Source organism: Tinamus guttatus, unplaced genomic scaffold (assembly GCF_059628265.1).
Source record: "Tinamus guttatus ecotype Peru unplaced genomic scaffold, ASM5962826v1 Tinamus_guttatus_pri_ptg000182l, whole genome shotgun sequence".
NCBI classification, from domain to species: Eukaryota; Metazoa; Chordata; class Aves; order Tinamiformes; family Tinamidae; genus Tinamus; species Tinamus guttatus.
The window spans coordinates 604940-676733 of NW_028288716.1; the positions used below are offsets into that span (position 1 = coordinate 604940).

The 71794-nt window shown below is 38.8% G+C and overlaps 3 protein-coding genes across 4 annotated transcripts in view; 2 read left to right on the plus strand and 1 right to left on the minus strand.

Annotated features, from left to right (window-relative positions):
* The window catches only part of AKAP3 (A-kinase anchoring protein 3), a 5068-nt gene extending 4122 nt beyond the window's left edge, over positions 1 to 946 (minus strand). Inside the window, exon 1 of the mRNA XM_088523352.1 lies at positions 841 to 946. Within this exon, the coding sequence (XP_088379478.1) occupies positions 841 to 933 (93 nt within the window). The 5' untranslated portion in view covers positions 934 to 946. The remainder of the gene's footprint in view (positions 1 to 840) is intronic.
* A 7781-nt stretch (positions 947 to 8727) lies between these two features.
* NDUFA9 (NADH:ubiquinone oxidoreductase subunit A9) lies at positions 8728 to 27669 on the plus strand. Of its 2 annotated transcripts, none has more exons than XM_088523351.1 (10): positions 8728 to 8867; positions 9614 to 9727; positions 9915 to 10006; positions 12756 to 12897; positions 14005 to 14107; positions 14855 to 14922; positions 15066 to 15142; positions 20373 to 20468; positions 22462 to 22528; positions 27398 to 27669. In XM_088523351.1, exons 2-10 carry the CDS (start codon positions 9683 to 9685, stop codon positions 27566 to 27568), a joined length of 861 nt encoding a protein of 286 aa, XP_088379477.1. In that variant the 5' UTR covers positions 8728 to 8867; positions 9614 to 9682; the 3' UTR covers positions 27569 to 27669. The 2 variants fall into 2 exon arrangements, with proteins under 2 accessions (XP_088379477.1, XP_010223608.2); XM_010225306.2 differs by having other exon boundaries at positions 8733 to 8867; positions 9630 to 9727.
* A 9037-nt stretch (positions 27670 to 36706) lies between these two features.
* On the plus strand, positions 36707 to 56631 carry GALNT8 (polypeptide N-acetylgalactosaminyltransferase 8). The gene is made up of 11 exons (XM_010225305.2): positions 36707 to 37073; positions 41254 to 41542; positions 42695 to 42861; positions 43778 to 43961; positions 45145 to 45342; positions 47213 to 47327; positions 50662 to 50847; positions 52569 to 52706; positions 53215 to 53310; positions 53850 to 54017; positions 56332 to 56631. Exons 1-11 carry the CDS (start codon positions 36878 to 36880, stop codon positions 56509 to 56511), a joined length of 1917 nt encoding a protein of 638 aa, XP_010223607.2. The 5' UTR covers positions 36707 to 36877; the 3' UTR covers positions 56512 to 56631.
* Positions 56632 to 71794: the final 15163 nt, after the last annotated feature.

Here is a 71794-nt window from a genome sequence, read left to right on the forward strand (position 1 = left end):
GAACAACTATGTCATCAGCTAGGTACCTTCCATCCGGCAGCTGTACCACAAACGATTACTTTCCTCCTTATATTTCTATGTTATAAGGTATGGATTTATATGTCATTTGAATATTGTACAGATTTTTTATTTACTTACCCTGGCATACATTGGTGAACACAGGGTAAAGAACCGCAATCCTATATAATCCTATATAATGAGTTATACAACTCATCATTGCTCTTTTAGTGACTCCTCTGAATACAGCTCTCTCCTACCTGCTACTTCCTCAGACTGGTTCCTTTCACTGTGCCATCTTTTCCATCATTTATAAAAGCTACAAATACTGAAAGCTGAAGACTGAGCCTGACATAAAGATTCAGTGGAAACAAAATTATATTGCTGGTAGACTCTTCTTTTTTTTTCCTACCTTCTTCTCACCTAGTCTTTCTTCTTTCATTTCTACTTGGAAATAGATGTTTTTTTTCTCTGCATGTGCTTACTCAATTTACAGTACAAGAAAATGAAAAAAATTCCTTTTCTTTATTTAGGCAATAAATTCCTTATTGCATGGCAGCAGTATAATCATATGTAAATGACAGAGAACTTCCTACATTCATGGATGATAGGTCTTGAACAAAACAATGAGAAAGGTCCAGAGTTGTTACATGCAAATATTTGATATTGCATTTCAGTGCAAAGTGGGGTTTTCTGGTAAATTTACTAAAAGATGCAACTTTCTTAAAAATATTGAAACAGACTCTCCTTTTTTTTTTTTTTTACCTTCTTAGGTAATATTTCTATGTGCATATGCAAATTAATTAGGAAAAAATCAAAGAAACAAAAAAAGACATTTCTTACTGTCCAATTGTGTTCTTTCTCGCCTCCAGGAGTATAACGATCCATTTTACAGAGCCCTCTCTGGCTCTGCAACCAGTCAATATTTTCAGACATCTGTGAGTTAAAAAAAAAATCTTAGAATGGCACAGTGTTTTCAGTATGTGGTGAATTATAGAAATACCAGTTTTTCAAATTTTCAGGAGAGAAGTCAGGATTTAATCTGATAGTGTTACACTTTGTTTATATTCTTGGAACTAAGGGGTTGGATAGATGGGACAGATTCACAGTGAAACTGCGATCTTTCAGAGAAAATGAGAGTCTTCTAATAATTTCTTTACAAAATGAGTATCAAGTATCAAAAATAAATAATGCTTTTGTAGGGGCAGCAGGAAAATTTTGAAAAATTATGTATCTAAGTATATTACACACAGATTATGAAAGGTATGGAAAGTTCAGATTTAATTTAATTTTAGAAAATGTCCTCTGACTCTTTTGGAAGTGAGCTGTAATTAAATTAAGTTTTTGAAATAACTTACTTTCCCTAGAATGCTTGTGAAAGTCTGAAGGGTTGTGATTTTCCTCACAATTTCCAAAAACAACTCCTGCAGGCAGCCATATAAAATCAGAGTCTAAAATGGAGAAAAATTGTTTCCAGGATATCTTTGAGAAATGGTAATGCTGGCCTCTAATTTCACTAATCTTTAATTTAGTAAAAGTGTTGCCATGTATTTGAGAACAACATAAATCAAATGCAGCAATATTATCAAAATTTCAAAACCTCGTTAGATGCTAAAAGTATGACTAATTGCCAAAAAAAAAAAGGGAGCAAAACAAAATGTTAAAATTCTCATCAAACACCAACTGCCTTTCATTCTATGTTAAACATCTAAGGTATTGTTGGTAAGATCCCTAACGAGAAATACATTTGTATTATTATTCAGATACATACCCCACTTACTTTAGTTCTTCTTGTACTAAGAGTTAAACACATTATTATAACACTCTGCTAAGCTAAAATCTTGCATAACATCAAATAACCTCAAATAAGGAAATTTGCTACTGAACATGTTTAACATGTTCCAAATCTGGAATATCTAAAAGGACACTGGACTCTGAGAGTGGGTCAGATGTGCTGAGTGAAGACCAGGGCAGCACAAGTTTCAACTACCAGGACAGATAGTTCTGGCAGGAGGTACGCGATCGGTGTGCACTACTTTCCTTGGATTTACAGCTGGAGCAAAGCAGCCACATTAGATCCTAAGGGTGTTGTGGGTATCTCATGTTCATTCTGTACTTCGCACTGAGGTCCAGGAAATGTGCTTGCAGTACATCCTTCAGCTTCTTTTCCATGTGACACTTTCAGTCTCAGTGATCTAGTCTAACATCATTTTCAGCTGAGGTTGAATTTAGTCTGCTGTAGATTTTAGTTTATCTAAATGCAGACTTTTATGTCAATGCTAAAGTATTATGTTTATGTGGGTCATATGTTAAGTGGTCACACTGTTTTTTCTCAATGTTAGTTACCGTTATGAGAAAGCCAATTTATAGGGATGCTAGAATAAATTAGGTTACTATTCTTACAAGAATAAAAGAAACAATAACACAATTGCACAAATACAGAAAAAAAAGAAAAAAAATATTATAAAAGTTAGAATTCTATATAAAAAGGAAAGTTTAGGATTGGGTTTTTAACTTCAGAAATATACTACCTACAGCAAATAAAGTTAACCAATGACAATAATATCAGTATGCTGTTCAAATACAGTGCTTTTCATTATTATATTTCTAAATGTTTCACAAAGGAGGTATTATTATTCCTCTTTATAGGTAGGGAAGCTAAAAAACAAGAAAGTGATGCCACTTCCAGAAGTCACATAGCTGACCAGCAGTAGAACTGAGAAGGCATTTCAGGGTTCCTGAATTCCAGCATTGTCCTTGATCCACTGACAATGATGCTGTGACTCCCTTCTGCCATCTCCAGTAAATAGTTAAGCTTCATCTGAATCAAGTTTATAAGTAGCATCACAGGAAATACCTTGTCACACATAGATCTCAATACCATTGAGATCTACCTAAAATACCATTTATTTTCTTGCACTCAAAAAGGCCTTCATTTCGATACTTGGGATGACTTAATTACTGCAGAAGAAGTCACTTCTTTGGGAAAGTTACATTACATCTTACAAAACATTTTTAATTCATAGGCATTAGCAAATGAAATAGATGAATCACAGCATGTACCTAGCAAAGGTACTTCCTTTCTTTCCTTCATACTGACTGCCTTCCATCTGAATGCCAGACTAAGCCACCTAAACACTTCAGCAGAGAAGAGGAAGAGGAAGGTAGAATTTCAAAGGAAAGGGAATCTTCTGCCTGCAGTTCTTCACAGGAAGGTATCTGCCTGCTGTTCTTCACAGACTCTTTCACAGAAGTCAGATTAAGAACAAGGGAGACTATGGGGAGGAGAATGATTCAGAAGCAAATAATCTAAAACTATTTCATAGTGGTTTCTTAAGCTGCATTCAGACAAATTCAAAGGACGGGGAAACCAGAGCAGAAATGGAGCCTCCAATCAGTAATTCATGGTCTCATTTTCTCCTCACATGAATTTAGCAATCTTTGATTTATTTGGTTCTGAGTAGGCCCATAAGAAAGCTTTGTCTGTGTTCCATTTAAAGCCTTGCATGATCAGCATTTGTAAAACAAAGAATTGATTAGACTTTCCTACCTCAGCAGCATGGATGTGTTGGTCCCAGAGAGCTTCAAAGGATGGTTTTATAACCAAGTGGCTAAGTTTTTCTCACCAGAGAGACGCTGTGGTCTCCCTCTTATTCTGCTCCGACTGGAAAGCAGTGACATCACAATGCTTCTGGGGACACCGGTGTTTGCACAGCAACAGTAAGGAGGGTTCCAGGAGACCGACAGTGCAGGGCTTCCTAGAAACCAAGGCATGCCTCGGCTATATGCATGTGTAAATAGTCTGCCCTTTGTCCGGAATGGGAATGCTGAGAGATGCCAGAAACACTCATGTAGCTTTTAGCAAATCCTTGCATGTCTTAGGTGTTCTGTATCCCTGAGGCTGCATTTAGATGTTTGGCTCTAACTTCTCTGGGTTTTAAAGAAGCCACTAATCAGCACTTTAGCATCTTGAATTGTTTATAAAATCAAATCCAGTTCTCTGTATTTGCTCATTTAACTGTAGTTGGATCTGTAACAATTTGGATGTATCCATTACCTTAGTGCCTTTTTATTACTGTGTCACTCTAACACATGAACATCTATGGTCAGCTTGTACGTATTATGCTTACAAACACGCTGTAGAAATAGCAAAATGTTCTTTTAGAAATAAAGAATAGAAAGCATAAACTCTGAAAATCATCTCTTCTAAAATTACAGCAAAAGATGGTGGCAAGCCTGGAGTAGAAGACATATCTCATTTACAGCCTCTTGCCTTAGTCTCAATATATGCTCTAGCCCCATCTTAGATTTTTTTTTATATATTCTTTCCCTTGGATGGCACTTTAAAAAATAAATGTGGGCTAAATTTCCATAGTGAGATCCTCATTCATGTTAAATCAAGAACAAAAGAAGCCATGGGAGACGGCAGTCACAGCAGCACCTGATGAGGGGGCCAAAAAATCTCATCGAATTGTTGAAGACCTAGGATGACAGAGGGAATGAAGAATTTTAGATTGGCTAGGTATCTGTAGAATATAGGCAATATACATATATAAAATATTTGCTTAGTCTCCATTTATGGTTAATTTAATGAGACTAGATAATTCAAGATATAAATAATAAGTTACTTATAATATTTTAAATCAGTCCAGCTCAGCATCGGCGAAAGGGTAGTGTCAATTAGTTGCTGGACTTGACTCATTTCCAACTGGACTGACATCTCTAAGATGGCACAAACACCCGTTAAACAATTCATCTAGAGAGCAGAGTAAGAAATTGCACCAGGAGAGGCTGGGGGCGGGGGGAGGGGGAGGTCCTATCCACAATAAAATTAATCTCTCTTGAGTGCTTCTAAAAATCCACCTCTCCAGAGTCTAAACCCCACTACGCAGGGTACCCTGGCAGAGACACCTAAAGCAGGCAACAGAGGGAGACAGTAGAGGGCGCGGACCGGTTGCTGCTAACGACCGCAACTCAGAGCGGAAGAGCGGGCTCTGCCCAACCGCCGCGGCAGACAGTGCGGACGGCAGCAGCTTTGCTACGCGCAGTGAAGCTGCGCACTGCGGCTGCGCGGCTCTCCTAACGGTCTCTTCTCCCCGCCAACCTCTCCTGCCATACCCACGGTTCCTGCGCATGTGCTCGTGAGCAGGTTTGGCCCTGTATGCTATCCGTCCAGGGCGAAGGTTTGTGGGTAAGGCAAGATGGCGGCCCTTGCGTGTTGTCCGGGGTTTCTTCGCGGTCCATGGTTGTCAAGGGCAGGTGAGTGTCACTGCTGTGGAAGGTGGCTCGAGAGTTGTCGCTTCCTATCTTTAGTCGCGATGGAGGAGTATTGCTGCTTGGAGGAATACTGGCATCCAGGGTGCTCTTGCGCTCTCTGCCTCGGCGGCCTGAGATAGGACGGGACAGGCTGTTAAGGGCTGCTTCTAACCCTGGGTCCTGTCCCCTCCTGTCACCCTCACTCATACAGGTGAGAGTATATGGTAGTTCTGTGCCGGTTACTGCTGTGCGTTATACCTTGCTTTGAGAGGGAGTAGGGTGTGCTAGGTTGTGTGGTGCTGTGCCAGCCTATACCTGTGAGCTGCCTTCATCTCGCTGCACTATCCTTGGGGTAGAGCTGAGCTCCTATGGCTGCATCTAGGCAGCAGCTGGTGGAAGTGATGCACTGTTTTTTGTTTAATTCCTCTTTGGGCAACTGCAGTTTATAGCCCACAGTGAGCTGTGGAATTTGCTTGAGCTACAAGCTTATGTGCATAATAATAACAATATTTCACTGAGACTGTTAAAGTCTCTGTGTGTGAGATGTTGTCCTGCAGACTAAAGGTTTGGATTATTTTTATGATTTTGTAGGTAACCTTGACTGTTTGTTTTAGGTCTATAGGCGTGCTCAGACTCCTAACCAATATCCAATAAGGGTTGTACATTAAATATCCAGTAATAATGATAATAGTAATAATAGACTCCATTCAATGAGGAAGAATCCTGTTGTTCTGGGGCAGAAGTCCGTTTACACGTAGTTATAGGGCAAAAAGCTTTAAGCAGCATGTTCTGCCTGGAAACACTAACTAAGCCCCTCTAATCTATGTTATTTCTGTTTGCTAAGCCTTATATTTTGGCAGGGTTCTGTAAAGATGGGCGCTTCCTGGATGTGAATATGGAGACAGAATTTCTGTAGCTTGGTTTTGTTGGAGATTCCATACCCTTAAAACTTTAAAGCAAAAATCAGCTGAGCTTTTCAGTTATCCATTGCTTCATGTTTTTGTTATTTGTATTGCAGTGGTAGTTGAGCATTTAGTCAGATTTAAATTGTGGAGCTTCTATACAGTTATGAAGCAAAAAAAAAGGGACACCACTAAAGAACTTGCAGTGTAAGGCAAATAACAGTGGGTGTATGGACACATAGGTAAACAAAAAAAAGACATTGAATATTATTCAGTGTGACAGAAATAGGAACGGAGTCTGCCATCAACGTTTTTTTTATAGAAATAGTATAAAATCTTAAAACAATTAGGTATAGATTTATTTTTTCCGTTAACTTTCTTTTTCTTGCAAGGTGTGTTCATTTATTTAATACTGAATTTCATAATATACTCACAGTCATATTCTTTAAATATCCATTTTCTTCAAGTCTTGGGAAAGAGAAATGTATGTGAACAAATTACTGAAAAGTACTGTGGATCACCCAGATTTGTCTTTATCTCTACCATCTCAAACACGGTACAAAGCAGAAATTTTGTGCATGTGAAGGAATCCTGCTAATTATAAAGAACCAAACAATTTTGAGTGATTGTGTCTGTCTGAAAACAAAAATAAATAGTAAAAACATGGTTATTTAAGCACCATAAGAATGACCCAACTGTCTGCCATAATGTTAACTTTACAGAATTATGGAGTAGTTGAGATTGGAAGGGACCTCTGAAGATCATTTCGTCCAACCCCACTGCTACTCAGTATCTCCAAGAATGGATACCAACACAGCCTCAGTCACCCTCACAGTATTTTCTGTGTTCAAGAAAAGTATTTTCTGTGTTCAAGTGAAATTTCCTGCATTTCTGCTTGTGCCTATTGCTTCTCATTGTGTTGTTGGTCATCACTGAACAAAAAGAGTCTGGACCTCTTTACACCATTAAGATATTTGTATACATTGATAAACCAGATCTTTACCCTAACCGCCCCTCCTCCAAAGTCTTCTCCAGATTAAGCAGATCTACCTCTCTCAGCCTTTCCTCATATGAGGGCTGCTCCAGTCCTGTAATCATCTTTGTGGATTGTCGGTTTGAAATAGACACCATACCTAATCTCATTTTAAGCTTGGTTCCTTTTCATAGGAGAGTTGCATTTTAGTAACTCATATGCCTACCTGATGTTTGTGTAGGTAATATCTCATGCCAGGTGGCCAACAGAAACAGAACAAAATGTAATTTTCAAGCCTATTAGATTAATTTGATAAAAGTCTAAATGTGTATCTGTCATGCCTGCCTTTTCTTAGTTGGGTGTCCTTGGGGGAAGGAGAGAGGAGGCTAGACAAACTTTTGGCCACAGATATTCCTTCTTACAGCACCAAAATCATATTAACTTGCTCATTGCTCAAGTAGAATTTTTTTTTGTAATCCCATTAAACATCCATCATTCTGATATCAAATACTACTCATGTTTTCACTATGATTCTTGTCAGTTACGTTGATGAGGGGAAGTGAAACTCGTTTATCTTTATCCATAAAAAACTTACAGTCATAATTTGTTAATAGTTAAAATACCAGACACTGTTTCTTCTGTTACATCCTCAAGCTTATTTTATACAGGTAGCTCTTATTGTCTGGTCTTGTCGACTGCAGTATGCCTGTAGCATGCTTGTGCACTCTACACCTCATCCATTAATTGCTTTTTCACCTGCCCTTGGAAAGTAAGAGTGTGGAGTAATTTAATTTCACAATTCTCTCAAAAAGAGTTTATCTTTTCCTTTTTTCTAACGTAGTTGCAAAGGGAGCAAGTTTCTTCTCTTCAGACTCGCTATTCAGGCTATCTTGTCAATTTATATCACAATACTATCAATTCCTTTTTCTGGGGTTTTCAACTGTTCATAGCTTGGTCTTTCTTGAGAAAATAGGCAATATTCTATACCACGTGGGTCTGGCTCTTTGCTTCTCTTCACTGTTATCACTGTTGGACTGTCAGCCTGAAGAATTGTTGTCTCCACCAACTGTGGAGAATGTCGTCTTTAGACTAAGAATTATGCTTGCTGCACCTAGAGCCATTCTGATGTATTTGTGTCACAAGTGCCAGATCTGGGAATATGGTATGGGAGACCATACTTGTACTGTACTCAGGCGGGCCCTTCCTGGAGGCAGCATGGTTTTGGTGGTCCTTATTCACTTAGGCTTTGTGCCATAACTCATACATCATGTGCTAATGCTAGCCAGTTAGGCTTTATTTGCTGTTTAGGAACCAGTGGTCTTATTCTACTTCTTCTGTGACTTAGTTTTGTCTTTGAATTTTATCCACAGTGCTTTCAAGCCCTCTGACATATCCAGGTTTCTTTGAGGTAATCTGGCAGGAGTCTTGGCATGGACAATTTTACTGAGGCAGGTTGGAAAAAAAATTGGTCTATAATGGGAAAGTAACCTTCGCTTTACTTTGATGTTATAGTAATATTGACAATAATGATACTTAAAACACATCCTGTCTCCCATTTTGTGTTTCAGGCTCTGGCCTTTCTGCATTATCTGCATTGCCACCTGGATTGCAGAAACATCGCCAAGTTCATCACGCGCTCATCCCTCATGGAAGAAGTGGAAGGTCCTCTGTTAGTGGCATTGTCGCCACTGTCTTTGGAGCTACAGGCTTCCTAGGGCGATATGTTGTCAATCGTTTAGGTAATATCCACAGAGTACCGATTAAGAGTTAATGTCTCTAGTATTTCTTCAGGTTACAGAATAGCCCTAGGTTTTTTTTTTTTAATCTTAAAAATTGAGCAGTTCTGTGTAATACCTGTGTGAAAAGTAGTGAAAACTGCCTAGTTTTATTTTAGGAAAATGCAGAAACTTTTGGATGTTGTTCAAGTCATTATGATAAATCCTTCCCTTTCATTTAGTTTTTTTTTTTTTTTTTTTTTTGAGTTCATGAGATGTAATTCTAAGAAGAGGTCAATCTCCTAGTTGATTCTTCTGTTGTCAGTTATATTCGGATATTCAGCAAAAATGTGTGCAGCAATATGGAATTTGATCAGAATTCGTTAGGATTGAAGTTACAGAGTTTTTTAATAATTCTTTCTCCTTTTTCCTTCCTTCCTTTCCCTTTTTTGGAAGGCAGAAATTTTTAGGTATTTTACTATGTTTGTAATATGTATTGATTGAAAAAATCTTTTGCTTTGTAAGTTTATTTGACTATCACTTTACCCAACTATTCAGGAACATCCTTGCTTAAGAATGTGTATGATACTATGTGTTGAGAAACTTCTGTGCTACTTTTAGCATAGAGCATTGCATTTTAGCATTGCAGGTGAATATTCAAATTACCTATATTCATTTATTGTGTTTTAATGTCAGTGAAGAAAGGAAATAACATACATTGAGAAGATTATCTCCTTAAAACTATGTAGTAATTTGATATAAATGAAAAGTTTTCTGAACACTTAGGTCGCATTGGCTCTCAAGTAATCATCCCCTATCGCTGTGATCAGTATGACCTCATGTATCTGCGGCCGATGGGTGACCTGGGGCAACTTCTCTTCTTAGTAAGTGTTTCACTTTGGCGTTTGATCAAACACAATACCATTGCTATACAAAGAAATCTGTTAATCATTCTCAAAGTCAGAACTCTAGCTATTTTTTAGCCTCTAAATGGTAGTAATTTGAAAGAACTCTGATAATACCTGTTTGCATGTGATCTCACCTCTTTCCCATTCAATTCTTTTTTTACAGGAGTGGGACTGTAAAGATAAAGACTCTATCCGAAGAGCCGTGGAACACAGCAATGTGGTCATTAATCTTGTTGGAAAGGAGTGGGAAACAAAGTAATTTTTTTTTTTTTTATGGCTAGATTTGCAACATGTGTTGGGCATTATAGCAATCTTTTGCAGCATGTTTACATTGCACAGTGAAGCTGATTTCTCATTGACCTCCCGTGCAGAGACAATACTAAAATCTTTTGCATAAAAGCGCTTCCATTTCTTTGAATGATTAACTGGAATTTTTCTTATGATATGCTCTTAGAAAGAACATGCTTTCCATAATTGTCTAATATCTTGCCCTGTCAGAGAGTTAGATTACTTTAAACTGCTTTTGTATGCTTTGCTGATGTTTGGTGCATGGTTTCCTATTTGTGATAGAGGTTTACAGATCTCTGAGCTTATGTTTGTGTTGTTACAAAAGTGGGCTTTCATCCTCTCACTTTGGCATACTGATGAATTACAAGCTAGTATAATAAACTGCAGTCAAGTTTCTATTATTCTCTGGCAAATGTTAATAAATGGGAATAGCCAGTGGAGCGTTTCTAAGGGTATGATGTCATTCCTTTTTGCGTAGATACTATTAGCATCTTACACAGTTTTGTTGTACTTATAATTTGCTGATCTTCTAAATAGTTCCTTTTTTAAATCCATGAAATATAATATTTATTTTAGGTTAAAAATACCTGTAATAATCTGCATTTTTTTTTGCATGCAAGTAAGTTTGCTTTATTTAAGTCTTTCTTAATGGAAAACTGTCAGAGTATGTACTCATTGACTGTGATTTGCCTTTATTTAGTACATATATGTGTGTGTATATAAATTAAAACTATATTCGTATATGTGTGTGTGTGTATATGCATGTATAATTTGTCTGTTATAACAGACAGAAAACAATATAGAGTTTAATCTACGTTTATAAGCCTAGTGCCTCTGTTGCCCACTTTGTGGACAGGCACTTGGTGTTGTCATCTGAAATTCTAATTTTTTTTTTTTCCTAAACTAGTATGTCTGTTGGCGAGCATCCATTTCAACTTAGTCTTGTCTAGTCAAGTGTCGTTTAACTTTTGGGAGACACTTTGATTTGGCATTCAAACTGTAGAGGCACTTTTATTCTGTTAAACTATTTAATCCTTTATTCCACTGTTGGAGTTTATAGCATAGCTTAATTCCTGAAGGGGAAAAAAAAAAAGTACAATCTATCTTGACTTTGATTTTGTACATCTGGCAAGGTTTGGGGTTTTTGTCTTTTTTCAGACTTTGGGATATGGGTAATGAGCTACAAACCAACCATGCTCTTTAGTAGAATACAAATAGAAAGTTTTAAACTCCTATTGCTATCAGGGTAGAAGTGAATGATATCAGTCATTAATTACATAGTTTCCATGTGTCATTCAGATATGTTTTTCATGTACACTTTCTTCCTTCAAATTTCGGGGCTTATGTGAAATATCTGGTTTATGTAAGGGAGGGCTCCTTGGTTAGTGAAACTCAGCTTTTCGAAGTTCAACAACAACAATAAAACAAACATTCATTGAAGGTTTTTTTTTAAAAAAAAACAAACAAAAAAATGATGCCCTTAACATGGAGGTGTTTGAACCCTGCCATAAAATTCTATGGGCAAAATATACGAACAGTGTAAGCAGAGGAAAAATAAAAAAAATAAAAATAAAAAAAAAAGGTGAGAAATGCAAATCAGTCAAAAGTGAAAGCCTGCCATCTAGTACTAATATACGGTCTCATCTTTGTATACAGTGTTGAGAAGTCCATAGCTACAGGAGAGATGTTGGTTCTTGTGTGTTTCTAAAATCTATTTTTGTGAGTGGAGGAGAAGTAATGGTTCCCAGGATCAGATTAGCTATTGATGGGTCTAAAATTAGCTTTTCTTTTAAGGCTTTTTTTAGACTAGAGGGATCTGAAGAGTTGTGAGAGTAGGTAAGGACAGAGACAGGCATTTGAACAAAATGACTGTTACTCAAAAGCAGATGTAGAAGATGTAACAAGGTGCTTACAAGGACAATGTTGAAACATGAGAAGTCAATTGTGCTTCTGTTTTCAAGCCTACTTCCCCTGCCTCTGTTTCCCACCCCCCTGCCCCATTCAGTCTTGAATTTGGGAGTTGTTGCCAGACTGTAGTGCCAGGTTTCTTGGAGACTGAGCTACTGTATTATTTTTGATGAGATGCCAAGCAAGATTACAGTTGAATCCCCTAATTTAGTCAACTTGAATGCCATAAACTGAAATCTTCCGCATAGTTTCCTTGAAGTCCCTTACAGCTGCTATGATACTGTTGTAATTGCTCCATCTATGTAAAGTCTTCCATTTGTTTTAGTACTTGCGAGTTCTTTAGTCTTTTTGTCCAGTGTCCAAATGTAGCCTCTGTCTGGGACTGCTCAGGATTCTTGAGTTCCTCTGTAATTGAAGATATCGACTCACATTTTAGTGTTGTGAAAATTGACAGCTTTACACAGAATTTAAAAAAGCAGAACTTCTTCAAAAATCTGTTTTCAGTTTGCAGGAATATTTGTTTGTCACAGATAAATGGGCAAGAGAGTTTTTCAGATTGATTTAATCTTAATAGAGGAAAAAAAAAGAGTTAATGTTATTGCCCTAACTGCAACTTTCTGTTGTATTTGATTTGCTGTCTGTTTTATTTTAGTAAGACTCAGTAAAGGAAGGTCACTAATGAAGGATGTCAAAATAGGTTTGTGAAATATGTTCCAGTGATAACTGAACAATGAGCGTATTGCTATTTGTTAGTTGTTTGGCAGCCAGTGTTGCTTTTAAATTAAAATTTTTATTTGTCTTATTTTAGAAACTTCAGTTTTGAAGATGAATTTGTAAATATTCCTAGAAGTATTGCCCAGGTAACTAGAGAAGCTGGTTTGGAAACACTTGTGCATATATCTCATCTGAATGCGAGCATGAAGAGTCCTTCCAAATACCTCAGAAGTAAAGTAAGTACGGAATTATTTTAAAAATCTCGATATGAATTTTCTCTACTAAAGAATCGTCCTCAACTAAAAATAGTTTGTGTGTGTTGTGGGTTTAAACTGTATGCTTCCTAAGCTACAAATCCTGGTTAATACTTCATCTTTGAAAAGAAGTTGATTGTCTATCCCTTAACACCCTTCCTTACTTGTATCCTTGAGTATGTTCAGCATTTACAATTACTGTCACTATGAGACTAGTTTGGTGATGGAATGGATTCTGAAATCAGTCCTAACATCAGTGATTGGACTAACCTAGCAAATGTAAGTAATTAGTTAAGACTAAAATGACTGCTGCAGTGACAAATTAGTTACACAGTTACGGGTCTTTTTGGTGGCTTTGTTATATGTTCCAGCACAAAAAAAGAAAAGATATGTCTTTTTTTAAATTTTAATTAGGAGGTATTAGTTTCTGGTATAGCTTTTTTCATACTTTTTTCCTCACTAGATGAATGCTGCCCCAGTTTCAGATTTTTTTAAGCCCATTGGTTTCTGTTGTTTTAGTTTGTAGCATGAACACAATTTTCAAAGCAGGGTTAAAATACGGTGTCCATTGCTGTGCAATGACTCTATATGCCATGACTCTAGTTAGACAGCAGATAGCTGCCTCTGATTTTTAAGTTGTACGTAAGCTGTTTTGGGAGTGTTCCAATAATATAATAGGGTTATAGTACAGCAGGGTTTCTGATTTCTTCCAAACCCTGGTTTCAGTTATGCCAGAGAGGTACTTGGAGCAACTGATAGGCTGGAGAAATATCTAGTACTTTCTTCACTTTTTGAGCTTAGTCATTTTAAACATGTAATTCTTCACTGCTGAAACTGTACTAAATCTCGTTTAGAAATTATCTACATGCTTATGGGACTTTGTGGGCTTTCTGTGAGACCTACTTCTTATCAAAACATTGCAAAGCTTGAATTGGTCAAATAGAAATAGTTTTGTGCTGCTGCCAGTATTGTTTCACTGAGTACTGTAGTCAAGATGTGCTAAGTTCCAAATGGGCATCCTTGTTTTGCCCTACTCAGATTGGTTTTAATTAACAACTGTTGCTTATGTTCATCTGAATTTAATGACAGGCAGTTGGAGAGAAAGCAGTGAAGGAAGAATTTCCAGATGTTATAATTTTGAAGCCGTCTGAGATGTTTGGGAGAGAGGACCGCTTTCTCAATCATTATGCAAGTACGTATTCTTGAAATATTCCTATTTACCTATATCTAGAGGAGAAAGGGCAAGATACGATTACTGTCTTTTCCAAAAGTAGGAAGGTGTATTTTTATTGGGAATACTGTTAGCTGTATTGCACACTGGGTAATGAAAATATAATAAATTTTTACTTTATGATGAAATGGTGGCTTCTGAATTCTAAGTTTCTTAATCTGCTTAGGCTAAATTTGATGATTTTCATGTATTATTACTGTTTATTTAGATTGTTCTATGCTGAGTTAAGATTTGAAATCTTCTCTCTCAACTGGGATTTTCACATTGGTAGTGCTGGAATGTAAAAATTGAGTTGTTCTTGGCTCATACAAAGCAACAATAATGGCTGTCAGGAGCCAAATTGCTAGATAACATAGAGGATGATTTGTTTCTGTCTCACAAAGTTGAGAGATCTCTGAACCATTCTGAAGCAGTAAACACAATTGTCAGATGTTTTTTGAATTAAAAAAATGAATGTTAGTTGAAAACAGAGGTACTGAAGTGGAGTAGTAGTGGTTTTGGGGTTTTTTTTCGGTTGTTTTGGGTTTGTTGTTGCTTTTTTCTCTCTCTCTCTCATTTATTTATTTATTTATTTTTAATTAAAATCATTGTTCAGGAAATATCCCTGCTGTAGGTGAAGTCTGAATTTGTTTTGCTACAGTGCAGCATGTCAGTTATTTTCAGAGGATTCAGCAGTTTTATTCTAAAGTTATATGTGTCTCTATTCAGACATGCGCTGGTTCGGTGGTGTACCTCTTATTTCTCTGGGAAAAAAAACAGTGAAGCAACCGATATATGTAAGTTTGACTAAAAAACAAAACGATCCTAAACCCACTCTCTCACATGTGAGAGAAAAAATACCTCTCCCCCCAAATCACTTCTAGAAGAAGGGTGTGTGTATACGTTCCTGTTTTCTAATGGTTATTTTCCCAATTTGCAGGTAGTTGATGTTGCAAAGGCAATTATTAATGCAATTAAGGATCCTGATGCTAAAGGAAAAACGTATGCCTTGGCTGGGTAGGTTACTTTTCTGATTCTAATCTGATTCTGATTTTTGGCATCATTTTTTTGGCATGCACATTTAATTTTTCCTTCTATGCATGCAGCCTGAGCTGCAATAAATCCACCTCCTTTTGGGGGGGAAAAATGAATCAAGCTGTTACTGCGAATACAATAATAGGCAGTGTTGGGGCCCTGTTGATCTTAATGTGCATACAAACAAATGCATATAAAGAAATGGGTCATCTTGAAAAATTTATTAGACAAACTAGATATGTGAAAGAAAGAGATTCAGTATGTGGGCAAATAGTTTGAGTTCAGCATGCCACAAGCTCCTTGGATGAGCAAGGAGCTTGTGGCAATGTTCAAGCAGAAGAAGGCTGTATACAGAATGTGGAAAAAAGGACAGGCCCCCTGGGAGAAATACAGGAATGTAGCCAGGGAATGCAGAGATGCGACAAGGAAGGCTAAGGCGCATTTGGAATTAAATCTGGCAAGGGCTGTTAAAAATAACAAGAAAAACTTCTTCAAATATATTAACAGCAAAAGGAAGATTGGGGAAAACATGGGTCTGCTGGTGAATGGGGTGGGCACCCTGGTTACGAATAACACAGAAAAAGCAGAGTTGCTGAATCCCTTCTTTGCTTCAGTGTTTACCAAGGGCAGTGCTTTAGAGTCCCAGGCCCTAGGGACAAGAGGAAAAGCCTGGAGAGAGGAAGACTTGCCCTGGGTAGAGGAAGATTGGGTCAGAGAGCACCTAGGGAAACTTGATACCCACACATCCATGGGCCCTGATGGGATGCACCCCAGAGTTCTGCGTGAGCTGGCAGATGTCATAGCTAAGCTGTCCTCCATCATCTTTGAAAGATCCTGGAGAACAGGGGAGGTGCCGGAGGACTGGAAGAAAACCAATGTCACGCCAGTCTTCAAAAAAGGCAAGAAGGAGGACCCAGGCAACTACAGGCCAGTGAGCCTCATCTCCGTCCCCGGAAAAGCAATGGAATGGCTCATACTGACCGTTGTCTCCAGGCACGTGGAGGACAATAAGGTGCTCAAGAGTAGTCAGCATGGATTCACCAAGGGGAAATCATGCTTGACTAACCTGAGAGCCTTTTATGATGGAATGACCAGCTGGATAGATGAGGGGAGGGCGTTGGGTGTCGTCTATCTCGACTTCACGAAGGCTTTTGACACCGTCCCTCACAACATCCTCCTGGGCAAGCTCTGGAAGTGTGGGATAGATGAGTTGGCAGTGAGGTGGATTAGGAACTGGCTGGCTGACAGAGCTCAGAGGGTGGTGATCAGCGCTGTAGAGTCTAGCTGGGGGCCTGTAGGTAGCGGTGTCCCCCAGGGGTGAGTCCTCGGTCCAGTCCTGTTCAATTTATTCATCAATGACCTGGATGAGGGCACAGAGTGTTCCCTCTGCAGTTTGGCGATGATACGAAACTGGGAGGAGTATGTGATACCCCAGAGGGCTGCACTGCCATCCAGAGGGACCTGGACAGACTGGACAACTGGGCGGTGAAAAAATCATGAAATTCAACAGGGCCAAGTGCAAGGTCCTGCACCTGGGGAGGAATAACCCCAGACACCAATACGGGTTGGGGACTGACCTTCTGGAGAGCAGCTCTGCAGAGAAGGACCTGGACATCATGGTGGACGACAAGTTGACCATGAGGCAGCAGTGACCCTCATGGCCAAGAAGGCCAATGGGATCCTGGGGTGCGTTAAGAAGAGTGTCTCCAGCAGGTCGAGGGAGGTGATCCTGCCCTTCTACTCAGCCCTGGTGAGGCCACATCTGGAGTATTATGTCTAGTTCTGGGCTCCACAGTATAAGAGGGATGTGGAGCTGCTGGAGAGATTCCAGCGCAGGGCCACAAGGATGATCAGGAGCCTGGAACATCTGCCCTATGAGGAGAGACTGAGGGAGCTGGACCTGTTCAGCCTGGAGAAGAGAAGGCTGACAGGGGATCTAATCAGTGTCTATGAGTACCTCAAGGGAGGCAGTGAGGAGGATGTGCTGGCTTCTTTTCACTAGTGGCCACCAACAGAACTAGAGGTAATGGCTACAAATTGAAACACCACAGGAACTCAAGGAAAAATTTCTTGAGAGTGCGGGTGGCAGAGCACTGGAACAGGCTGCCCAGAGAGGTTGTGGAGTCTCCTTCTCTGGAGATCTTCAAAACCCGCTTGGACGCAGTCCTATGCCACGTGCTCTTGGTGACCCTGCGTGTGCACGAGGGTTGGACTAGATGACCTCTAGAGGTCCCTCCGAATCTTAAGCATTCTATGATTCTATGATTCTGTGTCTGATGTTGAAGGATAAGTACCTGTTGGACATGGTTTAAAACTTACTTCCTGAACTTCTTAAAAGCTGATATTCATATTACAGAACTGAAGGATAAAATTCAGCCTATAGTAAGTATCATGTAGAAGAACTGAAAGAATAAACAAAACTTTAACAAACGTTTCCAGAATTTAAAAGCTGGGCCTCTCCTAATGGAGAAAGCTATAGCTTTGGAGAATATTCTGCCTAAAATGTGTGGAAAATGACCTGGAGTAAGAACAAATAGAGGCAGTAGGCCCTTTTGAATAGTCTGTGTATAAAAATTTCAAATAGAGTTGACTTTAAGAAAAAAATGGCATAGTAGAAGTCATGTTTTATGTTTATTGTTATTGCCATTGGAGTTTTTTTGGTTCAGTATATGTGGCAAAAGAAGCTTTATATGCATGGAAGAAAACAGCTGCTTGTTAGCCATGTTACAAATGATGCTAAACACTGCTCCTTTCTATTATATGCTTATCTTTGTGTCTTCCCCTCCTTTTACACTGGAAATATGTTTAGTGTCTGGAGTTTGCAAGAGGACTGTCAGCAACTTCATTGTTTTTTCCCAACTCATATTCTGTCACTCTTACAATAGCAGCACTTTGCTCCTGTGTTTGAGATGATTGCTGGTTAGTCTTTCACTTGATTTAGTACTTTAATTAAACTCTTGAGGATGAGGCTATGTGTGCTGGTGTAGTGGCTGCAAGTTTTCAACTTCTTGGGGGTCCTGCTGAATTCCTTTTTACTGAAAAACTGGTGAAGTAAGATGAAGAAGCCCACAAAAGTCTGAAAAAACTAAGAGCCATGATGAGGTTATTAAGTTACCTGAAGTTGCTTTCCCATCACTGGGATGGTGTAAAGTGTTGCCTTAAACAATAAGTGGAAACCAATGCTAGGCAGGCATTTAAGAAGACTTTTTATTGAAGGAAAAGATGCATATGGATCAGATGGGCACAACCAGTGTGGAAATGCACCTGACTTGGAAGACTTTCCAGCCAGCACAGATATGTTGGAATTAATTTTTTTGCATGACTGCTTTATTTTGTGTCGGCAAAATTGAGTGTGAATGAACATGTGCTCAAAGTATTTTTACCTGAGGAGGAGAGATACTTTTGGCTTTCTCACTTTGTCTAAGCAGAAGCAATTGTGCCAACTGCAGGAGAAATTGAGGGTTTGTTGCTAAGTAGAACCCTTCTTGCAGCCAATTGCAAGGGCAGCTGGCTAAACTTTGAATGTATTCTTACAGTTTTGAAATCTCTTTTTTTTTTGGGGGGGGAGGGAGCAGTACAGTTTGCAGAAGTCCAGGAGTTCAATACTTGCTCTCAGAAGTTTTATTAGAAAGGAATATTAATACCTTCTTTCTGATGATACTCTTTTAATGTAACTTCATAAATTCAAGTCTCACATGTTTTATAAACACTAAGAGCAACTTGGTAAGCAGTGCAAGTTCAGAAATCTTGAGTTGTCCTGTATATGTTCATCTAGCTTTGAGCATGTATTGTGCTAATTTAGCTTTTAAAAACAAAAGAAGCAAGTATGATTTGGGGTTTTGTCCCTTTTCTAACATCAACCAAATATTTTAGTTTGTGGTTGTGCTTTTTTTTTTTTTTTTTTTCTCTGAAGTACAACTTTACTGAAACCTCAGTTTGGGTGCCTGGAAGCTCAAACTTTGAAGTCACATCTTTTGTTTACCAAAATGAAATTCATGTTACTTGTATTACAGCCGTGAGATTCTGGAGTGGCTTCAAAAGTTTTGCATCTTTAAGCTATCTATGCCAGTGTGGTTACGTTCTTCTGGGGTTTGAGATCTTACAGTAATTCAGTGTCTCCAATTTAAAAATAAAATAAAATAAAAAAAAAAAACAGCAAAAAAGATGTGGTCTTATGCTCCAGTGTGACAACATAACTGTCATTTCATCGACACCTTCCACTTAGCTGAAAAGTCATAGCAGATTATTGGGAGAAAAACACTTCTGGTGTGCTTATTGCTGTTTTGATTATGAATAGCCAGATGGGATTTTGAAGGCCGAACTGCCAAGTGACATGTCAGAGCTCAGCAACATGTTCTGGGGTGTCATCATAAAGATTTTTCAGAATGTTCTGAAATACCAGCAAGTTGCCTTAAAAGCCAAGGGAGATTTTTCTGTCAGTTTAAGCCACATATAAAGTCAGTGCCAAGGCAAGGCCTTAACAGCAAAAGAATGGGAACTCCCATCCCAGTGATATATGTTTATCTACTGCAAGTAGGCAGAAAGCTTCATTGCTTCCCTTCCTCTTTTTTTTCTTTCTTCTTTTTTTTTTTTTTGAGGATGAATACATTCTTTCGGGGGAATTTATCTTTGTTTCTTCCTTTTGCCCTCAGAGGTAACACCATGTTCATAGTTAAGTGAATTGATTTCTTCGCTGCCATTTGTTACCAAATAAGGGATGTTCTGTTAACAAACCTTAAGTTCAGTCTTTGTTTTCTGACTTCCTTCTGTTGCAAGCTGCTGAATGAATTTCTACAAATTCAGTCCCGTTCCAGTGCTGAAAATCTAGTATTCAGAACTTGAGTCAGTCCGTGCATGGAGGAAGCACTTCAAAACTACTCTTTAAAAATATTCAGAATAAATTTAATTGTTAAAGCAATTTTGCAACTGATGAAGTATATTGTTGTGACCATTGTTACTGATGGTGAATGATATGTTTCTTTAACTTAATTTCTCTTTGTTTCAAACAGTATAGAATCTTTAGAACCAGAATTTGTTTCCCTTTTGTGAAGAAAATGACAAATCATTTAGAATAAAACAGGCCATTGATAGATGTATTTAAATATTTGCAGTAAGAGACAAAAAAAAAAAAACAGTGCTAGCCTGAAAAAGAAGAAAATAAAGAACAGCCTATACTGTTTATTGCTTTTTGGTTTGTTTGTTTGTTTTTCAGACCTAATCGATACCTCCTTTATGACTTGGTGGAGTACATCTATGCTGTTTCTTTTCGAACCTTTTTTCCATATCCACTTCCACGACCTCTTTATCAGTAAGTGGAGTTCTTTAAGAATTCATGAAGTAGCATTGAAATGTAAATAACTATTGCATTGTTCATTTAGTATTATCAATGTTATTATCAATATTGTAGTGTGGTGAAGCTGGCTTTTCCCTAAGTACTCATGATTTAAATTTGAGTCTTCTGCCCAACAAGAAGTCTGACTATTAGGAACCAGCGTGTTAAATGTGTGCTTGTAAAAGACTACTTAACAAAACTGTTTATTACAGAATTATTAGGTGGCATTGCTTTTGCTGAGTCAAGAAGTAAAAGGCCCCGAGTATAGACTATTACTAGAAAACTCAGTGAATTTTTGATAGTATCATAGAGAAAAATCTATGTGTATGCCATTAACTGTAGGCTCTGACAAATTTTATACAGCTGCTTAGTGTATTGCTACTGTCAGCTGTTCTTCCTTTTTGTTGAACACTACAGTCCTGGAAGCAGAAATAGTATAAGGATGTGTATGTATCTTGGCTGTTTTAGTAAAGTCCTTTGATTTAAACCAGTGGTGGTGGTAATTTTGTACTGAGATAGAGGACCTGAGGAGTTCAGCAACACAGCTGTGAATCCACATTTCTTTGTCCCCCATGGTATGAGGATACTAACATCTTTAGGAGATAGTAATGAGTGTAAGTTAGAGAAAGGTGTAGTACCATTTGAGATGACCACCGTAGATGTGTTGTGAAGGCTCAGCTTCCACACACTGAGTGTGATCTGCAGTTGTAAATCTTGCGCACCGAAGGCGCTGGAATGGTAAGTGACTGATTGCTAAACCATTACTAGTGAGTAATAGTGCATTAAAATATGCAGTATAAATCTGAGCCTGGGCATATTTGTTCTGGTGTAATCAGACATCCTTTTGAAGAGCTACCTTCAGCACTAAACACCATTTCAAAACTTACCCTTTGCACTGTTGAGATGTGGTAGTGTTTGGGTGGTGATCCTGCTTCGTTTCAGTACAACGTAAGCTAAAAAGATCAAATGTGTAAGAACACTCTTGCAGATATTCTAGTGGGTCTTCACATTGCATTTATGTAACTGGTGATGAATAATACTAGAACAACATCTTAAAACTGTTGCAACTGTTCCTGAAGAAATTAGCCATAGACACATTGTTAACTTAGCTCATGGCTAAGCTTGTTTAAAAGTAATAATGTTTACTATTCTTATTAGTTTACCTTCCCCTTAGTTTAACCCACTAAGAAAAATTCTGTCCTAAGTAATATTTTCTTATTTTTGAGGAAAAATGCATCTAAGACTTGCAAATCTAGCTCTGTTTATGTGCAGTAACTTTATTATCTGAGCTCCTAGCCTGCCACATGAGCCCTTCTGTAAGATACACTACCTTATATAATGTTCATCAAGAGACACTGAGGAAAAAAAATATATTTTTTTTCAGCCAGATTTACTTACTTAGAAAAGAAGTTTCATTTCTGGAAACTACACATACTCTGATCTTCATCCTTTTTATAGATGAAGGTTGCTCTATATTCCATCATCTTATCTGTTGGCTGTTACATTATTTAGTTGTCGGCAAGTATTTTTTTCCATGGAGGCAATAAATCAAAGTTTGTGACTAAGTGGGTTACTGCCTATGCTACTAGGAAGCAGAATTTAGAGCAGAGGTGCGGGCAAGACTGAACCTTATAGTGTGGGGGAAATTGAAAATGGAGGTTTACTTTCCACATCCACTAAGACACAGTTATTTCCAAGTATCTGCTCATCCATTCCCTTCAGAAGGGGAAGAATGGGGATTGGAGGAATTTGGTGGGAAAGTTATAGTTTCCAGAAACACAGTTAAGAATTTGCCTATTTGCTTGTTAGTAGCTTTAATTATTTTTTAGTTTAGAAGAGGAGCTCTGAAACCACCCCTTGCTCACTCTGAGCAAGTTGAGTCTGCTCACTCTGAGCAAGTTGAGTCTGAAATGCTCTTCTGTGCGCCTGCATAATGACTATAGCTCTATAATACTCTTTTTGATTGCAGCTTAATTGCAAGATGCTTTGAGATTAATCCATTTGAACCATGGTTAACACGAGATAAAGTGGATCGGGTAAGTGTAGAACAGTCATAAAGTTATTCTTGGGAATATTTTGCTGTGTGCTTGTAACCTCTACTTAAGTTTGCAGTTCAGGGAGTGCTGAAATACATACACATGTTGCAGAATTCCAGTCAATTCATTGGATAGAATTTTATTATGAAGAATTGCTTTCAGACTATGTGAGCATTGTACAACAACTTACATTTTTCAATATATTTGTATGTCACTTTCCTCAAAAATGGTTGTTTTTTGCCTTACTGTTACTTCAGCTACTCTCCTGCAATGTCACGACTATCTGTCCAAACCTACTGCGCTGCACTGTCAAAGCAGTCTGGAGAGTCTTCTGTGGTAGTCCTGCAAAGAGCAGAAAACACAGACTAACTTTTTATTATAATTATTTATTATTTATTTTAATTTAGGGTGTCATTAGGATGCAGTCATTTGTTAACTTTCTTTAAATATATCTAATAGGTTTGAAACAACTGGTGGGAAGGTTATAGAGCAAAAAGTAACATAGTATGGGAGGGATTATCCTTCCAGATATTAAAACTGCTCAAGACTGATTGCTTTTTCAAAAACAAAAACAGCCCCAAACAAGTGGGGAAAAAAAAACAAAAACAAAACAAACAAACAAACCCCGCCCAGAAAAGTCGAAGTAGAGATCCAATGTGCAGCTAATTTTTTCTTTCATTTTTGTTCCTTCCCTGGGGATGAATGCTTCCCCCTTGAAAGAACTGTTGAGTTTAGGTACCTCTGGCTGCATTCAGATGAATAGCATTGTGCTTGTATTATCGAGATAATGGAATTATAACAACTCTTACTGCACTGGTTACAGCCAAAATTCATACTTACCATTAGACTCCATAACTAACGAAGCAGTTACAGCTTCATGTTTATTGCTTACTTCTTAAAATGTGTTATTAGTAGAGTATGTGGACAAATAAGCTGCAGGAAACATACTGCAAGTAAAGAAGTAGTAGCTTTAACAAGTATTAAGGTCAAAACCTGGCTTATATGCAGTTTAGCAAAAGTTGAGTTGTGCACTTTGAAACTTGTATGCTACACGTGCTGTTCTCTGAAACTTGAAGGTACTTTCTCACAGAGTTGTAGTTTTAATGTCTTCTGTTATGGTGCAGTATCATTAGCCTGTTGTGTTCTGATCGTCCCAAATTTTATTAGAGACATGGTAATACTGTGAGTCTGTTGGAACTTGATCCTGTTCATAGGGCTATTTATTGAATAAGCAAGTAACTTCTATGTTTAAATTTCACCTAGGAAAATTTCACCTACAACAGACTAGGAAACGTCAGTTGTAGTCTGTTGTAAAACATTTTGAAAAACATGTGCAGTAAGTATAGTAAAAAATAAGTTTTATTAATGATCTAGCACAAAGCTTTTTTTAAAAATCACTGACCTTTTCCATGCAAGAGAGAATTGCTGCCATCACTCTGACTGTAGACAGACCCAATTTGTAGAAGTAACATCTTCTGAAAACTTTTGACTGCCTTGTATTTTATAGAGTAATAAATACTTAATAGAAGAAATCTGCACCAGTCTCTTAAAACTATTGTAATTCAAGTACAGCATAAGTTACTTTTGTGTCAGATTCTTAGTGCCTTTCGTCTTCAAATAATCTGCACAAAATCAGATGTGATTGATTTAAGACCTTTCAGGGAATAATACTGTAAGAGGGACCCCAGTTCCCTAAGATACAGATCATGTATGTTGAAAATATGGTAATAAAAATAAATATATATATTTTACTGTAACAGTAGCCTGTTCTAAACTTTAAACTGAGTAAAGCAACATGTCAAAAACCTATCCTGAAGGCTCCTGCAGATTATTGATGATAACTTTTTGGTGCAGGTTGTGGAGGAGCCAATGAGGAAAGGTGGGCTACTGGACCTGGTACTAACAAATAGAGAGGGACTTGTTGGAGATGTGAAGGTGGGGGGTAGCATTGGCGTTGGATCATGAGTTAGTGGAGTTCAGGATCCAGCGAAGAGGAAGCAGGGCTGTAAGTAGCCTTGCAACCATGGACTTCAGGAGGGCCAACTCTTGACCTCCTCAGAGACCTACTTGGAAGAATCCCATGGGCTAGGGCCCTAGAAAGGAGGGGGTCCCATGAGAGCTGGTTAGTGTTCATTCAAGCATCACTTCCTCCAAGTTCAAGATTGGTGCATCCCTATGAGTTAGAAATCAGGCAGGGTGGGCAAGAGGCCTGAATGGATGAGCAAGGAGCACCTGGCAAAACACAAACAGAAGAAGACAGTATACAGAATGTGGAAAAAAGGACAGGCACCTTGGGAGGAATATAGGAATGTTGTCAGGGGATGCAGGAATGGGACAAGGAAGGCTAAGGCGCATTTGGAATTAAATCTGGCAAGGGCTGTTAAAAATAACAAGAAAAACTTCTTCAAATATATTAACAGCAAAAGGAAGATTGGGGAAAACATGGGTCTGCTGGTGAATGGGGTGGGCACCCTGGTTACGAATAACACAGAAAAAGCAGAGTTGCTGAATCCCTTCTTTGCTTCAGTGTTTACCAAGGGCAGTGCTTTAGAGTCCCAGGCCCTAGGGACAAGAGGAAAAGCCTGGAGAGAGGAAGACTTGCCCTGGGTAGAGGAAGATTGGGTCAGAGAGCACCTAGGGAAACTTGATACCCACACATCCATGGGCCCTGATGGGATGCACCCCAGAGTTCTGCGTGAGCTGGCAGATGTCATAGCTAAGCTGTCCTCCATCATCTTTGAAAGATCCTGGAGAACAGGGGAGGTGCCGGAGGACTGGAAGAAAACCAATGTCACGCCAGTCTTCAAAAAAGGCAAGAAGGAGGACCCAGGCAACTACAGGCCAGTGAGCCTCACCTTCGTCCCCGGAAAAGCGATGGAATGGCTCATACTGACCGTTGTCTCCAGGCACGTGGAGGACAATAAGGTGCTCAAGAGTAGTCAGCATGGATTCACCAAGGGGAAGTCATGCTTGACTAACCTGAGAGCCTTTTATGATGGAATGACCAGCTGGATAGATGAGGGGAGGGCGTTGGGTGTCGTCTATCTTGACTTCACCAAGGCTTTTGACACTGTCCCTCACAACATCCTCCTGGGCAAGCTCTGGAAGTGTGGGATAGATGAGTGGACAGTGAGGTGGATTAGGAACTGGCTGGCTGACAGAGCTCAGAGGGTGGTGATCAGCGCTGTAGAGTCTAGCTGGGGGCCTGTAGGTAGCGGTGTCCCCCAGGGGTGAGTCCTCGGTCCAGTCCTGTTCAATTTATTCATCAATGACCTGGATGAGGGCACAGAGTGTTCCCTCTGCAGTTTGGCGATGATACGAAACTGGGAGGAGTATGTGATACCCCAGAGGGCTGCACTGCCATCCAGAGGGACCTGGACAGACTGGACAACTGGGCGGTGAAAAAATCATGAAATTCAACAGGGCCAAGTGCAAGGTCCTGCACCTGGGGAGGAATAACCCCAGACACCAATACGGGTTGGGGACTGACCTTCTGGAGAGCAGCTCTGCAGAGAAGGACCTGGGCATCATGGTGGACGACAAGTTGACCATGAGGCAGCAGTGGCCCGCATGGCCAAGAAGGCCAATGGGATCCTGGGGTGCGTTAAGAAGAGTGTCTCCAGCAGGTCGAGGGAGGTGATCCTGCCCCTCTCCTCAGCCCTGGTGAGGCCACATCTGGAGTATTGTGTCTAGTTCTGGGCTCCACAGTATAAGAGGGATGTGGAGCTGCTGGAGAGAGTCCAGCGCAGGGCTACAAAGATGATCAGGGACCTGGAACATCTGTCCTATGAGGAGAGACTGAGGGAGCTGGACCTGTTCAGCCTGGAGAAGAGAAGGCTGAGAGGAGACCTGATCAGTGTCTATAAGTACCTCAAGGGAGGGAGTGAGGAGGATGGTGCTGGCCTCTTTTCACTGGTGGCCACCGACAGAACTAGAGGTAATGGCCACAAATTGAAACAGCAAAAGTTCCACAGGAACTCAAGGAAAAATTTCTTGAGAGTGCGGGTGGCAGAGCACTGGAACAGGCTGCCCAGAGAGGTTGTGGAGTCTCCTTCTCTGGAGATCTTCAACACCCGCTTGGATGCAATCCTATGCCATGTGCTCTTGGTGACCCTGCGTGTGCACAAGGGTTGGACTAGATGACCTCTAGAGGTCCCTTCCAACCTTAAGCATTCTATGATTCTGTGAAAGTGTGAGTTCATTTAGCTTGACTTTTCTTGACAAATTAAAATAGTTATTATTTATATGTTTGCAGTTCACATATGCTTTTATCCGTTTGACCTACATTTCCTGATAATGTTTAGATAAAATGAAGAAAGCTTTTGCATCTATTGCAGCTCATTTCCCAGTCCTCCCTTTTTTTTTATGATATTGAAGTAGATTGGGTGTTAAATATCTCTGAAAATGTGCCCATACTTCTGCAGAGACATGTGGAATAGTTCCTTCTTCCCAAGAAAAATAAGAAAACACACAAAATAATGGTCAAGGATTTTACCATTAGCTAGTTGAGCCCACATTTGTTTTTGAGAATCATTTTGGGTACAAGATTTTGCGGTGTGTTGTACTGTAGGATTTTTCTGGGGGGAAACCTTTAACCTCAGCAGCCTTTTTTAAATTAAATGTTTCAAATAAAAATCTAGGTAATTGCATTTGAATCTTCCAGGACCTGTCATTTGCAGAAAATTTTTACATATGTTTAAATTTTTTTTAGCACTTGTCATTTTCATAAAAGAAAAAAGTGATCCCAGGTATATAGCATTTTGTAATATGTTCATAACTGCATTGACTATAACATTTTTCATTCTGTCAACTGACTTCTCCTCTCTCTATCTGTGTCTCTTTTTTTTTTTTTTTTTTCTTTTTTTAAAGTTTCACACAACTGACATGACATTTCCTGATCTCCCTGGTCTGGAGGATCTGGGTATTCAAGCAACACCTCTAGAACAAAAAGCAATTGAAGTTCTGCGCCGTCACCGTAGATTCCGCTGGTTGGAGGCTGAGCTAGAGGAATCAAAACCAGCAAAGACTTATCCCATGTAACAGTTGCCAAGGTTACTCATGCTTCCTAAACTGCTTCCCTGTAACCTAGTTTGAAGAACTGTGTACACACTGAGTAAAATCTGTTAATCACGTAAACTATATTTCACTAGTGTTACTGTCTCATTTTTAATTATGGAAGAATCTCAGTGATGTGTTGTAGTTTTCTTTTTAAAAGTCATGAAAGCAAATTTGCATGTTGCTTCACAGTTTGTGAGAGGGCAATATGTTACACTCTATAGACAGTTTCTCACTATCCTCTCAAAACAAGCTGTTCATTAGGTTTTCGTAAGTGCTCTCCTTAAGTGATTTGAAGAACAGTACAGTTCAAAATGATGAGGTCTGAAAGATGCCTTTTCTGATAGGTAGAGCCAGTACTGCTGCCTATTCAGATTATCACATGTGAAATAAAACCATTTTCTTAGTTACTGTTGACTTTTTTGAGCTTTGTTTTCTATCTGCCCTAAGATGAATTATTGTAAAAAGTACCAGATAAAATAGCATATGCTGTTTCTAAAATCAAAAAAGGTGGATTAGACAGGCAAAAAGTTATATGCAAACTTCCTATCAGGTGGTGTCTTGTGACAGTTCTGTTTGCTGTGGCTGTTAGACATGCGGAAATGTGTCATTTATCCCACTTTTGAATTTGAGAATTCCATTATTTTGAGATGCTCCTGGCTTTTGTGTAGAGGCATTGCCTTGATTTTTTGGCAGGAGGAATGACCATAATAATGATAATAATTATTATTTAAAGACCAAAGGAGGAACCTTGCCTGAATTTGACATAATACTTCACTTTCTATTTGGTTAAATTTTGGTTAAATTTTGACAAGGGCACTATAAAGGGTGGTGCAGCTTAAAGCAGAGTAACAGTTGTGCACTAGACTGAGGAGGTATTTAGGTTCTTTATTTTCAGTGCAATGCTCTGATGACTCCAAGAAAAGAGAAGAAATTCCTTGAATCAAGGGGGCTTTTAGTTTTATGAGAAGGCCAAGTTGCATTGACAGAAGGAGCTGAGATAGGTGAGAAACCTGGTTTTAATTGGGCCTGGGAGAAGGGGTACAGTGAGTGACAGAATATCTTGTTTTCTCTGTCAAGTTGCCTATTATTTGTCTCTGTTGGTTGTGACATCAGGAGAGGAGGGACTGGGACGAAGTGGACAAATGATTAGTGTGTGAAAGATAGAATTCTAGTGGGGTTGGAGAAACATGATGTGGAGGTTGCGGAGGTTGGGACTGAGTAGATGATTAATATGGAACATAGGAGAGGAGGTGAGAGGAGAGAAAAAAAAGGATTGAGCAGATCAAAAAGTCCAAGAAAGGAGAAAAAAGTCAAGATTAGAAGAAGCACACAAGCCTCTCCATTACGTCACAGTCATTGCTGAAACAAAAGATGAAAATCTGTTTCTCTGCTGTCACCAAGCTACTGTAAAACCATAGCCAAAGAGTTTATTTAATTTGAATGGTGCCTCTGCCTCATGTTGCTGTTTGATGTGCAATCTACTTCTGATAATGTTTTATATTGTTGGGAAGAGTTCAGTGCATGTAATTGTTTAATTTTCTGATCCTGGCTTTTCACGTTGGCTTTTCATAGAATCATAGAATGCTTAGGATTGGAAGGGACCTCTGGGGATCATCTAGTCCAACCCCCCTGCACGCGCAGGGTCACCTAGAGCATGTGGCACAGGACTGCATCCAAGTGGGTTTTGAAGATCTCCAGAGAAGGAGACTCCACAACCTCTCTGGGCAGTCTGTTCCAGGGCTCTGTCACCCTCACTGTTAAGAAATTTTTCCTTAAGTTCCTGTGGAACTTTTGGTGCTTCAGTTTCCGGCCATTTCCTCTAGTCCTATCAGTGGGATTATTTGTTTGTTTTTGTGAAAGTCAATTCACTCATTGCAAGTTTAACAAGTCACACATTCAAATCTAGCAAAAACCAGAAGTGAAGTGCATATTATTAATTTGATCCTTAACTGTTAGTGATTTACTTTTATGCTTTTTTCCCATAGAATCATAAATTTAATATCATGACAAATCATAACAAATACCTTGTTTGATCTAATTTATGTGACATATAGTTGATTTACTACATGTTGTTCAAATCCTATGGTGTAGTACTGTAGTACTACAGTGTAGTACTGTAAAGTGTAATACTTAGTGTAGTAAACTGTAGTGCATTTTGGATTGTCTCGCATGGAGTCCAGAGATGAAAAATTATTATATTCATGTGTAGACAGTGAACTGTTTCCATTTACAGATGGCAAACAGACTGAAGAAAACCGGCAAAGGCAGTGCTCTATTGGTGTAAGTCAATTTGAGATGACTTACAGTTCTGGGAATGTTTACCATAATCTGGTGTTTTTTTGTTTCTGTTTTCTCTAATTAAAGTGCAACTTTTTCCTGTAACTTCATTTGCAACATTGAGAATAATGAAGAAACTTGTTTCAGGCAGCTACTCAGTGGAAAACTTGCAGGTGATGAACACTCATATAAATTATTTGGTTTAAAAAAACTGTCCAGAGCAGACAGAAATACTAGTAAGAGAAGCATCACAGTAGTGTTCAGCTGATGTTGCTGAAAGTGTTGCTGTTTTCACAGAACCACAGAATGGTTTACATTGGAAAGAACCGCTAGAGCTCATCTATTCCAACTCCCCTGTTTAAGCAGAGTCACCTAGAGCACCTTGCACAGGAACGCATCCACCTAAGTCGAAGATATCCAAAAGAAGGAGACTCCACCAGGAGACTCTCTGGGCAACCTATTCCAGGGCTCTGTCACCCTAACAAGAAAGAAGTTCTTACTCATATGCAGATGAAACTTCCTGAGTTTTAATTTCTACCCATTGCCCCTTGTCCTATCACTGGCCACCACTGAGAAGAGTTTGGCCCCATCCTCTTTACATTTTCCCCTCAGGTATTTGTGCATATTGATAAGACGTCCTGTCAATCTTCTCTAGGCTAAGCAGACCCAGCTCACTTAGTCTTTCCTCATACGGTAAATGCTGTAGTCCCTTAATCATCTTTGTCATTCATGCTGGAAGTAAGTGTATGTAAGTGTGGAACTCTTAGAAGTTCCACATCCCTCTTGTACTGGGGAACCCAGAACTGCACACAATACTCCAGGGGTGGCCTCACCAGAGCCGAGTAGAGGGGCAAGATGACTTTCCTTGATCTGTTGGCAACATTCCTCCTAATGCAGGCCACATCCCATAGGCCTTCTTAGCCACAAAGGCACAGTGGTTTGGTTATCAACCAGAGCTCCCAAATCCCTCTCCATGGAGCTGCTTTCTTTTAGGGTCAACCCCTAATTTGTGCTGGCAGCTGGGATTATTCCTCCCCAGGTGCAGGACCCTGCAGTTGTCTTCGTTGAACCTCAGGAGGTTCCTCTCTGCCCAGTTCTCCAACCTGCTTCCTAAACGGCAGCACAGCCCTCTGGAGTGTTGGCCGCTCCACTCAGCGTTGTATCATCTGCAAACTTGCTGTCCCCTCATCCATATCATTGATGATTCAGTTTAATAGGACTAGACCTTGCAGAAATTGTAGTGGTGTTTATAATTATTTACTCCTCAAAACATTTTCTCTAGGGCACAGAGATTTGAATGTAAATGTCACTTATGTCTTGTAACGCAGTATGCAATACAACACCCAAGGTAACAAATTAAGCCAGTGTGTAACTTTAACTGTGACATTTCCAGTCTTTGGGGCTCTGACATGGCAGCCTCAGTGGTGAATTTTAACAAATACATTTAACTTTTATTTATGGATGAGACATCCAGTAGTTCCTATTGGGATGACTTACCCCTATCATGTGTATTTAATGCAAATGCATATGAAAATTCCCATGATGAGAGAAGCAGGCGTAATGTAGGTTCACTTGGTGTTCAATTTTGTTTATGAAAAAGAAAAAAAAGGATACCAGTTTAAATGTTCATTCTATTTTAGTGGCATACCTTTGTGGTAGAATTATTGGATGCACTAAACAAATCTCTGTATTAGACCAGACAAGTCTATCTAGCTCAGTATAACTGCCCCCAAAATAATAGCTGATTCCTAGAGAAACATGCTGTAACAGAGTGGTGCTTGTTTGGGTGCTTTCTCCCAGCTTCCAGCGGTTTGTAGCTCGATGTCTTCCTGAACTTGACATTTAACAGTTCCTTGTAGACTGATCCTCCATTTTTTTTTGCCTAATTTCTTTCTAAATCTTCTTCACTAATTACTTCTAAATCTTAAGTAAACTTGCATCCGTCTTTAAAACGTGGCTCTGCAAATTGAGGATATACTGCATGAATAGGTATTTTCTCATTTTAAATGTTTGATTTGTTTGACTATATTTTGATGATCCCCTGCTCTTCTGTTTTCAAACTTAAGGAAATAAGGGTTCCATATTTGCTTTCCTTAGTCAATCCATAAACTTCTTCTATACTCTTTTTATTTTTTCTTCTAAGTCCTATACATTTTGCTGGTTTTACATAGCAGCTGCTGTATTTATTTTGTCCTTTATTGTCCTTTTTTTTTTTTCTCTCTGTTTTGTTGTATCCTTTGTCAGGTAGAGGAGAAGACATAACTGTATTCAAGAGGTATGCTTATTGTGGATTTATAGAGTGATGTTTTGTATTGTGGATTTATAGAGTGACGTTGTATTGTGGATTTATAGAGTGATGTTTTACCGGTGTGTTTTGTATTCCTTTTTCTAATACTTTCTAAAATCTGATAAGTTTTTGTTTCTTTTTATTGGACAGCTATTGAGCACTGAACTAATGCTTTCATAGCACTTTTTATAATATTGCAGAGATCACTCTTTTTAAATAGTATCTAATTTAGAACCTATCAGGACCAAGTAGTACACATGGAAAAAAACATTGAATTTCATCTGTAATTTTATTTATACGCATTTATCAGTGAGAGGATCTTCCTTCTTATCCTTTCTATTACTTTCTTAGCTTGCAGTTATTTTCTTGCCAAGGAGCAAAGTACTGGAGGTTCTTTAAGCAGGTGGAATTTAGAAGCACACACTTTGCTGCTTTTGGAAGGGATGTTGTTCAAGAGTACTGGTGAAAAAGAGGAGATATTATTTTCCACCCTGCCCACGAGAGGTCGCTGCTAGAGCAGAAAGTGGTAGAGGTCTTTAGGCTTGCTGGGCATTTTTTGTTTGTTTTAAACAAGTGCACGAGTAGAAGGCTGCCCAGAAGGCACTTGTATGGCTAAATTTACATACAGCATCTTAAAAATAATACATAGGACTGACACCAAGCACAAGGAGGGACATGCTTTGGGTGTTTTCCTTTAGCTAATGTAGGTTTGTATATGTTGTTTATGTGTGAGACAGTTAGAGAGTCCTCTGGAAAACAGAGTAGCTTGCTGTAGTCATCATAGTAATCTAACCATCTTCAGGCTGCTCTAGAAGGTCTTGTGGGAAAGTAGACCCTTAGAAGCAGCGCTCTGTAGACCAGCTGACTTGCGTTTGCGTGGTTCTGTGTGCGTATGTCTATATACACGTATATCTTTAAATATATGTAATGCGTGCATTAGAAAACAGCAGTTAAGGAGTGAACAATGGCTGAAGAGGTGGGAAAAGCAATCACAGCGGCAGTCAATTTATTTGTATGTGTCTAAGTGGTATAACACATAGTATTAAATACTTGAAGTATTTTAAAATACTATTGGACTATATTGTACTATTAATTCAAATATGCCTTTCGTTGCTGTGGCTATTATAATAAAAATGATGCTGTGGCTACTACTGTATTTGGTGAAGCTCCCAAGGCTGTGGCCATGTTTGGCAAAGCTCAGGGTTTAGTGTGGAAAGTGTTAAACAGAGTAGTGGCTTGATATGCGAGAGAACTGAGTTCAAATGGAGTTTGCTTGTCTCCAGTTTGCTACCATGAGCTTTATTTGTTTCACATTTGTTTCACTATTCACATGCATATGCATATTTATCATTGCACTATGGCTATGCTTACATGCGTCTTGTTTTACATGGTAGCAGAATCATGCAGCAGAATTTTCAAGCTTACATTTTTCCTGAAGTGGAGTCTGGGGAGGAAAGAGAGATCTTGTTATCCAGTTTGAGATGAGCCCATGTTCTGCTAAAGCCTTGCAGTAGGAGTTGTTGGAATAAGAACATTCCCAGGATATTCCTGTGGAGGACCTACCCCAAAGCAGGGACACTTTCAAAGGGATTATAGCCCACAGAAGAGCCACACCAGAGCCGAGATACTGCTAAAGGACTGTGACCCACAGCTGAGCAGGGACCCCTCTAGAGGGAATCTGACCTCTAGCATAGATTCCGCTGAAGGCACCAGTGCTGAGAAGCCCAGAGGAGCTTGGAAAGATTTATATTTTTGTATAAAGGAAAAGACTGTATGCTTGTCATTGTTGTAAGCATTACATTGTATTCACAAGTGTACATGGCATTAATGTCAGGGCTTCAGGAGCAGGCAGCTGCAGAGGTACCCTGTGTGGGACGAGGTTATGAAGCGTCCTTTGTTCCAGCTGTCTCCAGCTGGTCCAGCAAATGGAAATAGCCCATAGTGCTTTAAGGATCAGAGGAGCATGTACTACTGCTGTGTAAACTTTTATATAAGAAAAAGCGATAGCTGCTAGTGATGTTTGGAGAAGATGCTCTTGGGAGACACACAGAAGTGGAAACTTTTAAGGAGATATGTAGCTGGAGATGCACTCTTGGAATGAGGTGCTCCATGCCAAAGAGGTATATCTCTGAAGGGACTAGATTCCTATGGAGGATCCATGCTGGAGCAGGTACATCCCTGAAGGGACTCAGGTTTGTGGAGAGCTCATTCTAGAGCAGCAACACTTGAGAAGTGGGGAAGAGCAGAGAAAATTCAGTGCAGAAGAACTCAGGGCAGCAGAAAGAAACTGTTGCATGCCCGACCTTAAGCTCTTATGGTGTCTGTTGCCTCACCAAAGTAATTGGAAAGGGCTGAGTGTAACCCATTATAGCAACAAGGGAAGCTGAGACTAGATGGGGGAGAGGATGTGCTTAGCTTAGGCTAAGCTTGGAAAGGGGGAGGAAGGATGTTTCCCTAAGTGCTTGTCTGTGTTTTTGTTTGTTTGTTTTCAATGCCTGAGTTTGTGGTAAGAAGTTTGTGTTAGCTGGCAATAAAGTAAAATTTTCCTGAGTCAACACTGTTTTGCCCATGATAATGTGTTAAAGAGTTACAATGCTTGAGGTTATGTTACAGTGCTGGGCAGTTTCTCCACATGTCTTTAGAATTCTAGGGCCCACACATGGACGCAATACTCCTAGCACAACCTCACCAGTACCGAGCAAAGGATAACTGTAACTTTGTTTTATCCTCTGGATTTGCTGTATTTATGGTAGGAGTATGTTGTTGGCTTGTATTCAACCTGTCATTTGCTGTAAGCTCCAATTATTTCCAGCATGACTGCTATTCACCAGTCATTTTCCAGACTGTATTAAAGTATGTAGTTATTTTATCCCGTGTACAGAACTCTGAACCTCTTATGAAATTTCTGAGGTTTCTATTGCATTACTCTTCCTCCATTTCCTCTGGATTCAACCACTCTTCCTCATTTCATGACATCTGTAGATTGCTGAGAGTGCACTCTGTGGTATTGTTGAGGTCACTGATGAAGATATTGAAGAATACAGACCTCAGTATTCAGCTCTAAAGCACTCGTTGATATAGGGCGGGAGAATAAATAATGTTACTCCTGGCTTGTTAACCTTACTGTAGCATAAGATCTAGCAGCAAATGCAGCGGGTGGTGCATGTAGCTGCATTGTATATTTTACATCTTTTCATCCTTTAGATGTCACTAGCTAATTTTAAACACAACTTGTGCCCGTTTCTCACATATATGATAACAGAAGTCCATTTGATGGACAATGATAATAAGCTATAAGCAGTGATTTTTATAGTAACACTAGATTTATAGTCAGAAATGAAAATAAAGAAGCAAACTTTGAAACCTTTCTGAATAGTTGGCCTTGCATCCCACACTTATTTCTTCCCTGTGGCCATAAAAAAATCAAAGGTGACTACATTTCAGAAACTAGTAGTTAAAATTTAACAGTTTAGAAGGTGGCACAGAAGCAAAACAATGAATGCTCTGCCTTTTCTTCTCCAATTTCATGTTCCATTATTAAAGTGATGTTATATATGTCCTGAGTACTTTAATAATTGTTTGTAAGCAGTTGCCTATAAGCAGTTCCTTTTAACACAAGCATGCTATTTCCAAAATTGCCTAAGTGATAAAGGACCAAAGGCCCCTGGGAACTTAGCCTATGTAGATCTTTTTGGAATGGACAGGGTGAAAATATGGTCTTTGAAGAATTGAAAAATATAGATGATGAGGCACAAATAATGTTGTGCAGATCGCTCAATAGCATGCTATTTACCTATACCAATCCATCCTGCAACTCATTTGATAAACATGTAAAACCTAGTTCAATAGGAGTACAGATATAAATTGTTTCCCTTGCTTCATTCAGACAAGGACAATGAAATAACTCAACCAATAGGATATATTAACATATATCTTAATATTCAGTTAGACATAATTCACCATGATAAATCTTAGCATTATGCAGTATGAATATGAAGCTCAATACAATTTCATTGATCAGGAGATGGATATAAAAGCAGTTATTCGCATTTTCAAAAGATGAGTTCAGAGAATTATTTTCTTTTGTGAGAAGAACAGAGCAAGTCAGAGCTAATGCACATAATTATGCATTGTTCTATGATAATTTCATTTATTTTCTGGCATATTCCCAACATGTCAAAAATTTCAACTGGAGAATTTAGACCCCACCCAGAGGCACATGTGGTAAACTTGCAGGTTTTTAAAATCAAATATTACCCTTCCCAGCCAATAGTGATCACAAAACATAAGTGGCGTACATTTTATTCCAATCTTCTTTGTGTGTAGGCGTGCTTTGCTGCGTCAGAGGCTTTCTGATATTGGCTTACCCAATGGTCTTGTACCTCCTACAGAATAACCCCAGATAAGTACTCCAGTCATTTGACTCATTGCAAGCTGTGAGAACTGCCTGCTTTCTCTGTCAATGCGTAACTTTTACGTGTATACATATGTGTGTATATATATATTCATATATATATATATAAATGATAGAGAAAATATGTCTACATTGCACCTTAGTTTTGTCGACTATATGACCTGCTAAACTCAGTTAATTACTTCATCTGAGAATTCTTTGCATCTGCTTGACTCTGAGCTGTTTGAAAGAACGAATTCGGAAAGAGAAATCAGAGTGGAAACCTGAAACTAATACAAACTCCAACCAGCAGAAGTCTTGGGTTGCACTTAGAATGGCACCCTGGAGGAGAGTGGATAAAGTCATACTGCTAATAATGAATGTAGGTTTTGTGTTTTATATTATGCACTCACTACAAGATCTGAGAAAGGGAAGAAGTGACTCCTCAGTAGTTAATCCTCAGTCTCATAATCAAGAAAATAGCATCTTCGAGAGACTGGACCATTTGGACTGGCACATTTACAATCTCTGTAAGTAAAATACAGTGCTGCTTAACTTTGTGAGAATTAGATATCTAGTTTTCCTGAAGGATAGAATGATAGACAGTAGAGCTAATATTTATTTGGATTTCCCTGGGCATTCTTTACTTTTTCTTGCAAGCTTGAAAACATCTTGATGTCATAAATGAATGTTTTGTTTGAATATAACATACTGAAGTCTTAGCCATGACTGTGGCTTATCCGTACTTTTTGCATATTAGAGAGCTCCTATCCCTGAACTTTTCTACGGGCTTTAAGATCATCTTATTTTATCAGCAAACTAATCTTAAATTGCTAATAGTCCTTGAAATGGAGGGAATCCCTGGGAATCCTCTTACCCCATTTCCTCACCCTCTGCTTTTTGGGTAAGTAGTCACCTACTTAACTGGACCATGTTCTAAAGTAGCATTTGTTGAGATATACCAGTGGTGCAAACCTAACATCCAAGCAGATGAGCTTGTGTATACGAATTATTAATTTAGGAAGGAAGGAAAGAAGGAAGGGAAATAAATTTAGCCTTTGCTTTCTCAAAGTGCTGTTTACAAATTTTGAAGAATCTTGCTTCAGCTATTTTTTGTAGCTTTGACTGTTGGTAACTGTACAGACTGTTGCATGTCAGGTTTGTTTAAGTTTTCTTTAACCTGAACTTCCTCAATCACGGGTAAGTCTTCATTGCTCCAGACTTCTCTCTGATTTTGGAGGCCTGGGTTTCTTGAGAACTGGACTTACCCTTATAGACTGAGGCAAAGAAAACATTGAGTACTTTTGCCTTTTTTGTGTCCTTTGCCACCAGGGCCACTAAGCAATTTAGCAGTGGGCACACATTTTCTTTCCTAGCCTTCTCTTTGCTGCTTATGCACTTGTAGAAGCCTTTCTTGTTGTCCTTAACATCCTTTGCCAGTATCGGCAAGGTAGGTGGCATTTTTCATGACTGTAGGTAGGCTTCAGATTTAAGTCTCTCAGCCCCTACCCTGCTTGCTTGGATAATGTGTCTATATTCCTCCTGGGTCTTGTCTCTGCTTATGCCTTCTGTATACTTCCTGCTAGTTTTGCCAGGAGTTTCTTTTTCCTCCATGCAGGTCTTCTATCCCCTTGCTTGAGTTGTGCTCGTTAGGATGGACAGTTCTTGAATTGCAGGAAGTGATCCTTGAATACCAAATAATTTTCTTAGATCCCTCTTCCTTCCTAGGCCATATCCCGTTAGATTCTTCCTATTAGCTCCCTGAAGAGCTTGCTCTTCCTAAGTCTACGTTGTGATTCTGCTCTTTGTGATGTGCCAATAGAAGGATATCTATGATTCTTTTGGATTTAGGGGGTTAGTTGCACTGAACTCAAGAAATCATCATTCGTCAAGTATAAAAATTTATCAGAGATGAGAGATTATAACAAAGCTAAAAGTAGCTAAAAAGTAGCTAAAATCTAAAGCTAGACATATAACAGAACTGAAAATATATACTCATGTCAGACCAGTCAAATCATGAGGTGCACGATACAATGACTACTGTCAACCTTTCCTTGAGGGACACACTCCAGTATAGCTTTCCCTGAATTTTTCTGCAACAGGTGCACGGTCTAGCAATCACTCTCATTCTTTATGCGCCACCCTTCCAGTATAATATTCTGGTATAATATTCACCAGGCTGTTGACACAAGGAGTGTCCCTGCAGAGTGTCCCTGCTGATGGCGGCGTGGTTGGGTCCGCAGATCAGCTGACTGTGGGTCCTAGTCCACCACAAACATATGTGGCTTACTCTATAGTCAGCAAAAACAATGCCAGCCCTCAGTTATACCAAAGCTGTATGATTCCAGTCAATACCAGCGTGTCTATCAACAGGTAACGTACTTCTAAGCCCACAGCACTTCTCATTAGTAACAATATGTCTATTAACATTAACAGAGTGTTTGGTGGGGAATGGTTCCACAGCACCCAGATGTTTATAGTGTGGATCTGCAGTGCCACCACTCCATTGTTTGAACTTGTCAAACATGAGGCTGTTAGAGGGTGTCTAGGCAACCACAGCTGCAAGTCGTGATGGCTGTGGCCATGGTGCACTTGGAGTTTGTTAGCTTTTGGAGAGCACCCCAGAGCAAACACCTCCTCTATGGGCTGCACCATCTGGAGTCCCATGCTTGCCTGTGTGGCAACTGTCACTATTTGCCCTGCTTGCTTCCTCACAGAATTCTTATTGTTGCTGCAACCAAGGCTGCCCTTGACTTGCTTCCCTCTGACCACTTCTTCCTTGGTTTTAAGAACGAGATCCAGCAAAGCCACTTCTCACTAGGTCTTCAATTGCCACTGCTAGAAGTTGCTTTCCAGAAACCTCTTGGATTGCTTGAGCCCCCTGTGTTCCCCTCCAACTGATATCAAGGTGTCTCAATTCCCTCATGAGGACCAGGCTTGTAAACATGAATCTTCTTCCAGTTCTCTGAAAAGGTTCCATCCACTATTCTTTCTCTTCAGGTGTTTCACAGCAGACAACCACTACAGTGCCAACTGTGATGGTCAGCTGGCTAATCCTGACCTATGAGTCTTCAGCTGATCCTCCCTCTACCCCCACTGCATTGCAGCTGATCTCTCACAAAAACGGAAACTACTGCTCACCTTCCTAGCCTGTCCTTCCTGAAAACCCTGCCTCCATCCATTGCAGCTATTCCGTTATGTAAGCAATTCCACTATTTCTCTGTGATCTGAATGATACTGTAGCCCTGTAAGGACACACAGCCTTCTAATTCCTCCTGTTTGCTTCCCATGCTGCATGCATTAACGTGCAGGCACTTCAAAGAGGCATCCTGGTGTGATGATTTCCTAAAAAGGACATGAGGGCTTTCTCTATATTATGGGTCTACAGTTACTCCCTTATTTACATCCATTGGATGATACTGTAGAGAAGGTTACAGGCATTTGTCTTTGTGGAAGAAGTCCTGTATTTTGGGTGCTGGATAACAGACACTTTCATTTGTCTTCTCTGAATGTGAAGCTCCAAAACCAAGAGAGGAAGATTTCAGAATAGATACAGCAGTTCCAGTTGGTCACCTCTCACAGGGCTAGATAGTATATGCATTTGGTGAATTGTCTCTGTCCCATGAGTCTGGGTACATAACCAGACTGCATGCATTCCATGTGGAGCATGGGATGCTGGAAGTGAAGTTCTGCAGGATTTGCCCTGTAAGTATTGAAGTCTTTTAGTGGATTTGTCTTGAGGACACATGTTTTTAGTTAGGACTTTGGTGTACCAGGCCAGTAACTTTGTGTAGCTGTGCCCTGTGGGTGCTTTCTTAATATGCTAGGCTTTTACAGGACAGAGCAGTGAAAGACCACTTTAGGGAGATCATCAAGATAAAACACCTAAATTGCTTCAAGTACCCAATAAAGTTTGCTTAAATCCACACAGACTGTGTGGCACTGAATTGTGCTATATGGACATGGCTGCACAAAGTAATGGCTGCACAGGGAGCATAGGAGTATAAATACCCTTTCCCTTTAAATTCATGTCCTATCTTAATTTTGTAGGATGTTAGGAATGAAATTTCTCTATATACTAAGAATCCAGAAGGGTAAAGAGTCCTGTGCTTATTCTCTCAAATAATTATGTTTTTATGTTTTGCTTCCCAAAAAGAAGAAATACTAGAGGAGAAGATAGCAAGTCTTTTCTTCTAACAGTCTCTAGACCATAATTAAGGACAGCTGTCAGGCAACTCTAATTTAATATGACTTTAAACTTATGTGCGTGTCTCATTAATTGCTATACAGAAGTGCTTGTATGATACATTTGGCATGTTATGGTATTTACCTTCAAGACCAATATGATATAAACATCCTGACGTAGACAGGAACCCAAATGTGGATCCTTGATAGATTAATGTCAGCTAAACATCATAGATATGGTTTGGGTCAGATTTAATTTGTGTGTTGCCTCTACTCACAGATTTCTCCACTAATACCATTGCAGTGTCCCTTCCTCTATGCCAGTGTAATTGAGACCATAAACAATGGTCAATGATGTTGTGGACAGCGACATTTAAAGGGGAGAGTCTGGTGCTACTGTCATGCTAATGTCAGGTTAGCTGTAATTTCACACACCTCTTCACATGCATCATTTTGAGGACAATTTGGCTCATTGATGATGGATAATATTCTCAATTTAATTGATGTGATTTCCTTTTCAATTAGCAAAATCAATGGAACAGTTTCATGAAAATATAAAACAAATAAAATATGATCAGAAACTGCAAGAGAATTCCGGGACTGAAGTACATCAGGCTGGAAATGCAAAGGAAGAAAAGAAGAGTGTACATCGCTTGCTGTACCCAGACTCATTCCTGTTCAAACGCTGGGGTACAGATTTAAGAGAAGAGGAGCAAACTGTTGCACAGAATCTGTTCTTAAAATATGGGTACAATGTTTATCTCAGTGATCGCCTACCTCTGGACCGACTTATTAAGGACACCAGATCTCCTAGGTACAGTACAAGCCCTCTTGATGTTCACAAGGCAGCATAAAATTAAAGGGAAGGGGTTGACTAAGTTACAATAATCTACAAATAGATTTAAATTTATGCTGTATCTCTTTAGAATATTTTCTATAATTTTCTTCCAAGTATTGGCCAACTTTTAGGTAATACTCCAAAGTGTGAAAAGAAGTCACAGAGCAGGGAAGTTACTTGGGCGGGGGGGAAGGCGCGGAAAAGAGCATAATGTTATCATTATAGTTGAAATAGTTCTTCTAAAGCTAGAAAAAAAGTAAAAAATAATTTAAAAAAAAAACAGAAGAAATGAAACCTGGTCTGTTTATTGCCCCAACGGCAAGACATCTGAAATATGTTTTGCTCTAGTTGCTTATATTTGTTTTTAAGTCTCCTATATGCTGCAATATCCAGAGACTTATATAATGTCCAGGTAACACAGATAATATCCATATTTTAAACTTTTTCTTGCTTGGGACCTTTCTTCCCTACCCTTTTCCCCCCCTTCAATATAGCCGCTGAAGAAGCAGACTTCCATGTTGCTTCTGAGGTGGACAATGTTACATTGCCCTCAACTGTGGGTGTCCTATGGGCCGGACCAAGCACTAACTCCATCACTAAGGTCTGTTCGTGTGTGCTTCTCAGTTCAAAGTGTCTGAAGTGGAATGGGAGTTATGTTCTCACTTCTGAAGTGAATTCTGGGGAGGTTTTGTGCATCATGCCTTGGGATGCTCAGGAATATGGTCTGCTTCTGTTTACTGTGAAGTTTGATCACTGTAATCTTCTACAGAAGCCAGAAACCAAATTGAGTGAAATGTGCTACTTTTTGAAAGCTAATTACCTCTGGCAGGTTACTTGTATTCTTTAATTCTTACTAATAATTCAATGTTGTAAGACCCTTTAGTACTGATAAACAGTAATTGTTGTTTTTATCTTTACAGAAATTAACTTTATCCCAACAGTTTACATTCTCAACCTAACATTGTTTAAATGAATGGTGAAACTAGGCTTTGGAGGATTCCTCTCCTCTCTTTTACTAAACCCTCATTATGTGTTTTCAGCCTAATATACCAGTTCTGTCTTCTTGCAGCTGCCTTGTTCACTGATTTTCTTTGGAAACTGTGCTAATTTGTTCTCCTTCTATTACAGCTGTCAAAGGAAAACATATCCTCAAGCTCTCCCAACACTCAGTGTTGTCCTTATATTTATGAATGAGGCACTGTCAATCATCTTACGTGCAATTACTAGCATAATTAATCGAACACCTTCTCATTTATTGAAAGAAATCATCCTGGTAGATGATTACAGTTCAAATGGTAAGTGATCTGGGGAAATCTTTCTAATTTATGCTGTAGTTGTACTAAAAGAATGTGCCTGGCCTTTTCGAGGCACACAGTGTAGATCTCAAAATTTAGAATAAATTAGAAAAAAATACACCTTATTAGCTTGAAAAATGGTGATTAATAATGAATATGATAATGGTCTGCAACTATTAGAAAATGTAAAGACTGAACTTGGAGATCACCATTATGTGCTTGTCAGGTAAGGTAAAAAAAAAAAAAAAAAAAAATCCCTCCCTCTCCCCCCCCCCCCCCCCCCCCAAAAAAAAAAAACATATTTTGGAAGCATCTAAATTCCTTGAAGAGTGCCGTATAGGGTTATGGAAAACTCTCCTGAGGGAAGTAATGGGAACCCTGTTGCTTCTAGAATTGGACTAAGGAAAAGACTGTAAAATTGTTTATAAGAAATAGTCATACCCCTGTTCTCAAGGGTGCTCTAATGGATAATATATACCTTTTGAAATCACCCTAGGTGTAATGTCTCATATTGTAAGATCTTAAATTTGTCACAAGTTCTTTCATATCAAACTCTGAGTTAGTATGTTCTTTTAACATTGTTGCAACTAAAGAGGTTGTTATGGATGGTAAGCAGCACCACCATTGCATTATTAGGACCTCAGCTCTGTCTTTTCACAGTGGAAGTTCTGTCTTGTCCAGTTTTGATAGCACCCTCCCTTGGATGCTGCAGGCAAATCTGGTTTTATCTTGCCGTCTTGTCTGATGAGATGTAATTGATTCTTCTAGCAATTCTATTTTAAAGAACCTTTCAGACATTTTCAGTCTGGAACGGGGAGAAGCTAGAAAGCAGTTGTCTAATTATCTTTTCTAGTTCTTAATATTGATGACTTCTGTTAATTTTTTAAAATCATTAAAATGTGTGGAACTTTTTTAGATGATCTGAAAGGACCTTTGGAAGCACATATCAAAAGTTACAATGCAAAGCATCTTGGACTGCTTAAAATCATAAGACATCAGAAAAGAGAAGGCCTGACACAAGCTCGGATTTCTGGCTGGAAGGCATCAACTGCAGATGTTGTTGCAATTTTGGATGCTCATGTCGAAGTTAATGTAGCGTGGTAAAACCAAAAGGATTTTTTAAACATTATTTACTTTTGGAGGGAGCAGAAGAAGCAAGAAAAGAGTTTGATTGTGTAATTGGGACAAGCATCTGTACATGTTTCTCCTTTCTGGCAAACCATGAGTTAATTGACAGTCACTGGGTCATTATATAGGGGTAAAATTGTTTGAAATAAATAGCAAAACAGCCAGATAAGAGAATAAGCTATTTTGTGAAGAACAAGAGAGCAATGCCTATTGTCACTGCATATTTATTGCGTTTCTAGGAAAAAAGATTGCGTAGTGAAATGAGAGTGATGGTTGAGAATGCTGATTCCAGTACTGAAAAAATTTAGCCCTTTATAGCAGGCAGCTCTTATACTGACATGACTATAAATTGACTTGATTCCTATTACAATTTTGCCTTTATACAATGTTTAATTACTGTTTGTAAAGTTTCCTCTCCTCTGGACTACTGAATTCAGTGGCTGACTATTGTGCATGTTGTCTTTCTTCCTGGGAACAAAGTTCTTTCATCTCTCTTCAGACCAAAAGGCAGTTCTATCAAGATCTCTCTCTTCTCTTTGGATAACACACTTGCTGACACTTCCTAGTTGTTACAGTCTTAAAGGTAATACCATATGCCTTCAGTCATGGCTTTTAGCACCAAAATGAAAAGAGTACATAGGGAGATGAAAGGTCTGTGCCTAGAAGCCTAACAACAGTAGGAGTTGTCCCCTTCCCCCATACTAGTCTCTTCCTCCTGCAGACTGCAGCCACGCCATCAAGGCACAAGAAAGACAGGGGGAGCCGATCTCCCTCGGGACTTATAGGCACCTCTCACCTATCTCCCTTTCCTCTCTTCTCTTACCTCTTTGCACAGATAGAGAAGAAATTTTTGGAGTCTGTAGGAAGCAGACCCAGGTTGCAATACAGCCCAGTAAGTTAAGAGTGGAGGGTAGGGTTAGTATAATAAGTGACAGTCAAAATACAGAGTTGTCTAATGGAAGGGAGAATTGAGCCATGGTGTTAGCAAATAGTATTACTAGTGCTCCAAGAACGGCCGAACTCTTTTTGTAGAGCCGAAAATTTATGAATAAATAAACAAACTAGCACAGTTTTAGAAAATGGTTATGCAATTTAGTTCAATTTGTAAGACTTCTACTTCTTCAAGGTGACTAGATTTTTGGTTAATTTTCATAGGGCTGAACCTATCCTGTCTCGAATAAAAGAAGATCGCACTGTTATTATATCACCAGTATTTGACAATATTCGCTTTGATGACTTTGAACTTCTCCAGTATGCAGTGGCTGCGGATGGATTTGACTGGGCTCTCTGGTGCCTTTATGAACCTTTACCAGCTGAATGGTATGCTCTCAAAGATGAAACAGCTCCAGTTCGGTGAGTATGAACAGCTTTGAGAGGGACGTAATATCCAGTTTAGGACTGGAAGAAGGGAAAAGAGATTTCCTAGGTGGTAGGATAGATACCTATGTAGCACTTTATGTCTAGATAGTTGAAATGGGTGCATGGATGCTTAGGCAGTCAGAAAAATCTCAGTGCATCGCCTGAATTCCAAAATCTTCTCTGTGCTAATCAGGCTGTCAAATTTTCAGGCTACCCTGGTCAAGTTACTTTAATTTTTCTGTCTTATGTTCCTTACTCAGAAAGGTGGTAGTAATATTCATTAGCTGATCAAGATAAACTGTCACCTCTCTGTGCTTGCTCAGGATTCTGGGTTGGATCTCACAGCTTTGCTAGACAGTTGCATGTCCCAGCTATGAAGATTCACATGGATTCAAGTCATGAAGTTCTTTATTTAGAGATGTGTGACTGAGATTACCTTGGGCAGCATTTTTCAATCATTACACAATGCATATGGCTGTTTTACCTAAAGCAGCCTTTTAGTGCTAGGCTTATGATTCAACCTTTTTCCTTGTGCTTCCCACAACTCCCTCAGATTTGTGTATGTCTGTTCAACATAAAATGATTGCAGGTACTGTGATATCAATAAACATCTTTTGCTGAGTGAAAGAATTGGTCTCCTTGTTTTATACAGATGACAAATGTTATTTGCAATCCCTTAATAGCAGTCTATAAAGAAATATTAAACAGCCACCAAAAGATAAGACATAATCACCAGATTTTTCTAGTTCTATTTTAGTTACATAAAATATTTTTAAAATGTTCTGTGTAAATCTTGAAAGCCACAGCAAAGACACTGTGAAAGCATTACAAAATCATATGTTCATCAGAGGAGATGGAAGAATGCTTTACTTACGTACTGTTACTGTTGGTAGTCAAACACTGGAGATAAGGCTGCCTAGATGCCTAGATAAAAGCTGTAGGTGAAATTGGAGCCTGTGTGCATTAAAAGTGTTACATAGTAAATATTAATGGCTCGGGCAGGGTAATGAAAGGAAAGAAAGCTAAATGTAGCTTAAAGAATTGTTAATGAGAAGGTCACATTTTTGGGGGCAAATGCAAACAGAACTAGGTTTTGTCATAGATTATGGGAATATTAAAAGAATTAAAGAATCATGGAACCTGTTGAGGTTGGAAGGAGCCTCTAGAGATCATCTAGTCCAGCACCCCTGTTCAAGCAGGTGTTGCCCAGGACCCTGTCTAAACAGCTTTTGAATATCTCTCCAAGGAGAGACTCCACAGCCTATCTAGGCAACTTGTTCCCATGCTCAATAAGTAAATTTCCTTATGCTCAGACAGAGCTTCCTGTGTTTGTTTGTACACATTGCATCCCATTCCATTGCTGAGCACTACTGAGATGAGTCTGGCCCCGTCTTCTTTACATCCTCTTTTCAGATGTTGATACAGATTTGTAAGATCCCCCCAAAGATAGTAACATGTCCACTTTCAGCCTCCTTTCGCCCATGCTCCAGGCTGAATTCAACAACAGAATAATTGTTCCTGCTGTTTTCTTTCAAAACCTCAGTTTATAGCGATTCCAGAGTCCCCTTTGGCAACCAGTTTTACTATCTTAGCTTCTTTTATATTAGATAAAATCTCCTAATGTCTAATGCAATCCTAACTTGCTGCAGTTTTATCTGATTCTTTCTTCTTGTTTTATATATCTGAATACTTTTTTTATGTCTCCCCTGGTTATGTTTTTGTTGATGTCTGGACTCTTTCCTGTTATCTGTTATCCTGTTTACCTACTGCTCTCTGAAATTCATCTGGAATCCCAAGCAGTGGTTGATTTTACTTTGTTTTCAGCGTGGTTGCTTCTTTCTAATGTTGCTTTTGTGTTCTCCAGGAGCCCATCTATAATGGGGATTCTTGTTGCACATAGAGAATTTTTGGGTGAGATTGGTGTTCTGGATGGTGGAATGCACATATACGGAGGAGAAAATGTGGAACTTGGCTTGAGGGTAAACTTATTTTTCCATTATTTTTCTAAAAGAAGCACTAAAGCACGGCACATGATTTTTGAAAGTACTCATGTCACTGGTTATTGCCCAAAGCATAGGCAAATTTTTAAGAATGACTTAGTGTATTTTGGATACAAAGAGAAATGGATAGATTTCCATAAGTTTTTAAGGCTCAGCAGGACAATTTTGTGGATACTGCTTACAGAGTTTGGCTCCTGACACGAAAACTTGGCTCAATGGAAAATAGTGAATCATGAGATGTGATTCTCTATAGAAGTTTTTCTTTTGGCTGAGCAGTAGAAAAAGATGAAATTAAGTTAAGAAAAGATAGATAAACTTAAGAAACATTTTTAAGAGAAAAAGCCATATCTGTCGTAGAAAGTAATGTGCTTGTCATTTTTGTATGTCTTCGGCTCAAGAATAGATGCTTCTTTTTGCTGGAAGAGTTTCACCAGCAGGTTTTTTCTGTTTTAGTGCATTCACAAGTCCTTTTGAAAAGTAGTGAGAGGTATTATGGAAGGATTAAGAGGAAAAAATGAAAAAGGCACTTACATGTAGAAAAAAGAGATGGATGGAAGAGCATGAGAATTATAAACAAGTTTATATTGAGATTTGGTTGATTTATATTATATTCACTCATAATATAAACTTGTTTATAATATAAAACTACCAAATCTCAATATAAACTTGTTTATAAACTTGTTTATAATTTTGAGCAAGATTTCAATTCCTGGGGAAAAAAAATGCTCTCTGCCAAAGTGCAAGCTAGGGAGCTTTGAAACACCTTAATTACAAAGTTCAAAATATAAAGAGGTGGTTCTTTACTCTTCAAATAACAGGCCTATGGAACTCCTTGCTAAAGAATATTGTGGATCTTAAAAACATGCAGAGATACATGGGCAGAATGAACAGGTTTTTCAAAGGAAACCTTCTAAGTGTTATGGTACATATCTGAACCGTGGGAAATTAGATTCTGTGGGAAGCATCATCCACACTTGGCTTGTTCTTCCTCTTTTCCAGGCAGGTTTGTGGTCCCTGCTGGATGCAGAATACTAGGCTAGACAAGTCTGTCATCTAGTATGGCCATTCTGTTATGATCTTGGAGCCTTTTCTTTATTTTCTGCTACCTTTGTAAATACATTTAAGACAACATAGACAACTGTGCCAGATGAGCTCGAGATTGGGCAATAAAAAGACGCATTTGACGAGATGGACTTACTGACACTGATGCCTTTAATTAAAACAACATAGATACAAGTACAAATGAATACGAGTTGGTTAGTGAATACAAGTGAATACAAATAAGTTACTTACTGAATAATGCTTGCCAGTAGGATTACGAGACCACACATCTCTCCAAGATAGCAAACTGGAGGGGCTGGCAGGCTCTCAATCATAGCGGGTGTCCCCAGGGAGACAACATTGGTCTCGATGTTGGGAGTCTCCAACCCTCAAATCCACCCGTTGTATTTTTTCCCCAGGGCATGCGGTCACATAGGGCCAGTATGTGCCAGGAGGCCGCCCAGGGGAGAGTAAATCTATGCCTTACTGTTACACAACCCTTTTAGGACTGTGCCTGCGCAGATTCCTGAAGGGGGTCTCGTTCCTCAATTTGGTGGTCCCGCTTTCCTTATCCTTCTTGTTCTCACAGTGGCTTTGGCCTTCAAACTTCCTTAGACAGCATTTTGTAGTTAGGCTGGCAGCAAACCAGCCTGAACAGCAGTTCTTGTTTCTCCTAAGCTAACAAATTTCTTTGTTCGTTTAGATAGCATGTAACCACTACATGCTTTCCATTCTTCTTCAGAGATCTGGGTGTTAAAATCTTCCTTTGTTGGTAGCCTCTGCTGAGCACTATCAAAGTTCAGTATTTTTCCTCCAACGTCCAAATTTTGTTTCACACAATAGTTATTTATGACTCTACAGATCATAAAAATTTCCATCCCCAATACAACAACATACATTTGTCTAAAAAAATTATATTGAGCAAGCCTATTTTTTTTCTGTGATAGGTAGCATGACATTTGCATAGGCAAAAAGCAGCAGTAACGAGTGGAAATAGGAAAACTAACCAGCTACAGTGATGTAGGTTGAGGAACATCTAGCTAGAAAAGAACTGTGAAAAGCAGACTGTGCAAGAGTCAACAGTCATGCAGATGGATGGGAAATGAAGACATTGATCCTTCTCTACTGCTGGCCTCAACTGGAGCAGTGTTTGGAGTTCTGGGGCCATATATCATGAAAGACAGAGAATAACTAAAGAGTCTGAAGGAAAGCAGAGAATGAATAGAGGTCTAGCAACATATGACATCAGAGCAGAGACTGGAGGAAATGAAATTGTTTAGTTTGTGGAAAAAATAATGGAGAGAACATAGAGTAACTGTCTTCAAAATTTGTTAAATGCTAGGACAGATGGAATTCCTCTGTAAATTGACATCCTGTGTCAGACAGCAGATTGAGTTATATGAATTTATTAACTTGGATGAATGCTCTATTTTGACACATTTCTCCATTACACATAATGGTGATGTCCAAAGACTTCATGTTTCAATTTCTGTCTGTAAAATAGAAATTTGGCATGTCATTACCTCACATCAGGTAAGGCAAGTGGTCAATTAATATTGAGTTAATATGTCAGTTGTCTTGCCTGAAAATATATTTGCTCTGCTATGCTAGCACTGTGTGGTCTAAGCTATTGCCATGTGAACTTCCCAGCTTGAGCTTAGATCAGCACAGATCCAGTGCTGTACAAAGCTTATCATTTCTTGAAGAGCTTCCACTCTTGCAGTGACTGAACTTGCACAGGTTGGTTGGATTTGTGCTAGACTCTTGGTTTTGAAGCATAGGTTGTGGTCTGCTTAACTATCTCTGTGGATACTCCTTGAATTCTCTCTAGTTTTTAAGATTCTGTAGGACCAGTTTTGTCCTTGTCATCTCCTGGGCAATATCATTATTTCTGAAAAATTCAGGTCCAGATCCACAATGGTCTTTAGCAGGCAGGCTCCCAGTGAGATCATCTATGCCCTGGTTTACCTTAGCACATCTGGGCCAATGGCTCTGAGTGCCTTAAACTAAAAACTAGTAATTGGTTTTACTGCTGATGATGGCAAAGAAAAAAAACAAAACTAGGATCTGAAATAAGGCTACGCATAATGGAGTGAAAGGTACTGAAACATTCTCTGTATTCACTCAAGTCAAGAAATAGGGCTTTGAATGTTGAGAGCACATGCATCTGGTGAAGGAGCAGGGGGAGCAGAAATAGGATCATTCTAACAATATGTGAAAAGACCTTGGGTAATCAGGCAAATTTACCTGAAATTCTCTCTTCTCAATCCAGGCCTGGCAGTGTGGAGGGAAAATAGAAGTATTACCCTGCTCAAGAATCGCTCATTTGGAAAGAGCTCACAAGCCTTATTTGCCAGACTTGAGTATCTCTGTGAGACGGAATGCCTTGAGGGTGGCAGAAGTGTGGATGGATGACTACAAGTACATGGTCTACTTAGCGTGGAATCTTCCAGTGGAGGTTGTGGTGTTTCCATGTGTTTCAAATTGGGATCCATAGTCTAAAAGTGGTCAAGTAGAGCAAGTGATTGTATGACAGAAGGCAAGCTTGAGTGGTTATGAAATACACTATAAAAAAATTAAAAAAATTAAAAATATATATTGTTATGTTAAATATTGATAAAGATGTCATCCATCATCTTTAACCATTCCCTTTTATGCTGTGCTATATATTCACAGACCAAGAGCTGATAGCTTGTTTAGAAGAACTTATAATCAAACCTATTAACATATTTTATCTTTTTAAATGAAGGAATTAGTTTACCTGGAATCTTTACAATTTTTAAAAAAGAAAATTTCTCTAATGATCCAGATGTCCCTGAATAGGCAAAAAGGGAACCTTGAATAGAACCATCAATTGCTTTTCATCAAATATCAAGCAACTTCTATTTAAGTGAGTTCTTCTCTCTGCATTTCAAAACTCTGCTCTTGTTTTCTTGGAAGACAAAGGAATCAGTCTTATAGCATCATAGAAAGTGTGCAAAAAGGCTAATATCAGGAAAATAAGAATTCTGAATTCTCAGAATTCAGTTCATATAGTTGGAAAATTTCCTTTCGCATCCTTCCTTTCCCATCTTTCCTTTTCCTTTTTTAATGTCATGCTGTTCTTAATTCACAATTCAATAGATTGTATTAAGACAGGCACCACACATATAAAGTGATTTTTAATGCTCTTTTTTTTTTTTTTTTTAATAATCTCAGAATACTGAATTCTCATTTGGCCTGATATTCTTAACCTTCACTGAGAACTGCAAAGTAAACCTTATGAAAGTAGCTTTCTGATTGATTCTTTGTTAGAATTTTCCATTTTCTTCATACTGTGTTCAGATTTCATGTTTTTATGCCTATTTGTGAAAAATTACATTTCTGTTTTTCCTTTAGAGATAATCTGTCCTTTCAAAATACTCTTTGTTGTTGTTTTAATTATCTCAGTAATTCTGAATATGGTTTTAACTTCCCACCTGACAAACTGCTAATAATACTAGAAATGTCAGCACAATTTTTTGAGTATTAATATCTTCCATGAAGAAGACACAGCTCATGAAGTTTTACTTCAAAGTATTTATATATCTTGGTTAAAGGAGTATACTCTCCTACTGCCTTCTGTTTTCTTGAATAGATAATTGTAAAGTATCTACTGTAATTGTAAAAATTCTAATATATGCTAAAATATATAGCCTAAATTAATACATTAAAACAATCCACTTCCCCTTTCCACTAATTGAATTATACTGAAACCATTTGGAATTCTTCTTAAGAACCATTTCTTTTCATCAAAAATATTAGTCATCAAAAATGAAGCTATTAATAGCAAGAAAAGTACAATCTTTTTCACAGTGGATTAATTTCTGCCCTTGAGAGAATTTTGTTTATTTTAATCAGTCACATTTCTTTGCTCAAGTTAGTGTTGTTAATGAGCTCTCTCTCCTATTTTTTCACCTTGATCTACTTTTTATGTAACTATAAAACAGGAGAACGTCTGCTTCCTACCCATGTCTAATTCTGATATTTTTTACATCTATCAAGTCATAACATGTTAGTTCTTCAGTAGTTTATTGGAACTTCAGACAAAACATGTTCTGAATTTCTTAAGTTTAAAAAATATATGTTCAAATTAACTTTTAAGTCTGTATTTTCTCAGATTGCATTAATGTGCTGAAATTAAATGTGGTGTTCTTCCAGAATCCTGGAATAGACTTTGGAGATATTTCTTCCAGAAGGGAACTAAGGAAGAAACTGAACTGTAAAAGCTTTGACTGGTACATTAAAAATGTTTACCCTAATTTAGTAGTTCTGCCCAACATTGTTGCCTATGGAACAGTAAGTATTGAGTCTACTTATTTCAAATATGGAACAACTAATTAAATCCAGTGTTATAAAGAGCTGTTGTCAACAATTCTAGAGTCTGTGATATAATTTTTTAGAAAGGCTTTCTTGCTCATATTTTTTATGAGTACTCTAGAGCCACTCTAGAATCTCTAAATTTGTTATTTTGTATGTACTGATGGGAGCATAGAAGTTGTTTGGGAAAGTACATAATATAGATTGTTTTATTGCATGTAAGGCTCACTAAGTGAAGAACAAGAATGGATCAGTATCATCTAGTAATGCTGAGTCTTTGATTTGCTTCTTATTTGTGCTATGATAATCATTTCTGCAAGATGGTCAGAGGTTCTTTTCTGACTTCATACTGTACTTTCCACTTCAGGATTTGATTCAGAGCTCTGAATAAAAAAGCTTTGCTTACAGGAGAGTTACAGAATTCCTGGTGGAGTGTTGGAAACAGGATAGCTATTCCTTACAGTAACTTTCCTATTTCATCTTGTAGATGAAAAACACATTGAAAGAAGATATCTGTATTGATCAAGGTCCTATTCCTGGAAATACACCAATTATGTATGTTTGTCATGCATATTCACCACAGGTAATGCAAACGTCAGATGTGAGCCATTACCAAAATTTAACTTCCCATGGCGCTATGAAATGAGCATTTCAAAACCCTCTGTGCTATCTAGAGGGGAAGATAAACCTTTACTTGAGTAAACTCTGCAATTCTGTCCCCACCTCCACTAAAACAAGTGATAGCAGAGGAGTTTTGTATGGAGATCTAAGTGCGATAAATGCAGGCTTTTGGTTTATCCTTACAAAAGAGGCAAGGCCTCATGTTAATACTGACTGATGTTTCTGATTAATAGAAGATCAGTAGACTGAATAGGAGAGACACTGAGCATTCCTCACACCTTGCGGCCTGTTCTCTCAGGAGGAGGAAAGATGAGGTTTAACATTCAGTTGCAAATACTGCGTTTTTTGTAGTCAAAGGAGAAAGATGCTGTCCCTTGTAGGAGATAAATTCATCCTGGTGAATGCTGGTTCTGTACAGCCAAACTCACTGTGAGTTGCAGAACCATCTGAGATTTCCTTGCTATATTAATTCATTGACAATGGTGTCACCTTCTCTTTCAGCATATCTTTTATCACAGCACTGGAGAAATATACATAGGAGGTTTGCGTGCCCGACTGAATATGATTGATCGATGTCTAACTGACCCTGGGAGTGGAGACCTGCCAGTTTTAGAGCAATGTGACACAGCTTTGAATAAAGGCCTGAACATGTACTGGGATTTTAAGCAAGTAGGTACATTTCTGTATCCCCACATTTCAGTAAGATTTCTCATTATGAGGAATCCTAAAGATTTTCATTGCAAAAAAGTTAACTTCTGAATAGGGTTGCTTTAATTTCAGGACTTGTATGTGTTAGTGGAAGAGCTAAGATGTAGTCAAGGAATTTGCAAGGGTGTGTGAACCTTCTAAACAGACCAGTTGAAGACCGGGGGACAGTCACACTTACACAGCTGACTGACCTATCAGAATTTAACCAGTTCCCATATGTTATCTGAGCTACAAGAACTAATTTGTACACCTGTCTTTCTTGGTGGAATTAAGTGGCTTAATCCAAAGCCTTTTTACATGGGCAGGTGAAAAATTCTCACTTGCTCATTTAGCAGTCAGGAAATGTGCAAGACTTAAGTGTCTCTTGTTTTTGATGGCCAGATTATAGATTATGAACTCCCTTTGCTGTCCACAATCTGTCTTCCCAACCTCCTCATGGGACAGATTTGTTCTGGGGAAAGAGCAGCAGGCTAGTCTCCATGTCCTGAGCACTTTCTGGTGCTGTAGAAACAACATCTTAGTATGGAAATCCTTGTTAGAGGTCGGGCTAGGCTCACCCTTTTTGGGCTCAGGCTAATGATAGAGCTGTCAAGTGAGTGCATAGTTCATTTGTCTTCATTTGTGCCTTATTTGTGGCAGCTGACACTGACAGACTTAAGATTCTAAATGATATCCTCATATTCTGCTTTCATTGTCTCTTCCTTGCGCTCAGTCAGTTGGCAGATAAATATCCAGCTGCAGCAGGATAAATAGGCAGCAACAATGGAGGGGAGAGGTGAAACGGGTAGCCATGAAACTTTTCCTTTCTCAGGCACTTCAGATCTCATCAGTTTGTACATTTAATAAGTAATTAATCTTACATACAAACTGTGTGCCTGTTTACTATAATCTGCTCTCAGTAAAATACTACACAGGAGACAAATCTTGGGAGAGTGACTGAGTCTAGGGTTGAATTGGTAAAAGACAACAAACAAATAATATGGCTCTGTAGAGTCTCCGGAACAGAAATTTTGATAGCAGAGGGGTTTTTTGTCCTTAGTGTGGTCTGTAACCACAGAACTTGGAAAAATATGAGTATATCTTTCTGAAAGATTTTAGACACCCCTTAAAAGTAAATATTCAGTTATTTGTGTGTGTCAAACATCATTAGAGTAAAACAACTGAAGCCTGTTAAGCTATTGTTGGTTCTGTAGCCCAGCCTATTATAAACATCATTATTTTCAATATGATGAGTGGACTTAGTCACACCCACCCTATTCACAGTATTTTACATTGAAATACTAACAGAGATAAGAGGAGAATATTCTCCTACATCTTTTATTAGCCCTTTTCTTGCAGAACCTGTTAAAGTATAAAAATTCCTAAAATGATTTTTGAACTGTAAAAAAAAACACAAAACAGAATTTTAAAAAATCATCAGAAAACAGAAACAGAGAAAGTTTTAAAATATATTTTAATAAACATTGGAGATTTCCAAAAGTTGTATGCTTCACTAGCGTGGAGAAAGTGCAAAACCTTTCTTTCCTGTCTGTGACTTGCATGGATTCGTCAGATGATTTGTAGAGGCCAAGAGAGTTACTTCTGAACTGAGCAGCACATTTTTAAGCTCATGGCTTTTCTTGTATTTTGAAATTTTGATAGCACAGATTTTTTCTTGTCTTGTCTGGTCTATAACCACAGAACTTAGAAATAGGTGAAGATATATTTCTGAAAGGTTTTAGACCCACCTTAAAAGTAAATCTTCAGTTATTTGTGTGTGTCAAACATTATGAGAGTAAAAGAACTGGTTGCCTAATGAAGCTTGTTAAGATCTTGTTTGTTCTGTAGCCCAGCCTACTATAAACATCATTATTTCCAATATGATGAGTGGACTTAGTCACACCCACCCTATTCACAGTATTTTACATTGAAATACTAACAGAGATAAGAGGAGAATATTCTCTTGATCTTTTATTAGCTCTTTTCTTGAAGAACTTGTTAAAGTATAAAAATTCCAAAAATGATTTTTTAACTGTAAAAAACACCACAAAACAGAATTTAAAAAATCATCAGAAAACAGAAACAGAGTAAATTTGTAAATGTATTTTCATAAACATTGGAGATTTCCAAAAGCTGTCATGCTTCATTAGCATGGAGAAAGTGCAAAAGTTTTCTTTTCTATCTGTGATTTGCATAAATTCGTCATATTCATTTGTAGAGGCCAAGAGAACTATTCTGAACTGAGCAGCACACTTTTAATCCCATACCTTTTCTTATATTTTCCTTCTTTTTGTAGGGATCAGCAGTAATCAATAGAAACACTAGAAGGTGCCTTGAAATCATAGAAGACAAACAGGCTTCATACACACTTGTGATGCAGACCTGCTCAGGACAAAGATGGAATATTCAACATATTCTTAAGGATTGGGGAAAGACAAAAGTTCTGGATCAGAAGACCGAGAATTCAAAGCATTGAGTGGAGGATCTTGATCCATTAAAATTATTATGCTTATTAAAGTCAAAGCAACAATTTGAAGATTTTATTTACGTAGGAATTTACAATATACTAGCTGCTCATTTACAATGTATTAGCTACTTCTGGCAATTACAATCTATGAGTCCAAAGACCAAAAATGCCGGTATCTGCCAGAGTTTTCTCAGTTAGGAGTAGGATAGCCTTTGCTTCTAGAAGTGTTTTAGACTAATTTAGCCTCATGAGTTCTTTATGTTCTTTGGAAGTGACTATCTCTGCTCATTGATGGTATAAGCCCTCTAACTTTCTAAATCAGGCATTTCAGATACGTATCAAAATTTAGAAGGAATGAATGTGAGTCTAAGACTTCCTATCACACAGAGCTTACTAAAAAAATTGATTATTTGTCTTTTTCTTGGTTGTGTAGTCAATTCAAAAAAATCTTATCAGGGTGTGTTTATAATAGAAGGGGAAAAGAAATGCATCATTCTTTTGCTTGTCGTATGAATCCACTAGCCATGAATCTTTTTCTCAGTTAAGTTTATTAGACTGGGAAGTACCACACTAAAGTGGTTTTAAAACCGGTTTGTGCTAGCCATCTAACAACCTGGATAGAATTCAGTCAAACCTTTGCAAACAATGGGATCCAATTCAATCCTTTCTGCAAATGAACACAAGTCCAATGCCAAACCATGTATGTATCCAAGAAACTCAGTGAAATATTCCAGTAATTGCTGAAGGGAGGTAACTTGTGTTGACCTGAGGCCTTCCAGATAGTTATGCAGTGCGTTATTGTTCTCTGTTTTAGAAACAAGGTTGGGTGGAATTGGCTGTTCTGGTCCTTAGAGTAACCACTCCTTTGTTGAAGGGAACTCCTGTAAAATAAACTTCACTGAAACCATTTAGAGTTTTGCCTGAAGTAATTTCACCATCAACCGTGCCAAATATTTTATCAGCAGAGAAAATGTGTTTAGGTTTTGTTCGAATGTAATCTTTTGAACTGGTGTGCCTCCTAATTTCTCTATAAAATTGATGTGGATAATTTGGCTCTGAAATCCAGGACTATCTAGACAAACTCTTAAAACAATCTTAGGTTTCTTAGGGCCTGTTCACCTGTCATGTTTGTTTGTTTGTTTGTTGTGTTCTGAAAAGTTATTGTTAAAACATAACATTATAATCAGACTTCAGTTAGTTAAATTACAAAAATCAACTTGCCATATCCTTCGATATGGCAAAAATCAAGTTGCCATAAGCAAGGATATTGCCATATCCTTGGTTAAAGCAGTTAACATTACAGAGCAAGGGTATTTGTTCTGTTTTAACAGAGTGGCTTACCAAAGTACAAGGTTTTGCACTGGGGCAAGCACAATGAACACAGTGGGGATTTTGCTGGTACTATTGAGATCATAATTTATCCTGCTGCTGCTGATGGTGGTGAATACATTCTTATTATTTATTTACTTATTTATTTTTCCATCTTAATGCAATAATAGAATCAAAATATTGCAGACATTCAGACAATTTCGTTTTGAAATTAGAGCTTGGAAAACATGAAAACATTTGGATTTTCGTTTTCCAAATGTACAGACTTTAGTTAAACATAAGGGTCAGCACTGAAACAAAATGCTCCAGTGTTATATCAGGCATATACAGCATTCTTAGTGTATATCAAAATGCTAAGTACGAGCAGTTTTAATTTCCTGAAGCCCTTCTAGAAACTTTTTGGCTAATTTTTTTAATGAAAAAAAAATAGTAGCCATAGGAAAGGAACTCAATTTTTAGACTAGTGCTTGCTGGTGAGGCTTGATGAGACATAAATAGCAACTTAATGGATTTTATGCTGCAATAATAATGCATTGTTCTCCCTATTATTAACTTTCCATTCAGAAATTCACTATACGATGAAGTGATCAGTGCATGATTCTTTGACAAGCCAACAATATTGGTAGGATTAGAAGGTGTATATCAAGGGGTATCTTGAGAAGGAAGCTATAAGTAATGACATGGCATAAGGAGTGGAATGTCTTCATTGAGCTGAAAACCAGTCTTTACCTGAGCCTTCAGAAATACACACTTCGGCTTCTGTAAAATAAGAGCACTGCAGTGCCATTTATTATCCAGAGACACACAGGTAATATACAATAACATAAGCAGGTGTTTTTAATGGGAGTACAGCCCCAAAGGAATAGACAGCCTAAATTCAGAGTAAATATCATCAAAATGACCACGCTGTATACTACCGTTTAAGGCCGTACCAAGGATACACTCACACAGACCAGGAAAGCTGTTTTCTTTGAATTTGTGCTCTCGCAAGTTTTATTTTACGACATATGCAATATGTCTACCTTAAGAGGCGGAATTAAAGGAGGAAAAGAGTTTATTTGTTGTCTAGGAGAACAGGGAAAAGAAGAGGTCTAGAGACCAAAACTATTTAAAGACTGCTAATTGCCAGTCTCTTTAAGGGGAAAACAAATCAAGGGGTGGTCTATTATTTAAAGGGGTGGTCTATTATTTAATCTGTCATCAGTTGTTTAATTTATTTCTGACCAGCCATAACGGGCTGGAACTGTATTAATCAAGAATTAAGTAAATTTTTTAAAAAAGACTTTTTTTCATTCACACTTTTATGCCTGACTTATCCCATGAAAATTAATTTCCTCAATTTCCTCCTCTTTGTGGAACTTGCCCTTTTGAATCATTACATTTATGTGTTATCAGTGGGATATAGCTACCTATTCAATTGAAAGGAATACAAACAGGATTTGTGGACAAATTTTAAACAAATAATTGTTATAAATTTATGCCCAGAATATGGGTGCCTATGTATAAGAAAATTTAGTAAAAGATTTTTTTTCAGAAAGTTGAATGATTTACTATTGCCTTCATCAGTTCTCCAATATGTGTGTCCCTATCACAACAAAGTAAGGAGTTTAGCCAGTACAGTCATCCAAGGAGAGTCCAAGGAGAGAGGCCTGGGATGAAGTGTCAAGCTGTTCAGAGTATATAAAGGGAAAAAACACTTGAAGGTGAGCACTACATAGCCTGGAGATATCTAGGGGTTCATTGACCTAGGGATAGGTTGGGCACCCGCTACTCCTCATGACTCGTTAGTGAGAAAAAACGTCACTGTTGATAGTCTTGAGATGCTTGCCTTGAGCAATACCTGCCCTCAAGCCAAAGGGGTGCATGCCTGAGGAGAATGAAATACTCACTGTTCATGTTTTGCTCTTTGAAGACTTCAAAGAGTAAAAGGGGCTCAAGGGCAAAAGCTCTTGATGCCTGTGCTGAGCCAGAGCCAGACGCATGAAGGGCTGTCTTCAGTCCCTAAAAATTTGTGGCACCTTGTGTGTGGATCCCCGTAAGCAGGTGTGGAAATCCACAGCCCTCGAGGCATCTGGCATTGGAGATGTGTAGCTACAGATGAAGGGGGAGCAGTAGCTATGAGTGCGTTGGCCTAGAGATACGTTAGGCAGCCAGTACTGTTCACAGCCCGTTGGTGAAAAGAACAGTTAAAGTCATAGAATCATAGAATTCTTAAGGTTGGAAGGGACCTCCAGAGGTCATCTAGTCCAACCCCTCTGCACATGCAGGGTCATGCACATGGCACAGGACTGCATCCAAGCGGGTTTTGAAGATCTCCAGAGAAGGGGACTCCACAACCTCTCTGGGCAACCTGTTCCTGTCCTCTGTCACCCTCACTGCTAAGAGATTTTTCCTTAAGTTCCTGTGGAACTTTTGATGCTTTCGTTTCTGGCTGTTTCCTCTAGTTCCCACTAGAGGAAATCCCACCACTGAAAAGAGGCCAGCATCATCCTCCTCACTGCCTCCCTTGAGATGCTTATAGACACTGATCAGGTCTACTCTCAGCCTTCTCTTCTACAGGCTGAACAGGCCCAGCTCCCTCAGTCTCTCCTCACAGGACAGATGTTCCAGGCCCCTGATCATTCTTGTAGCCCTGCGCTGGACTCTCTCCAGCAACTCCACATCCCTCTTGTACTGTGGAGCCCAGAACTGGACACAATACTCCAGATATGGCCTCACCAGGGCTGAATAGAAGGGGAGGATCACCTCCCTTGACCTGCTACAGACGCTCTTCTTAATGCACCCCAGGATCCCATTGGCCAAAAGGGCACACTGCTGCCTCATGGTCAACTTGTCATCCACCATGACATCCAGGTCCTTCTCTGCAGAGCTACTGTCCAGAAGGTCAGTCCCCAGCCTGTACTGGTGTCTGGGGTTATTCCTCCCCAGGTGCAGAACCTTGCACTTGGCCTTGTTGAATTTCATGAGGTTTTTCACCACCCAGTTGTCCAGTTTGTCCAGGTCCCTCTGGATGGCAGCGCAGCCTTCTGGGGTATCAGCTACTCCTCCCAGTTTCATATCATCAGTAAACTTGCTGAGGGAGCACTCTGTGCCTTCATCCAGGTCATTGATGAATAAATTGAACAGGATTGGACCGATGAATGACTCCTGAGGGACACCACTTACTGCAGGCCTCCAACTAGACTGTGCACTGCTGATCACCACCCTCTGGTCTCTGCCATCCAGCCAGTAAATGTCGATAGTCTGCAACACTTCTCTTGAGCAACATGGGCCTTTGAGACAAAGGGGCGCATGCTTGCAGAGAACGAGTGGAGTTGGGGTCTATCGCTAGGTTTCAGTATCAGTATGTTGATATTGGAGCCTATGAACAGGTTCAGAATTGGACAGGCATCAATGGTGCTTGGTCCTGAGAGCAAGTACTTACTGTTGACATAAAACGAGCCTGAGAGTGAAAGCCTGAGTTTCACCATTGCCTGTGGTGAACCAGAGGCATGAAGGGCTCCCATCATCACTGAAAACTTGTGTCACCTTGTGCATGTATCCCTGTAAGTAGGTATGTTAATCCACAGCCATGCATCTGGAAATGGAGACGTATTGCTACAGACAGAGGTGGATCACTACCTGTGGGTGTGTTGGCCAGGGATACATCGTCCAGCCGGTACTCTTCATGGCCCGTTGGTGAAAAGAACAGTTAATGTCGATAGTCTGCAACACTTCCCTTGAGCAATATGGACCTCCAAGTCAAGCGGGGGGAAAGCCTGCAGAGAACAAGAGGATTTGGAGCTTATCCATAGGCTTCAATATCAATATATCCATAATGGACCATATTTATAGGTGCTGAATTGAACAGACATCAATGGCACTTGATCCTGAGAGCGAGCGATCACCATTGATGCCCTTTGGTGGCTTCCAAGAGCAAAAGGGGCCTGAGGGCGAAAGCCATTGATGCTTATGTCAAATCAGAGCCAGAGGCATGAAGGGGTCCTGTCAGACCCAGTAACTTGTGGCACCTCATGTGTGGCTCCTTATAAGTAGTTATGGAAATCCACAGTGCTCGAGGAGTCTGGAAACGGAGAAGTATCACTGTGGAGAGCTATCAGTAGGTCTGGGTGTGTTGGCCTAGGGATACGTCCGGCAGCCGACAATCCTCATGGCCTGTTAGTGAAAAAAAAATCAGTGTTGATAGTCTGCAGTACTTGCCTTAAGCAACACCTACCCCCAAGCTGAAGGAGTGCATGCCTGAAGAGAATGAGCAGATTTGGGGCCTATCAATAGGCTTTGATATCAATATATGTAATATATAATCAGTTTTTTTTGTTCAATTTGCATGACAGAGCCTAATTTGTTACTCTTTTGCTCTGACACTAAATGTGCTTAACAATGATGATGATAGCAACAGCCACAACAAAGAGTTTCTATCCTCCCCACAAAACAATCCAAATGAGTTACAACTCATGAGTTCCTGAGACCACCAAAGCTTGCTCTTCTGAAATCCAGGGCTGACATCCTACTTGTTGCCCTGCTTCCTCCTTGCATAATCCTGAACTCTTTGATATTATGGTCATTGCCGTCAAGGCTGCTACCAGCCTTCACATCTCCAACCAGTCCTTCTTTGTTTGTTGGCACAAAGTCTAGCAGCATGCCTCTCCTTACTGGCTCCTCTACCACCTGTGTCAAAAAGCTATCATGCCCAGCTCCTCCTCAATCTGGAGAGCACTAAACCTATAACTGAATTGCCAATCTTGAGGAGGATTAATCACCTTTCTTCTCCTGTGAGAAGTGACCAGAAGTGGCTGCCTTCTGTGCTGCTATGATGTATCATTTTACACAGCACAGTGCCCTCCAGCATCTCCTCTGCTGTGCGAGGTTGTAACTCTTGCAGCTGCATGGTCTCTAAGAATACACTATATTCTGCCTATCTTCACAGATGCTACAAAGCGTGCTGACTTCCTCCTATAACTCCTTTACATGTCAACACAACTCATCAACAACAGCATGCCTTCTACAAGAGATGACTGTCAGTCCAGATCTCACAGAGAGACCCCAAGCCCTCCCAGCAGTCTGAGTCCTGCTAGAGCTGTATCTGCTGTCAGAGTGCCTGCCTGGGTCAAAGTCTCCGACACAGCTGATGCGGTGACTCCAACAGCTACTGGGGAATGTGCTCTGCAGCATATTATGACCATACCTGAGGAAGCATATACTACCAGGATTAGAAGCAAAGGTATCTCCTGCATAAACTACTGCATTTCTTCACTACATGCACTAATTGCACTTAGGCCTGGCTCTTATATAGGCCTCTCTGTAGTACTGACTCACAAGTTGCTTGGCCTATCCTAATCAAAGACCCACTTGGATCAAATATTCCAATTCTGATCAGGGGCAACCAAGAGAGCTCATTAGTGGTGGCTCCACCTATTTAGAGCTTCTTCCAGGAGATGTTAAGCCTTCCCTTAATTGTCCTTGCCTAGCTCCCCTTTCCTGTTAGCTGCAATCACCATCTAGTTCCTCTGGGGTCCCCAGAAAGCCCTCACAACTTGCAAGGAGGTCGTCTAAAGTTCTAAGCAGAGTCTAGACACTGCTGTACAAGCTGCAATGTCAGTTCATTGCTGCTGCTGCTAGTTGTACTCATGCTGTGCTGTTGTGAAAAGGAGCATTAGAGTATTATCAGTTCAGTGCAATATTTCACAGAAAAGAGATGCAGCAACAGAACAATGCGCTGATAGCCATAACCCCAAAGACTGAGATGTGTATGTGTCAAACCTGTGAGACAGAAAATTTTGTCTGCAAGTTCACACACCCAATTTGCCCAAATTTGTCTCTGCATCTCTTTCACATTTTGGAGCTTTGGTGCCTGTTTTTTCTTTGCTGGGCGTGTGCTGTGCCATCACCCCCAGTGACAGCAGTCCCCAATGCACCCAGCTCAGTTTGCATCATATTTTAGGAATGGAAGTATTGATTCCCAAAATCTTAAAATGATCTTCACTACTTCTTGTTTGATGCTATGTAACGATTGTGAATGGAGTACAAAGGAGGGCAGGGCTTTCTTGAACAAGGGGACAAGAGTTGTTCCTGTCCATTTACCTTGTTCTGGCAGCTACAGGTAGAATTTTAGGGAACTGAGGGGATGTGAATGTTCTTTGCCATTTTTTGTCTGATAATTTTGGACAAAAGTTTTATTATGAGTTTTTTAGTGTAAAGGTTTCCTGATGCTTGAAATCCAGTGAGGTTGGTGTTCATACCATTCAACAGTAAGGAAGCTGGGGATTGTGAGATAGATATGAAAACATATGATGGTCTAAAGAAAATAGTTCCAGTTAGTTCACCAATTCAAGTCATTTTATTTAAATGGACATCCATTCATCTGCAAAATCAGAATGGCATTCATAGACATAGGTGTTAGCAGACATGATTCAGAGACAGAAAATTGGTGGGCTTGCTAATTGAGGCCCATCCCTGCTGTAACTAACTCCAGATAATATAATATTACAACTGCTGAATGGGATTATCAAGATTAAGTCTAGATAATCAATATGGATTTTTATCTGCTCTGCTAATATATTGTAAGAATTCAAGGGAACAAGAAAGTAGCTAAACAACAAGTTTAGCTTGATATCTATTTATATTGATAGAAGATATTGAACTCGGATCTGTAGTCATCCTAAACAGGAAGACTACATCAAGGAGTTAGCGGTCCACATGATTTGCACTAAGTAGGCACAGACCTGTGCAGTGTTACATGTAGTCATTGAATAAATTTAGCCAGCTAATCAGAATGGAAGTGTTCTTAGAGAGCTCCAACATGGTACCAAGGATTATGTCACCTCCTTGTCTATATATAAAAGCAAAGCAGCATGTTCTCATGTGAACATCCTTTTTTTGACAGCAGGAATGATTGATAGAGTCATTTTCTTTTTCATGTCAATTGCCACAGAGTTTTAAATAACGTAAGCTAATGTTTCTCATTATAAAGACTGGGAAAGAAACCAGCATTCTGGAGATTCCATTTGTAGAGATTCTGCTACAGTACTGTAAAGATGGAAATTATGTTGTGCTTTTCACTGAGAAATGTCAAAGTGAAAAGTTTCATTAAAATCTTTTCATGTGCCTTTCAACAGGGCAATGGTGTCCCTACTTAAGTAAGTTGTTTTGTTTTGTTTTTGTTTTATGTTGTCTTATACATTACGTTTGTCTTATATTGTCTTGACTTTTGTTTTATTTGAAAAAAATAAATATTTCAAAGGAAATAACTGTTTGATTAGACATGCCTTTAGGGTAGAAAAAAAAAATCCAATCAGTCCATGCAACTTTCCTAGGTTCCTGTGGAAAGAGTTCATAAAGCCATTCTGGATGTTTTATTGTTCCCTATTTACTCCTTAGCAGATCCAGTCTAGAGAAGCAGAGATCTTACAGGAAGTTATAATCCTACCAGTTCTGTGATCCTATCAGTAAGACAGAGAACAGAGGAAAAAAATGCTTCAGAGGAATGTAGGATTTCGCTGTCAAGTTTCAACTGCTAGCAATAACACAAAGGAGAGAACTTACCAGTCTGTCTGGTCATAGAGAAAAACCTCAGTCTAATTATCTCTCTTGAGTGCTAGAAAGTCAAACTACCATGAAATTTAAATTTATAGGAAGACAGTAGTTCTCAATAATGAAACAAGAATGAAAACCAGAAATACTTTCAGAGAGAACGATTGGACAAATTGGAGGAGTTTTTTTGTCCTTTGAGACAAACCCAGGCTATTTCAACTTGAATTGTAGCTGTAGACATAACTGGTGTTGGATAGAAAATGGATATTCCTTGTGTTGAGAAGCTTTAGTATTTTTCTCCTGATTTCAGATTAATTAGAAAGTAAAAATGACAAAATGAGCCATTTTAAACTTGATATTTACTGATTTTTCTTCAAAAGAAAAACATAGTGTTGTTCACTAAAAATGTTTCCCTCTAAATTTATTATATTGCAAAATAAAGCTATTCAAAATGAGTTATTTTGAAATAAAAATGAAACATTTTCTGGAAAAATTGGTAAATTAGGAATTCTCAGTTTCTTAGGACTTGTTTTCTGTTTTCTCCAGAAAATGAAAATGAAAATGGTTGAATGGTTGAATGCAATACATCGTTTAATTCAGTGTAATTTATGAAGTTAAAGTCTTTCCGACCAACTCTAGCTCAAAATAGAATACTATCTTGGGCAACATAATTGATACTTGGTAAGGGTGATTCGTAAATGGCAGTCTCTAATTTCAATGCCATCACTGTTTTCAAGATATTAGTTAGCAGTCATCCCTCTTGAACTCATTGGAATTCTAGTTTTGCTGCCTTGGGTAGGATTCACCTCACAATAAATTTCCCAGTGTAGATGTTCTTATCCAAGTTAGTCATTCATGTTCTCTTGCAGTAGGCACTTCTGAAATATTTTTCTTATCCTAAAGCTGCAGTTTTACATGTCAATGAATTCTGCTCTAAAAGTCTTTGCTTCTCTTAGTAGAAATACCTTGATTTAGACAACACACAGACCTCTCTGTATTAGCTGTTTGATACTTGAACTCCATCTGTTGTGTCTGTTCCTGCTAGAGCAAGTTTGTAAAATGCACAGCTATAAGAAATGCCAAAATGGTATCTGGTCTATTCCAGGTATGAATGCATTGCTAAACAGACAAGTGCCAGTGACTAAGCTCAAGAAATAGAACTCTTCATGGTGACCCACAGATTAATCATGAGCTTGCTTCAGACACGTCTGCAGAGGTTGCTCCAACTCGTTATTGCCAGGACAATCCCCCAGCATGGGCTAGGGATGGTTCAATTTAAGGCTGCTTCAGAAGGGACTGTGACTGAGAAAGCATGGCATGAGGCCTGGCTCTCTTGACCTTCTCTAAAATTTCTCCAAGAGCCTGTTCACCCTCAAACACCTCCAGGCACATTCTGTCTGAGCCCCACAAGTATGCTGCACGAAAAAGATCCCCTCCACCTGAAATTCTCTCTGGACACCACAATATTGCTCTTGCATTATTTCAGACACTTTGAACTGAGAAGCATGTACAAACGGTCATTATGATTTAGTGCTGAAGTTAGGGTTTGACCCAGAATTCAGATGACACAGTCAAGGGCAATGTAACATTATGCACTCTAGAAAAAACTAGCTCCAAGCAGTATGATGAGGAACAGGCTGTACCATTCGCACTGACTAGGGGACCTCATTTGACTCAAGACAATATCATTTCTGTCTATATCACTTGTGGTGGGTGGCTTGTCTAACTTGCTCTTTCAATTTTCCAGAGGGAAGACTCTACAGCTGCTTCGGGCAATGTCTCCTAGAGTAGTACCTGGGGTTCAAAATAGTTTTTTAATGGTCTGACCAAGGTTTCACTACTGCACGAGTGACTTCCTGTGTTTTGCAGACTATATTCCTGCTTAAACATTTCAGTAAGACATATTTCCCATCAGCATGACACTGTAATCTTAGTTTGCAATCCACTCTACACCTCAAGTCCTTTTATGAGGCTCTCCATTAGTCATGTGCTACTTCAATATCTGCAACCATGGGTACAGAGAGATGCAGACTTACACTGTATTTTTGATATTACTTCATGCTTACATCAGTTAATTCCTATAAAATTTAATATTGTCTTTGTGATAAATTTCTACTTGGTTCAATACTATGTATGATTGCATATCTTTATCATACTAAAAATGTGTTTGCCTTTTGAACATGCATCTCTTCCTAATGAGATTTTTAATCATTACTCATACATCTTACATGGTGGCACTGAGTTGATTGTTAAATAATTTGGTTACAAACATCAGCAAACAACAGATTTCAAGAGAAAAAACTTTAAAACTCATTTTGTCAAGTGGACTGATTATCTTTTAATCCTTTGGTTGTTTACCTTGCTATCTTTTTCATGTAATTATTCCTCATGCTCTTAGATACATTAAATCATAAAACAAAATCTTTGAGAACTGAAAAGGACTTTACACATTGCTGTACTTGGGTTCTTGTCTGTGATGCAGAAGATGCTGTGTGCTTTAATTTTCCTCACCTTGGGGCCATTGCTGATATACTAAAGTTCAATTCATTGAATTAAAATGGTGGGGAGGACATAGGGCTTTGAGAGCTGTGACAAGTATTGGACAATATTTATGAAGTTAGGATGGGCTGTCATGATATTGCAACGACATAGAAAGTATGTGTGTTTCTGGCTGCATAGGTAACAAGATAATGAGATTTATGACTGATAATTCGCTATAATTGTAACTAGACTGATATTGGACTATTAGCATATTTTTGACATTTTATTGTGATAAGGCTTTTTGAAGACAAATTATTTTAATTTTGAATACTTGATATGTCCTTGGGAGAGTAAGCATAACCACGAGTGATACTATGACATAAGCAGAGATGGACTTACAAAATATATCCCAATGTTATTGTAGGCTCAGAAATATTCTGATTTGTTAATGAATAGGACAAATAAATGACTTCCTAATAAAGAAGGTATTAAACGGTGATGCAGTGTTGATTCCTCAAACAATTCTTCAGAAGACTTGTTCCTTTTGTTGTTTCTTATGTGTCAGGGTTGTGTATACATAAGAAAACATGCTAGTATGCTTTATTATTCATTCTGACATTGACATCTAACATTAATTTTAGTTATCATGTCTCTGGTTCAGGACTGTGTAAATACAGCTTCCAACAATGGCTGCATTATTTTCAGAGGCATAAATCTAAGAAACAAAATAGAGATGGCCCTTATCTTTAGTAATTGCTGACTGATTATGAAGTCCGTTGTCTCAGTGAGTATCCTAGCAAGGCTCTTTTCTTCTCATTATTTTCAAGGAAGACATATGAACTTATTTGCTTTGTATTCTTTATGGGTCCATCAGACTAGGCTGGTTGAGAAGCAACTGGAAAGAATGCTGGAGCAGGTAGATGCATGCAATAAGCTGTACACAGACTGTGCATCCATAGATGTCATTTCCTGAAGAAATTAGCCCCCCTCCAAATTGCTATATGTTTAATACACTTTCTGTCTGATGTTACAAAGCATTTCTTTAATTTCAATTGTAGAATTGTATCCAGCATTTTCACTTTACAAAGCTTATTACAAGCTTACATTTTTATTTAATTGAACATAAATAACTTTTTTCCTAAGCATACTTTCAGTTCGGTCTGTCTGATTTACTTTATATAAACCGGTAAAGGTTGGACCATCTGTCTCGGTTTTATGAATATTTAAATAGTTGCTGTTCTTAACAATTCAACATCTAATACCAGACTGCAATGAAATTACAAACTTTTGTTGAGGAAGAAAGCAAGATGGAATGCTAGAAATGATGAATTAAAGATTCAGAAACCAGAAGAAACTGAGCCCAAATAAATATAACATTTAAAGACTTTGAAATATAACATTTTTTTTTATGCAGGTCTCAGGCCTTCTCCGCTAGGTCTGAACTGTGTTTTCTGAAACTCAAGACTTACCTGATAGGAGATTTCACCTTAGTTGTCTACACAGCTAGGGATATCTATCATAGGGAGACACCCTTGACCTCAAGTCAATTGCAAATCTGAGGAGTTTCTCTCTATATTGCCCATGATTAGCAGTACCCAACTTGTAAGCTTTTGTCATGCAACTTACAGATATCATGCTATAATAAAAGTCAATTGCTTGATTTTTTTTCAAGAAAAAAAACCAAAACACATACTCAAAATAATGTGGAGTGGGTTGCAGCTCTGCCAAAATGAAGGCTATCAAGTGAGTGTTATATGCTTGAGAAAGTGTCATGAAGCATAAGGCTCACGAGGCCAGCTGTGAGAGCGTGACTTCCTATCCACAGTGACAAGAGGGAAGAAACTTAGGAGACCAGTGTTATTCCCTAGTTTCTGTTTGAAAAGAATTGTTTGTTTCACTGTGAAAGGGAGGCTGTAAACATAGACAATCAAAAGTGAAGAACTTGTGCGTGCATGAAAGAGCTAAGTCGACACTGTATGTGTATTTTTTGCCAGTGTGATTTTTCCATCTTGTTGCTTCTTTTGGGTTGTGGACACCTTTATATAATGGATATTTTGTGTGTGTCTGTCTGTCTGTGATTCAGCATCTGTCTGTAAGAACATCAGTATTTCATTTTGCCTGCATTTGTGAAAACGACATAATGTAATGCATGTATCACTTTCATGCTGTATGCTGAATGTTGCAAGGTTGCGTATCAGGTAATAATTTTAGCAATATCTTAAAAAAATAATGTCCTGTACGTACACTTTGCAGCTTGCCTCCATCTCAGTGGCCATTTTCAGACCCACGGAGCTGGTAGGAAAGAAAATTTTATATTTTCTGTGTATATCATTTGGAATTTGTCTTCACATTTTGTGTAATTCTTCCTCATTAAGAATTTGGATTTAGAAGACTTTTTGCCCGTCTGCACAATGAAGTCTGCAAAACATCTAGTGTCTGTAGTCATCAGTATTGGAGGCCACTTTGATTACTATATCTAAAAAGAGGATTCCTGCACTTTCAAAAGGGAGGCTAAATGGATATAAAACTGCCACAATTGATTGAACCTCAGGTATTTTTATTATTAATTCTCTTCTGACAGATAAAACTGGGACAAAGCAGCATAGGTAATACAGGAATGTCCCCTGATAATGTCATTGTCATCAATAATCCATTGTTATGGTCATACTCACAGCAAATTGCATAGGGTGCACCCTAATTGCATTGGTCCACACCTATAGCACATTTGTACAGGCTGTCTCTTAGCATATTTCCCTGTGAGAAAATCCAGGACATTCTTTATGCTACCTCTGTCTGCATTTTTACGTTAAGAGTAGTCCTTCTAATTTCTGTTCAAATAAATAATTGCTCAATCTCTAGGAAACCTACCTCTGAGATGAAGTTAAATGTCCTATTATATTTGTATTGTGTCTCTGACATTTCTTGCCATTGCACATTCAATATCTTGGTGCAGGACTGTGGTAATACAATGTTTGCATTATGCTGACCTGGAATGTGTCTCTACAGGTGGTTCATTCTGCTTAAGGTACAAGTCACCAAATGGTTTAAGTGCTCCAGTGATCTCTTTGGTGAGTTCAAAACTGAAGTGTAAGGATGCAAATCATCAGAGCACTATACAGAATAGACCTATTGTGATTTGGTGGACTTCATGGGATATAGAGTGTGGTGCTAAGGTCTGAGTGTTACATAACAGACCTGAGTAAAGTTCTCAGCTAACCTTCTTAAATCTGGTATTGATGTGAATTTTGAAAAGTTTCTTGTATGTTCAAGTTATCACATTTATATATATATATATTTTATTTTCCTCTTGTTTCTCTACTTCTTTTTTGTCCCCTTTCTCTCCTTTCTCTTTCATGTATTCTATTTTCTCTCTTCTATTATTTTCTTTTGCCCTTGCCCTTGTCACCCTCTGTGTTTGTTCCAAATTATATTACTTCTGCAGGTCCCCACTGTAGGCCTGCTGAGACCATTCTTCCCTTCCTGAGTCACTTCCTGAAGGAAAAGGACAGAGACTATCACCTCTCATTCTCTTCAGTATCTTTTCTGGGCTGAAACTTTGTTGGGGTGAGTGGGCCTGGATGGGTCCATGGATGGGCCCTTGGCGTCTCTCCCTCCTCCTTTCCTCTCCCTTTGGTGGGTAGGTGGGCCCTCTCCCTCAAAGGTAGACCCTCCCTGCTCCCTTCTCCATTCCTCTTTTTTCCACTTTCTTATTTATTTCAAGTTGATGGGAATTGTCTTGCCATAGTCCTGAAGTATATGACCTTGTGGTTAGTACTGCAGAAATTCACACTGGTTCATTTGAGATTAATGGCATTATAAAAAAACCCTTGTTTTTCATGTTTAAAGTGAACTTCTGGAAGCGTGTCTTGTCTACCTTTTTTCAGCCATAGTGACTTCACTTCCTGGAGAAAAGCAACAACAGAAAAATTTAGTGAACCATGACTGATAAACA

Excerpts from the sequence above, each read along its gene's own strand:
- NDUFA9 (XM_088523351.1), top strand. The coding sequence starts at position 9,683 with ATGTATCTGCGGCCGATGGGTGACCTGGGGCAACTTCTCTTCTTA. Across the intron at positions 9,728-9,914 it reads TGGGGCAACTTCTCTTCTTA|GAGTGGGACTGTAAAGATAA; the intron begins GTAAGTGTTTCA and ends CTTTTTTTACAG. Across the intron at positions 14,923-15,065 it reads CAGTGAAGCAACCGATATAT|GTAGTTGATGTTGCAAAGGC; the intron begins GTAAGTTTGACT and ends CCCAATTTGCAG.
- GALNT8 (XM_010225305.2), top strand. The coding sequence starts at position 36,878 with ATGGCACCCTGGAGGAGAGTGGATAAAGTCATACTGCTAATAATGAAT. Across the intron at positions 42,862-43,777 it reads AGATGATTACAGTTCAAATG|ATGATCTGAAAGGACCTTTG; the intron begins GTAAGTGATCTG and ends GAACTTTTTTAG. Across the intron at positions 45,343-47,212 it reads GATGAAACAGCTCCAGTTCG|GAGCCCATCTATAATGGGGA; the intron begins GTGAGTATGAAC and ends TGTGTTCTCCAG.